Source organism: Varanus komodoensis, unplaced genomic scaffold, assembly GCF_004798865.1.
Source record: "Varanus komodoensis strain SLA01 unplaced genomic scaffold, ASM479886v1 scaffold33, whole genome shotgun sequence".
Taxonomy (NCBI): Eukaryota; Metazoa; Chordata; class Lepidosauria; order Squamata; family Varanidae; genus Varanus; species Varanus komodoensis.
Genome location: NW_025335817.1, coordinates 9,316,475 through 9,383,981, shown reverse-complemented (window position 1 = coordinate 9,383,981; position 67,507 = coordinate 9,316,475). Strand labels below are relative to the sequence as shown.

Below are 67,507 nucleotides of genomic sequence, written 5' to 3'. Positions count from 1 at the left end.
AGCATACTAAAAAGCAGAGACATCACCCTGCCAACAAAAGTGCGTATAGTCAAGGCCATGGTTTTCCCAGTTGCAATGTATGACTGTGAAAGCTGGACCATAAGGAAGACTGAGCGCAAAAGGATTGAGGCCTTGTGGTGCTGGAGGAGACTCCTGTGAGTCCCTTGGACTGCAAGGTGATCAAACCGGTCAGTCCTAGAGGAGATCAACCCTGACTGCTATTTAGAAGGCCAGATCCTGAAGATGAAACTCAAATACTTTGGCTACCTAATGAGAAGGAAGGACTCCCTGGAGAAGAGCCTAATGCTGGGAACAAATGATGGCAAAAGAAGAAGGGGACGGCAGAGGATGAGGTGGCTGGATGGAGTCACTGAGGCAGTGGGTGTGGGCTTGAGTGGACTCCAGGTGATGGTGGAGGACAGGAAGGCCTGGAGGAATGTTGTCCATGGGGTCGCGATGGGTCGGAGACGACTTCGCGTCTAACAACAACATCATTATAGATAGGATTTCCACTGGCTCCCTCAGTTCACATCGCTGTATCTCTGAACCTTGCCAGTTTTTGTCTGTCTGTTTTTAGAAACATCTCCACCTCTACACCTGCCCTAAATCAGCCTCTCCTACCTGGTGCCCTCCAGATGTGTTGGAACTTGTAGTCCAACACATCTGGAAGGCTCCAGGTCAGGAAAGGCTGTGCTAAATGGGCCACCATTTGGAGTCTGGGCTGGCTGGTGAGCAAATTTGCCTGAGGATCCTGCCCCCTCGCCTCTCAATTCTGGTGGCATGAGGTGTAGGCAGAGGGTGGCCAATTATGCATGGGAACATTTGAAACTGCCTCATGCTGAGTCAGGCCCTTGGTGCAACTACCGGCACGGTCAACACTGCCGGGCAGCCATGGCTCTCTCCCCAGGGCTGCAGAGCAGGGGCTCCCTCCCGCTTTACCTGGAGGAGCTGCAGATCAAGCAACGCAGATCTGCTGCCCGCAGAACTATGGTCCTACTGTGGCGCTCCTTCTGACATTAAAAATTGCTTTTCAGGATACAGTGGCTAATGATACTACAATACAATAAAAATTGCTCTGAGAAAAGGTGCAATTCTTTAGGCAGCAAAACGTCCTGCAAGTCCCAGCCCAGTGCACCTCTTTCCAAAAGGGGCAGAGCAGAGGGTGATGCCGCGACACAGCTGGCCAGAGCTGAAGCCGTCAGTGCCACCAAGGCAATCTTCATCCCTCACCTGCCCCATGGCAGCCACTCCTTTCTTTAGGGCAAGGCTCACACAAGCGCTGCTTCCCGAGTGAAAAGCAAATTTCCGCCTCCCTGCTGAACCGCGTCACAGCGTGGCGTGTCCTTGGAGGGACCAATGACGGCAGGCAGGGTGGCAGTGCTTCCCTCCTCCTCTCCCTGGCGGCACAATGAGTATCACATTGCTTCCTCGTTCCCATTCTCTGCACAAAGGGATACACAAAAGCTTCCAGGAGAGAAGGAAACGCAGCAAAGGGGTTCAGAGGAGGAAAACGGGGACAGCCCTCTATCATCAAAGGGCCCTTCCTCTTACCCACCACCAGAATTGCTGTGACATCAGCCTCCTTCCTTCCCCCCTTCTCCAAGTTACTCACTGTTAAGGCGTTTCATTGTCTTCCTCTTCTTCCTGCTGCATTTTGTTATCCTTCCGACAGGGTTTTCCCAGCCCCCGTCCACACCCACCCACCTGGAAACCCTCCAGAGTGCTCCGGGCATCTGCTGCAAGCTTGCCCTGGAACAAGTTTGCTAGCCTTTACAGTGGCACAGGCTCCATGTTGCACTAGCTGAACTGGCAGCCCAAAATTGACTCTGCACCCTGTGCTGGTTTTGGAAATCGAAGGCGTCTGCAGAATGGCTCACTGGTGTTTCTTTTTCAGAATGCTGATCCACACGGGGGGGGGGGGTATGCTTGTCCTTTTAGGAATGTCAGAAGCTGCCTTCTACTGCATAAAACGAGCTAGCCCACTGGCCACCCTTTCTAGGCTAGGTCTCTTCCCAGCCCCACTTGGGGATCCGGGGGACTGAACTGGGAGCTGCTGCATGCAAAAGAGGGGCTTGGCTTCTTCAGTGACAGGCTGGGCCATGCCAGGGATCAGAAGGCTTCCTTCTGCCTAACAGACACAGGACTGCCTCCCCACAGCACCAAGCTTTTGGGCAGTCCAGCCTGAAGAATGGTAAAAGAAGCTGCACATTGCATGTCCTTATACCGGGCATTTAGGTGCCTGCTCCCATGGAATCCAGCTGTAAGTACTCATGTAAGAGGAAAATCCTATGCATGTTTAGGCAGGAAGAAAAGTCCTGTGTCTCCCAGCACAAGTAGGGCATGATGCTGCAAGCTATAGGACCCCTTTTGGTCTAAACATGCATAGAATTACACCCTAAGAGATTGATTTAGGAACAGAGGAAGCTCTCTTAGACAAGGTCAGGCTGTCAGTCCATTCTGATGGGTAGCAACTCTCCAGGGGTCAAGCAGGGTTTTTTTCCATCCATCTGCTGCCCAATCCTTTTAACCAGCGACGTTGCCCAGAACTGAACCTGAGTTTATGCTGTACTGCTGAGTTACAGTTCCTGCCCATGATCTCTGGGCTGGCCTCCACCCCGCAGTGTCCGAAGACTAGAACTGTGGCCTTTACAAGGAGAACTCTGTGCTTTACTGCCATGCAACCCGGCAACTTCTGGAGATCGTGGCTCAACATTGTACTGCGCACGTGTGTACAGTTAACATCCCCCCCCCCCCACCCCCGCCAAGGAATAACCACGATTTACAAAAACAGCCCTCCCTGCAAATAGAAATGTAGCACCGCAGGAAAGGAGCTCGAGGAAGCATCTCTCCCCCTAAATATGCTGTCTTCCTAAATCCAGGAAGATTAAAAGAAAATACTGGGGCGGGCGGGTGCTGAGTGCTCAATCCACGTCCTCCACTGGCAGTTCGAAGTGGTACAGCCATCGCCGGAGTGCGACCAGCCCCTACCGTCGGGCCGCTCACCGGGCGCGGGAAACGGAGCAGCCCGTCGCGGCCGCGGGGGAGAGGCTCACCGTGCGCTTGCAGCTGCGCCAGGCGCCGCCGTCTCTCCGGTAGCTTTGCATGTGCTCAGCAGCCCTGCGGGCGGCCTCCTGGTAATCCATGGCGAGCGAACAGAACACCCGAGCGGGCTGGCGCGGAAGAGAGCGGCCGGCAAGGCCCGCCCAGCAGGGGGCCGAGCCTTCGGTGGGACTCGCCGGCGCGCCCTCTTCTCCTGGAAGCGCGGGCCGGGCCGGGCTCCGGCGTCAGCGGGGAGGGAGCGTCCCGCCCGGGGCCGGGCTGCGCTGCGCTGCGCTGCTCTCGCCCCGCGTGCCTCGCTCCCGGCACGGGCCGCGGGGCCACGCGCCTCGCCCGGCAGCCCCGCGTTATCCTCGCCACCGCCCCGCGAGCCTGGGCAGGCCGAGGGGTAGCCGCGCTGGGGGCGGGGGCTCTTCCGCACGCCACCTGCCGTGCCGAACGAGCACGGAAAGCAAAGGGGTGCCCGCATGCGGCTCGGCTCGCGGGGGCGTTTGCGGGGGCGCAATTTCGACTGCGGCCGGACCTGCTTCGGCCATTGTGCCGAGCGTGTGGTGGCTCCGGTGCGAGGAGGAGACGCCCCTGACGCCTGGCCTCGCAGGCTCCGCAGGAAGGGAGCAGAGGGCAAGGGGGAAACTCGCTCATTTCATGGCACAGCTGGGCTTATCTCTCTCATGCGGTTGCTGAAGACGCAGGAGCCAAGCTCTGCAGACATGTGGCAGCCCTGGGGCAGGGGGTGGGTGACGATTGTCTTTGTGTTCATGGAGAGGGTCTGATGGTAGCACCTTCTCTTCTGTCCCTTTCTGAAAGATGCATCAAAGCTGGTAATTAAAACAGTTTGCACATGTTCAGGAGCTGATTGCACAGGATGAGACTAAAAAGTACCCTCTAAGTGGGTTTCTTTTGGATTGATTTTCACGGACCTTTCTGTATAGCAGGAACTAAGCCTCTTCTTTCAATGAGGTTGACAGGTTAGAATTGAAAAAGCAAGTGGGGAATTTCCCCCAAATTATGGGCATGCTCAGTGTTTTGTGAAAGTGGGTAGAATATGGAGCATGTATCGGACTGGGGATCTGCTGTGCTCAGAATCTCAGATGGGACACCAGCCTTCTCCATGCTGGTGCTTCCAGGTGTGTTGGACCACTCCTCCTAAGGGAGGCATGAACCCAGGATCTGCAGCTGAAGTATGAGAGTACAGATGCAGGGGAGTGTGGGGTGAGGAATATTGCTGCAAATCGGAAGCAATGCAGAGAGAGGTGTGCCCCGTGAACCTTTGTGTCTGTTTATTCACTGGAGTCATCCGGACTGCCAAGTTTCCCCACTGTTGCTGGCAGAAGGGAAACCGTTGGCACACACTGGCCTTTATTAGGTGCTTCGGAGGGAGTCCTCCAAGCTGTTCTGCTATAATGCACTTGCAGGTTGGACTTGATCAGAGTTGAACTTGAAGCTGCCCCTTTTGGTGCGTATGTGTCCACTCTTCAAATTGCTTTGCTGGTTTGTTAGCAATGGGGATTTGGGTTGCACCCACTCTGACTACTTTTATGCCTCGGACTGGATCTTCTTTTCATTTGGGCCCTGTATCATGGTGCAACACACTGTATCATTTGTGCACTGTATCATCATGGTGCAACACACCTCTCTCTTGAACTGCTGAACTTTCTGGCTGTAGAATAGCCTGTCACACCCATGTCACCTGAGATGTCCTCCTCAGGAAGGCCTGGTAGAAGCTGCAGCTCAGTGGTAAAGCGCATCTTTCCATGCCAAAGAGCTTGGCTTTATATGTCTCCAGGAAGAGATGGGAAAGGCTCCCTGGAAAGCTGCTCTCCATCAGTGCAGACATAATCCTGAGCTGGATGGATCAAGAGCCTGACCTGGGATAAGTCACTGCCGGTGTTCTAACATGTTTGTTCACCTGAAAGGTAGCTTTGCCCATCTGTTGACCTCCAGGTATTTTGGACTGCAGCTCCCTTGAGCCCCACCTAGTCTTGTCCATGGGCACGGATGGTGATAGTTATAGTCCAAAACATTTGGAGGTTGGGAGGTTGAGGAAGGCTACTCGCAGAGGTCACCAAAGCCATTGCTGCCGAAAAAGGAGAGAGAGATCCCACTGCAGCTGCCAGGACAGAGAGAATGTTGTGCGGCTGTTGAGTTTTTGCCTCATGCAGGAATTGCAGCGCTGTTTTGTGAACTCTTGTAGGTGTACCATAAAGTGTGAGAAACCAACTACCATGTATATACAGATGATTTCATGTAGGTTCTCTCTTCTTCTTCACAATATGTCTGGTTTTTGTTTTGTTTGGTCTTCTGGTTAGGGAGCATGCAGATCAGATTCAGCGGATACAGTGTGAATTCAGCACCTTAGATCTTCCAAACCTCACCCAAACAATGCATTAAAACCTCCCATCCATTTGCCAGGCCAAAGAGGCCAAAGCATATGGCAAGGATATGTGCTTTCCCTTGTCACGTCCTTCCCAGTAGGGAAGTGGCTTCTCTGTTGCATAAATGCAGTGAACCCAAAGGGGAAGAAAATCCCATGCTGATGCACCAGCCTTCCCCAATCTAGCGCTCTTTGCGTGTGTTGGACGACCACTGCCGTTATCCACAGCCAGGATGGGTCCATGTTCATTCTGAGATGTCTTGGTTTAAGTGATATGGCACGCAGAAGAACCACACTGTCTTTCCTTAAAAGCAGCTCCCCATTGGACTGGGGTGGTAAGAGGGCAAGGAGAACTCACTTTCTCCTATACTGGCCTGCCTGCTCACTAATGCCAGATGCTCTTTTCCTTTGCCATCACCAAGGGCTGACAGGTCAGCAAGTATGCAGGGTGGGGGCTTCTTAGGGATAGCCCCATATTTTCTGGGATCTGCTTCTGTCTGCTTCATCAGGCATCTTCTTTGCTATTCTCAGGAAAGCTCAGAAGATTCACCTGCTTTCTCTGACCTTCCCAAAGTATCTTGGGCTGCTTGTTGTACCAGTAAATGCTGCCTGTGTTTATTTTTTTAATCTATTTTTGTGAATCTTTACTGAATATATATTGACTGATAAAACCACTTTTCTTGGTTTTAGCTAATACGCTGCCTTGGGAAGGTTTCACCTGAAATGATAGAATACTCATGGAAAAGTTTGGGGCGTCACTGAAAACTGGTACTATGAGAAGTGAAGCCAAATAGGTACTGTAATGAGGTTAGGAAGGCAGTTCAGTCTGAAGTAGCTGCTGAACCGTGTGGGAATCACGTTGACTAACAAGATATTAAACGCCAGTAGTGAGCAAAGGGGCCACGGAGGAGTGTGGCACATCCTCCCAGCTGAAAGGCATGCCAGCCACTTCGCTAAGCTGGAAGCAAGTGTTCATGCTAGTACCGATTGAACTCAGTCTGAAGAACTGATCTGGGTCATTTTGTAGGGTCGGTGTAATCCTGTTGGCCTATTTGTGTCATGTGACAATTGCTGGCTAAGAATCCTCCGGCAGCAAAGAGAGGGCTAGCAGCTCATGGTCTGGCAAACCAGGACAGAGATGGGGAGAGGTGATGTTTGCCAGAATCCAGAAGCTTAAAAATGCTAAGATTTTTAAGAAGATGGAATAAATTTCACTTGATATCTCTGTATGCTTTTTTAAAATGCTTTGAAATGCCTGTGTCTAATGTTACAATAGCTATCTATTTATTTATGTATTGAATTTGGAAGCCAGCTGATAGCATCACGCTCTCAGGGCAACCATTACAATAAAAGTCATATATTATTACAATAATATTATTTAGCCAAGGATGGTTGAACAGGGAGAATCCCTCTTAGTAGAGGGAGTGAGTTTATTTTACTTCACTGGGGCAAAGATTGAGAGTGCCGAAACTTCCAGGTGCTGTTGGACCACAACTCCATTTCTGCTCACCAGTGCCTAGGATGATGGGAATTTTCAGCCTCTTGATGTTTTGGCCTATGAAGTGCCCATCCTTGGATTAAACGGTACAGACAATTAAATGATACGGTGCTCAGCTTAGTAATTCTGGAAGGTTGCAGCTTGCCACTCCACTAGACGTTAGAGCATATCAGTTCATTGGCCTCAGTCATGTTTAGGTCAATAGCAGTCTTGGATTTCTTCCTGGTTTGTTTTGCGCCAGGTTTCAGATATTTTTCTTTGCTATGAATGACCTGAATGTACTGATCATTGCCGCTGGTTGGCTGATCGCTGCTAGAGTCAACCGAAATGGAGTCAGATTCAGTTGGGGAAGGTTCGGTCTTGTGTTTGGATTTTGCCTTCACGTGGTGTTCCAGGTAGGGCTGGTCCAGCTCAATGTTCTTCACATGAATCTTCCGGTGGACATGTGGGGGCTTGTCGAATGTGAGCCCGAAACCATCTTCCCAAGATTTGTAGCGCATTTTGGACAAGGCCTTGCTGGTCAGGATTTGGCTGTCGGCACGCTCCCCAATGTAGAAACGAGGGGCTGCCCGGAGATCAGAAAGTGACCGTGGGCGGTGAGATCGACCTGCCATGCTTCTCCTGAACTCCTCCTCTTCCTCCTCTTCACTGAAATGGGGTGAGTACACCCGGTGGGGTGTCCGAACCACGTACCGTCGGAAATTTCTCGGATATAACTCAACTATCTCACCTGAGTCATCCATTCGGAGATTCCTTGGCAATCTGGTGGTTGAACGGAGGATTTTGTTGCGTGGCTCACGTTCGTTGACGATAAAGTACCTGGCTGTGTGGGCCCGGCGGCCCACGAAAGGGGGAACTCCGCTGGTACCGTGAGCCTCTGGATTGATCTGTCGGAGGCTCTTTCTAAACAGAGGGTCTGAATGAACGTCCTCTACGCGCTTCTTGAACTTCGCGGGGGTGTAAGCTTTAGCTTTGCAGAGTTCACTTGCACTCCCATGAGCAGTACTTGGATACCTGAAGAGAGACAGAGAGGCTGGTGGGTTTAGCCTGCTGTAGTTTGTTTCCACTCTGAGATGAATCCAGCCAGCCCATGCCTGCTTTAGAGTCATGGCTGGCCCCCAGACTTTCTGTGTTCCGGGAGGGAGTTCAAGACACGTGTTTTCAGCTTTGCTTTTAAATTTGTTTGCATGGCTTTAAGGTTGTTTTAATGCTTTGTTGTGATCATGGTTGTGCATTTCTGGAAATTTGTGTAAACTGCCTTGGTTGATTTCAGAATGGCAGTGTACAAAGACACTAGATAAATAATAGCGAACAAGCTGTAACAGTAGTCCAGCTTGGCAATTACAAACAGTTATTCCTTGCAACACACAGTCAATATTTGCTGCAAGAGGGATGCACAAACCAGCAAAACCCAGGATTGCTGAAGTGCCCTGATTCTCATCTTGAAGCTCAATCTAAAGCGAGTCTGTGTCAGACTGCAAGCCTTGCTTTTACATTATGGATTTCAGAGTGTCATCTTGTACTTTTGCAAATTTTTGTGCAAAGTTTTGCAAATGCATGCATCAGTTTGGTGCATCTTCACAATGCATGCCTTCTTCTCACATTGATTTAAGTGTATATGTATGTATTTTTCAAAAGTATGCTTTTTACATATATATTTTTCAAATGTATTTGCTTGTATGATCGTTTTGAGATCTTCAAAGCACCCTGCAAGTTCAGAAATTATTATTACATTGCATAACATAGCATTATGTTTATACCCCACCCCTTTTCCTGTTGCAAGGAATGTAAAGGTTGGTAAGAGTCTCTTCCTCTCATCCTATTCTCACAACAGGCAGGCTAGGCTGAGAATCTGTGACTGGTCCAAGGTCACCCTGGTCAGATGGGGAGTAAAGCCCAAATCCCCCAAGTCCCAAGCCAGCACCTCACACCCTGCTGGCTCACGATGAACAAACCTTTACTGAAGAGTCCCTTTGTGGCCTGAGAGGTGCAGACTGGATAAATCCTGATCAAACCCAAATGGAAATGAATTTCTGACAAGGCCCAACAGATCAAGTCTGTGTACTCCACGTCATTTTCTTGCCCTCAAATCTTTGCGGTAGTACAGGAGTTTCAAGCTCCTTACCTTTTCTGATGGCCTCTTTAACAGGCTACAGGTGTGTGTTTGTGTGTTCAGAAGACCAAAATAGAGTGTGTGTGCACTTTGGCTAACAGCGGGCACTATGGATATAACTCCCCTGCATAATCTGAGCACTGCTCTACACTATAGCTTTACTATTTTAAGGTTTGACCTGTTCAATATACCCAGATTTATGATCAGACAACAACTCAAAAAGCACAACATTGTGGGTAAGCTTTCACAAACTCCAAATCTCTTCATTGGGCAAGATGCTACCTGGAACGGGAGGAAGAGCTGCCACAGACACTCATCTGGGGTGGTGCATTCACACATGTTAATGCAGCCTTTGTAAAGCATCAGGAGCTCAAGGGGAAGGTCTTACCTGCTGGCTGGAGGCTCAGTTCTAGGCTTCTGCACAGGGGGAAGAGAAGGTGTTGGGGTGACAGGTATTGGAGCAACGGGTGTTGGAGGCGCTGGGGTAGCGTTCGCTGGGATGGGGCTGACCGCCTTTGCCACTTCGGGCTGTGGTACGGACTGAGAGATTGTCTGTATTCGGCTGCCTTTAGGAGACTCAAAATTCACCACGCTGCCATTTTTCCTTGGCGTTGAGGACCGAACAGAAGACTCCTGGCTGATGATGTCACTTTCCTGCTCTGGCCGCTTGTCATTCCCTACCACAGTTTGGATTCTGGCTGATAAGTCATTACAAAAGAAACAATTACGCTCTCTGTTGCCATTAACTGCAAGAGTAATTTTCAAAGCAATGTCTCAGGATTCCCTGCAGTTCTGTTGGGCCTCACTGAAAAGATCAGTGACAATGGACACATTTCTCCAAATGGCAGCTTGTGTGGCCTCCATGGGATTCCTGCAGCCTGACCCCTGGGAAGCAGCCGGAGCTGCAATTCGGTTGCTGTTTTCTATACCAACCAATAGCCAACGCTCACTGGACAGTTTGCAAGGATCGAAACCCTAAAAACACCTCATATAAAGCCCATGTACCAAAGTATAATGGCTTTAAAACAAAACAGTACAACTCCAGACCTATTAAGAATCTTATTGCCTGCTGTCAAATGCCTGGGAGTAAAGGAACGTCTTACCCTGACACTGAAAAGAAGAGAGTGTTGGTGCAAATGGGCTTCATCAAGCAAATTGTTCCAGACTTGTGGAGCCACCACTAAGAAGCCCCCTCCCCGGTTGCTATCCTTTAAGCCTCCTTGAAGGCTGGGGGGCCTCTGATGATATGCTGCGGGCCCAGTATCCATAGGTTCATACTAGGGGCAGGGGGCTCCATCAGGTATTGCTGGCCTGAGCTATCCTCAGCATGCAGCATACTGAATCAGGCTCAGAAACACGCGGGCAGTGCAAGAAGACCAGAGTGCTTGGTGTGGCGTGTTCAGGTTGTCTTGGTCCCTTGGCCTGGCCACTGCATTTTGTTCAAGCTGTAGCTTCCAAAGGCCGTCCGTTTAAGTACTCCAACTTGGAGGCCACCAGAGCATAGATTATCAAAGCCAGATAAAAGAGCAGTAAGGTCACCAACCAGTGTTAGTAAGAGGCAGCCCGTCCCACTGAGCCTCAACTGACAATGAGTTCCAAGGGGAACTCTCAGCCTAAGATCCTGCTCTTTCAGGTGGAGAGCAGCTCCATGCAGAACAAGCTGGACCTCTTCAACCCAGCCAGAAAAAACACCCACTAACAACAGCACAAGCCGGTCTGGACCGAGCTTCAGTTTATTAACCCTCACCCAGTCCATCGTCAAAGCCAGGGCCTGATTTAGCGCACCCACAGCCTCACCTGATGGAGATGAAAGGGAGAGAGAGAGCTGTGTGTCATCACTAGAGGGATGAGGACACAGGCCAAAACTCTGGATGACCTTGTGCAGCAGCTTTGTGTAGATGACAGAGAGGGCGGAGAAACCACCTCTGCAGCACCCCATGGAAAATTCAGTGGGGAAGCTGGCCATGCCACTCTTTCCACCACACCACACTGCCTCTCAGTGGATGAGCTTGTCCGTGTCTGGGGCATCCCATGGCGGTCACAGAGGCCATGCAATCCTAAGCTGCCTGGACATGGCGCCCTTGGCATGAGCAAGAGCAGCGAGATCCAGCCAAAACACTTCTGTTGCTGTCTTCTGCTGCTATCGGTGGTGGTGGTGGTGGTGGTAGTTACACTATTCAGTGGAACTTATTGCTGAATCTTGCCATTACTGTATAGTATATGTAGCAGGGGCAAGAGCAAACCAAAAAAAAACTAAAGGATTTACAGCTGGATCTTGCAGAGAAGGAGAAAAGTTGGAGCTACTGCAGTTTGTGAAAAAGAAAATCAGTAACCCCAGAGGGCATGCAGTGAAGTAATGGCATGAGCTTTTGCTGGCATTTTGGCTCACCTGCTGCCATTTGGACCACTTTTTTCTTGTCTTCAGTTCTTTCCTAGAACATACATAAATCTAATTAATTAAAACCCTGGCATTATAAAATAGCAACTCTGTGTGTGTGTGTGTGTGTGTGTGTGTGTGTGTGTGAGAGAGAGAGAGAGAGAGAGAGAGAGAGAGAGAGAGAGAGAGAGGGAGAGGGGCGTACTGCATAAAGATGGTAGGCAAGGGACTTGTCTTGTAGGCATCTTTCGCGTCTTCCCCAGCTGCCCTTTCTCTTTATCCTGGATTATGGAGAGCCCATTTTGGAAAGCCACTGAAGGCACAATCTGACGGCTTTGAGTTGCTGTCTGGGCAGCTCCAGGAGAGCTCCGAATGCCAGGCCTGAGCTTGGAAACTTGCTCCAAGGTCAGTGCTGAGGTACCTTTGCTCCCCCCTCGCAGTTGGCATCGGAGGAACCATGCCAACTGTGGCGCAAGGTCATAAGGGTGACCTCAGAGATGGTGATTGTGGATATTCTGGGGGTGGGGAGGGGCGGGGAAAGGTCCTGCCTACATATACAGGATCCTGGCTGTGCCCGAGCCTCCCGCTGTCCGCTCCGAGGCAAAATCTGAGTCTCTGCAGGGAAGGTCACAGAAGAGACCTTCACTTCCATGCTTCTTCCTCCCTCCAAAGGTGCACATCATTCTCAGAGTTTGGAGGGTTCTGGGCAGCTACGGGTTGCACTGTAAGAGGAGGTGCAAGAAGAGCTTTTGCTGCATACTCACATTCTGGATCTGCATCCTCAGTTGGTTGTTAGTGAATTTTAATGACCGTGCAATACTCTGGAGGTAATAAATGAGCATGCTGGAAGAGAGGAGCATAAGGCAACCTCTGAATCACATCACTCTGGGATGCAGGCGCTGGATTATTATTGCTGCAATCATTAATTCCCACAGGAGTAAAGATTTCCAACCCTTATTGTTCATTGCACAGAATCATACAGCAGTAGAGTTGGAGGGGCCAGAGGGCCCTCGGGTCCAACCCCCTTGCCCACTGCAGGACTCCAAGTCAAACCATCCCTCCCCGATGGCTGTCCAGTTGCATCTTGAATGCCTCCGGTGTGGGAGAGCCCACCACCTCCCTAGGCCATTGGTTCCTTTGCCATACTGCTCAAATAGTCAGGAGTTTTTTCCTGATATGCATCTGGAATCTGGCTTCCTGTAACTTAAGCCCATTTGTCCATGTCCTGCACTCTGAGATGACTGAGAAGAGATCCGGTCCTCCCTCTTGGGGACAACCTTTCAGATACTTGTAGAATGTCATTGTATCTCCCCTCAGTCTTCTCTTCTTGAGGCTGGACATGCCTAGTTCTTTCTATCTCTCCTCATAGGGCTGGTTTCTAGTCCCTGGATCATCCTTGCTGCCCTCCTCTGAACCCTTTCCAGCTTGTCTGCACCATCCTTCAACTGTGTTGCCCAGAGCTGGACCCAGGACTCCAGATGAGGCCTAAGACACTGGCTTGGAACACAGTATTTGTTGTTCAAAATAGCAGAAGCCCTTCCCAATTCCCAATTCTCTGTGCATTTCAAAGGGCAAAGAAACAAAGAGTGCGTGGGCACTCTACTCACATATTGCATCTGAGGTCAAAATATTGTAAGGTGCCACTTTCAGTGCTGCTGTCTTGTGCTGCAGAAGCTGCTGTTTCATGAAATGCCACAAAGCTTGGCTCACAATTGATGCAGCACTCTCATTTATTATGGGTGAGCCAAAGATATATTTTTAAAGAAAAGCAATTACTTTTACAGACTTGTAGGTGTTTCTCCACCAGTTAAGGTGCAAAGCCTGCATTCTAGTAGCATTCAATCTGCACTGTAATTGCATGGCACAGCCCTCCTAGGACTATACCACTTCAAGAATGAAGCAGGGTAAGGTGGAAACATTTTATTCATTCATTACATGCCTATACAACTTGATAGCTGAAGCTCTTTTGGCAGTATTGGTTACTCTATGTCAAAAGCCATGTGCATGTGGAAAGGTGATATCATAGGCAAAAGTTCTGGTCTAGTATTTCCCCCATGAAATATTACGTATCCAACTGTGGAGCCTTTTTAAATGGGAGAGCATCCCATCCTGGTCTCCTTCACCCACACCTAAAATGGTGTAGCCCACAGAAGAGTTGCATGGCCTTAACAGAGGGAGGAGAGGGGAGCAGCTGACTGTGGGCAGTGAAATCGACAAGAGATTTATAGACTTACAAGAGAAGCAGTAAAGCAGGGAGAACAACTACAGGACTGCTCACATAAGTCATCACCTTGTTGAACCAGACAGGAAAGTCAGCTTGGATGGTTTCAGACACAATGTCATAGATTTTTTCTTGCCCACTAGGATGGGAAAAAAAAACAACCAATTGTTCTCTCAGAAAATTCAAAGCATCTTAAGCGTTTCAAAATTGTTTTCTGGTTACAATAGACTTAGACAAGAAGCAGAGACTGGATTGGTAGAAAGGGCTGAAGTCAAGTATTCCAAGTTTTTAGAACATACATGAAAACCCTGCCAGCTTTTCCAAGAGTTCTCTGAGATGACACGAAAATCTTGCATTAATTTATTGGCAAGCTGTGGAATGCTTGCTTGTTGTGGTCTTGCATACAGCATGAACTGTATGGTATAGCCCTTTCAGGATTGTTCCTTCGAGAACATGCCCACCCTGTTTTTTAAAGACTCAGAGTCTTGGGATTCCAAAGTTCATGTTCTGCAACTGCAGAATACAGGCAGCTTTGGATAAGAGTGAAGGCATCATTAGTGGCCCACTGAACAATGGGAGCCACAGCATGCTGCGATGAACAGGCTGAGGCGGGAGCCCCTCTGGATTCAGATCCAGCCCTTGCCGCAAAGGGGACGGCCACCATCGCTCTGCCTGGGTCATAACATCACACGCGGTCCTGTTGTAAAGAGAAGCAATCCAATGGACGTGGAGCACTTTTAAAATTCTAAAGCCTCTTTCTGACATTCTGCCCTCGGCATATGATCTGCTACAGGGAATCCTTCCATATTGCTCGGCTAACAGGCAATTTCAGAGGATCCTGCCTGAGCTTAAGAAGCCAAGAAAGAGCAAGCGCTGTGGCTGCACGTGCAGCCCCTTCCCGCAGGCAAGTGATGCAAGAAGCAAGCGATTAAGCAAAGCAACCAGGATGCCTTCCACTGACTGCAGCTTCTCGCTTTGTCCAGACTAGAAATTGTGTTGCACGGCTTTGGAAGAAGGCAAGATACTAAACCATGGATGATACCCTGGCTTGTCCCAAAACAGTTAACCATGGTTTCCTGTTTCTGAAGAAAAGGGGTAGGCAACATAGGACCCTTCCAGCTGACCCCCAGGGACCCCCATGTGCCTGAAAATTTCTAAAACATGTTGCTTAGATAAATTGGTGTTCAGATTACCATTATGAAACCTTTTTTCCCTTTCAGTAGCCATGGCTACAGATACAAGGATACAGAGCATCAAACAGTTGAAAATAGCCTTTCAACAACCTCATTTCCACCCTTTTGCAGCTCCATTGCCACTCCAGATATCCATCGTTTTTGCTGTGGCAGTGGGGAAGAGGTGTAGACTCCTTCCCACATCACTGTTCGTTCTCCCAAAAATAGCTGCAGGAAATGGGTGGAAATCACATGCATGCTGAAACGGCAAACTCCACACCACCTGGAGGTTAGCACGTGCACACAATAAAACTCAGTGGCAGCATCGACTCACCTAAATGGGCCACAGTTTCGAGATGGTTTATAGCGGGCAATAGCGAATATAGTTGGAAGCATGCACAGAAAGAGCATGAAGAGCAGCATTGCCAGGTAGAAGTTATTAGATCTACAAAGGAAGGCAGTGTTATTACACAGTTCTCCTGCATAGTATTGGGATTCTAACACACTGGTAGCATTCTAGCATCTTGACATGCTTCCTGCTAAATAAAATTGGAGATCTAGTGATTTAATTTATTACAAAGGTAGGTAGTGTCAACTTGCAAAGGAGGTCATGTTATTACAGATTTCCTCATCATACCACTGCATTTCTAGTATCTAAATTAATTCACAACACATTTTCCCCAAGTCTTTTGCTACTGGAAGCTCTCCCATAGAATGGTTAATCTTTTTTTCCCCAGGGCTCCATCCTTTAAAGTATCCTATTTCTGGCTCCAAGGCTTTCATAATTCATAGAAGTGATAAATTCCATTGCTGTGTCCTAGAAGTTTCTATTATGACTTGATGGTGGGTCAAGATTGCCAGTGGGTTGCTCACTTGGAGATTTGATTCTATTGGGTGGCATATGTGAATTAGAAGCACTGCAAAACAGCAGGCCTTCTCAAACTCCCTAAACACAACTGGTTATCTCCTCACTCCCAATAAAACCATTTAGAGTGAAAACTGCTTCCTACACAATAATTGTGTGGCTGTTGCCAAAGTCAGCAGCTGCCTAACCGCCTCTTCCTCCCTTTCCCCCACAAGTCATGTTTTGCCCCCACACCTAAGTGGCAATCAATGCAGTGGGATGAGAGGAAGGAAATCGGCAAGGCGGTAACAACATTTCCCAGATCAGGCCTTACTGAAATGTTAACAGGGAGGGAAGAGGAGAAGCCAGGTTGCGGATCAGTGATAGCCACACAGTCGTTGTGGATGTGCAGTTCGGCCATCACTGGCCGCTGCTCTGCCATCGCTGTCCACTGCGAGCTTCGCCCTCTGCTAGGCCTCACTGCTCAGTGATTATGTTTGACTTGCTTCGCTGACCATTTGTTGCCCCTGCCTTCTGCCCAACCACCTTCACTGCTCTGTTGTTACTGTTCCACCTGAACTCACTAGCCAATTATCCCTGCTTTGGTGCCCAGTTATTAGCCCTCTTCAGGAGCTCTTTGTTGCTCTGCCGGCCCTCATCTGGGCAAGAGATACCCAGCATTCTTTAAGCCAATGGCTTTAGTTTTCTTTGTTCCTTTCTGCCTCTTCCCTATCCGATGCCTTGTTCCTGCTTTGCCCCTGAACTAGCATATTGTGGCTCTCTTTGTGCTGCATGTGCTGTGGAAGAAGGTGGCCAGATTGCTCAGCTGGAGTTCTGCAAGCATTTGCGGACTTTCTCTTGGCTTGGCTTTCTTCCCAAGCTAGAGCAATGCATGAGAAAAAATCTAGTGAACAGAAGAAAGCCAGATTCCAGGAGGTCACTGCAGCCCTACACATTACGTTTGATGGCTGGATTTGTGAGACATGTTATCAGCCCATTGAGGATTGCATTTTCAGAATGGTGGCCAGCACTTCCTGCAGCTGTTCATGTCTTAAAGAACCCATCATGAACCTAACCAGTCATGCAAACCATGTTCAACTGTGACAACAGCGTAAGGTTACTTGCAGCCTTTGCGGTAGCAATGCAAGAGCTATTCCCACCCGTGTGGAGCTGGATTGTTCGCTAGTTATCTCATATTTCATAGCACATCACATTGCATTATATATTATTCACTAACCTTGAAGCTCTGAAGACTTGCTGGTGAGGTACATTGCATGTTAACACTGCCCAGCTGCGCAGGTACATAAGCCCTATCAGCTTCAGGACATTGAACGCAGGCAGGCAAGGTGAGAAGAAGGCCCCCATCCTAGCAAAGGACACAACCAGAGTCCCTCAGGCAGCGCTCAGAAGGAGAAAGCGAAGGCGCTGGGCCCTGTGCAGGCCAAGCTTCCCCAAGTGAACTCAGAATAGGCCCAGCTAAATACACGGTTTCTTGGTAAGCATTTCCAAAAGCTTCCCTGGTTCCTTACAGATTCGTCCCCTAGTTTATAAAGTTTTTGCCCATTGGCGGCATGTTCCTTGTCATATTGCATTCTAGGACTGAAGTTCCAATACTAGCCATCATACACAGTTGTTTGGAAATTCAGCCCCACAGAGGCATGAATTCCAACAAGCACAGGGGAACTAAAAACAGGAGAGCTGTTCCACCCCACACAGAATGAATAGCAATGAGAAAATGTGCATCGTAACACTTTTCAACTACCCAAGGGTTAGCACTCAGAAGAGGGTCACGTCCTGTTCATTATCCAAGTCTGTAGGACATGAAATATGTGCTTAAGCTGCAGCTAGGCAGATAGTGGTCGAACACCAGGAAGAACTTTCTGTCAGTCAGAACCAGCTGCCTCAGGAGGTGCTAAGCTCTGCATCAATGGAGAGATTCAAGCAGAGATTGGGAAGTCACCTCTCAGGGAGGCTTTAAAATGGGTTCCTGCATGGAGCACAGGTTGTTATTCTATCCACTGCCATGTATTTGAAGGAATTGTCTCTCTCTCCAGATTATAGATTGCAGCAGCTAAGCCTAAGCTAAGCATGCAAGCCACTGGGCATGGGCTGCAGCATCGGGAGTCACTTCACGCTGGCTCTATTGGTCTGTCTCGCTCCTCTGCCTCAGGCTTCCTCAGGCCAAGAGCCCCGTGCCTGGATGGGCCCAGCCATCAGGGCCGTCCTGGGAAATGCTCCCACTGTCACGGCCCAGGCCAAACGGCATCTGCCGCAGTGAAGTTAAAAAGGACCGACTGACCTATGCAGTACTTACCAAATCATCCCTTGGTTGTAGACCAAATGCAGCACATTTTCTGCTATCTTGAATTCTCCATATTCAGGCTGCAAAGTAAAAGAAAGAAAATGCAAGTCTGGTTGAGCAGCATGCCTGTCTGAAGAGCAACAATTCATTCCCAGTAGTTTTGTGTGCAGGGCTAAGTGCTGCAGTTCTCAGCCTTTTTCTTCTTACTGTTTTGGAAGCCTGCTTGAAAATGGCAGCAAGACTTCAAAGATAAGGACTTCACACCTTTTGGATGTGCTGCAGCCAGTGCCAATTAAAGCAATCCATAACTCACAATAGTTGAGGAAGGCTAGGTTATTCCCATATAAACTGGGCTTTAATTTGCTGGTGCTATTAATTTCTTAAGTAGCATTTTCATTTTTTGTTTCTCTGCTATGTTTTAACAAAGATCTTGTTTTTAATCTGGATATTTTTGTGCACTGCCTCGAGTACCATTTTTATTTGATGAGAGATGGGTAGAAATTCATCCACCCATCACTAACTGTGCTCAAAACACAGCACTCTCGTCCAGTGCTGCAACCCATCTCTCTCCTCCTCACATCGTGTTGTCTTCCTGTTAACCTGTCGAATTGTGCATGTTTCCCATTACTGTGAGCAGGAGTAAAGCAAATGGCAGTGTAACATCACATCACAGCTAAATAAAACTGCCAGAGCGCTCACTGAAAGGACCGACATGGATACAGATTTGCAAGTTGAACTAACAGCTTAAACCTCTGCAACTTGCTGTTCTCAAGACATTTCCAAGGCAAAACAGAGACAAGACAGAAGCTTGACTGAACTCTCAGGCGATCAAATAGCACCATCTATTGGCTGGGGCTGCAGCTGACATGACTTTGTTCTGCTGCTGGTTACACGGGGAGAGGGGAGCTTCTTCCTGTGAATTCCCATTTTTGGTATCTTCTGAAGGGCATTTCATAGCCACTCACACCTGACAGCAGGAAAGGTCCAACCTGGTGAGCTTGACCAGCCAGGGTGGTGTGGTGGTTGAACTGGGGACCAGGAGATCCAGGTTCTAGTCCGCTCTGAGCCATTAGGTTCACTGGGTGACATTGGGCGAGTCACTCCCTCTGAGCAAAATCGACCTCACAGAATTGTTGAGAAGTTCTTGCCTCAGGATCATGGGCAGGAGCGAGTGCTCAACGCTCGCACATCTTCTCAAGGGAAGAATCCGGCAACTGTGTCTACTCTCGGGTAGAGAGCACGTGGCTGAGCCAGTAGCTGTTTAGCACCATGCGCACTCGCTGCAAGGAGGGATCCAGCTGCTCCCTGGCTGGGGAGTGGGTGGGTGAGGCGAGGCGAGGGGGACCCACGTGCTTTGCACATCACTGCAGCACAGTTAGGGACCGTGCAGGGGTGTGTGCAGGCAGCACCGGCGTTTTCCTCGCTGGGAGTAGTGAGGAAGGCCAAGAGCCTGGCTAAATGATGAGTAGGAAGGGTCCAGGGGAGGGCAATCAAAATGATCCAGGGTTTGGAAACACTGCCCTGTGAGGAGAGACTCAGAGAACTGGGCATGTTCAGCCTTGAGAAGAGAAGACTCATGCGGGACATACATTTTTTAATTAATTAATTAATAGGATATTTTTATCCTGTCCTATATGAATAATCTCTGGATGGTTTACAGTGTGATAAATATTCAAGAAATACAACAGCAAGGTAAAATACGACTGAGGATGAATAGAATCTGATTAAAATTTTTTAAACTATAAAATATTGGGTAAATAAAAAGGTTTTAACCAGGCACTGAAAAGCATATAACGTTGGCGCCAGGTGAACCTCTCTGGGGAGCACATTCCACAGACATGATATCCCTCTGTAAGTACCTCAAAGGCTGCCACAAAGAGGAAGGTCAAGATCTCTTCTCACTGATGCCAGAATGAATGACACAGAATAATCCATTCAAGTTGTGATAACCCAGATTCAGGTTGGACATCAGGAAAAGCTTCCTCACTGGCAGACCAATATGACAGTGGAATCAGCTGCCTTAAGAGGTCATTGGCTCTCCTGCACTGGAGACATTCAAAAAGATCCTGGACTGCCATCTGAGTGGGATGGTGTGACTTGGTGTCCTGCAACAGCAGGAGGTTGGACTCAAAGGCCTTCATGGCCCCTTCCAACTCTACTATTCTATGATTCTAGGAAGTGCAGGGGCAAAGGCAATCCTCAGCAGGCTGAGGCATCTTTTCACTGGCTAGCTAGTTTTGGAAGGCCCTATCCTTATGCAGCCTTCTAGTATAGCAAGTCTACCCTCAGGCCCCAACTAGTATGAAGCAGGGAGAGGGTTGGGAGAGCACTCGGAAGGAGAGAGAGCTAAGGATAACATAAAGGACAATAGAATAAACAAAAGGAAGACCCTTGCTAGCAAAGCTTGTAGGCCTCATCATGGGTCCTGCTGAGATGAAGCGAGGCTGGTCTGAGCAGGCTGTGTGGCTCTTTCTCCTAGAGAGGACCTTGCCTGAATTCCAGTGGGATGCGCTAACCCAAAGGTCATTGGATGCCCTCTTGAAGATGCAGGAAAAACAAGATAAAAGAGGCCAGTTTTGTCAGCCATCCCACCTCTGTGTAATATACGACAACTCTGCATCCCCTTTTCCTGAGATGCATATGCCCGCAAGCTTGCTTTCCAGAGGAAACATATTTACTCACAAACTTGCTTTCCAAATCCCAGCACCAACAGTCACTCAAGTATCGGACAAAAAGCCCACGGAAGAAATCGATCAACAGGATGCTTGCCACAGTGAAGAGCATGTCAATGATAGATAGCTTCAACATTTCCTGAAAAAGAGAAAAGATGCAGCAAGAGCCTCAACAGTGAGTGTTGCCCATTCAAACTGACCTCCGCTGTATCTTGCACCCCAGGAGAACCATCTCTACTGCATCGCCACTATTCAATTCGAGCAATATAGCCAAACTGCATTCATAAAGTGACTTAATATTTTTTAAAAATCAAATGTGGCCCATGCATGTCGCATCCCAGGGAATACAGGAAGTTTTGGATCTCCTACTTCAAGGGCCTAAAGAGAAATCCCACTCTGGAAGGGAAATCTGCCCTTCCAATCCCTCTTAGCAGCACTCGAAACCCACATGGAGAAGTCCCTCAATCATCACCAATCGAGTTCTGTGCTCATGAGCATTGGGGATGCTTGAGAAATTTAGTTCAATTCAGTTTTGGTCAGGTCACCCCTTCTAGACTGAACGCCCATTTTGGAGTCCATTTGCAGTCAAAGTCCATACGAAGTTCATACATTTCTGAGCTTTCCATGTGACTGACGGACCCAAAAGAATGCATTGAACAGCATGCAGATGTCTGAAAAATGTGCATGAAAAGATGGCATACTTTTGAAAAAGGAGCATAAATATGCTTTAAACAATGGAAGATGTATACAAGCATGTTAAAGATGTTTATGATGGATGCCTACATATGAAAAAATACAAGAAAATGTGCGTAAATTTTCATGCAAAACAAGGGCAGAGCTCATAATCTGATATGAACTCAGGTAGGATCAAGCTCTGAGATGAAATCTGGAGAACGTTGTTGAGTTTTGCTGATTCGCATGTCTGTCATCTGTGTTCACAGAACCAGATCGAGAACCCAAGGCCATTTTGGTTAATTTTAGCTCAGGATTTACCCAGTTCACATCTTTAGGACCTAACAGGCACCGGGGGCTATCAAACCCCATATATTTCCCAGCCCGCACTGTCATTCATGGGGACCCCAGAATACATTCAGCACTTGGGGCACATTTGAACAATGGAAAGGAAAAATCCACGTTTCTGAAAAATGCACACAAACCAATGGGAAAAGACAGTGTACATTTCAAAGATGTGCACTTTGCTGAAATCCCGCCACCTCCAAGACGATATGGACGTGAGAAAAGTGAGCTTTGAGGAGGGATTTAGAGAACGCCAGCACACTCCAGATTTCCTTCTGCACATATCCCAAATGTACCGTACAGTTGTGCATCCCACTGTGAACGACCCCATGTGGACTTTGTATGGTGCGTGAAATGGCTACTTTTTCTCATTGCAAAGAAGCAGGATGCTCCGTTGGCCCATGTGCAGAGCAGCAAACACCAAGGGCAGGAGAACACAAGGTCAACCCAGCAGCAGGATCATATGCACCAACCTTTCAAATCTACCTGGCTAGATAGAGCCGGGTGAAATATGGAAGATCAACATTCTGCATGCAAAGAATCCAAGACCTACGGCCTGCATAAAGCACAGACGTGGTGCACCCTGGCAGGATTTCCTCTTTGTTTTGTGAAGTCTTTTTATTTGAAGTTTCTTATAATTGTGCATACATTTCATTGCGATCTTGCACATTTTTATGAAGTCATGCAGGTTTGATGCTTGCTCCCAGGTACAGGACTGACCCAAGACATTTTCCTGGCTAAGATGAAGGATAAGTTCCCCCCACTTCGTTCTATGCAATGCAGCCAAGCTGGGGGTCGCATGTTACTTCAACAGTGCTGACAGAACTGTGAGCTCTGTTGCAGGTGAGAATAGCAGAGTAGTTTAGTGGGTGCAGGTAAGGATGTACAGATTTTGTTAAATATGGCCTGGGTATATCGTTTATTAAAACACCAATGCTTCTGGGATTGCTACATACTTAATATTTTTCATCCCACTTTATTGTTATAAACACACTTGCAGGCTTGCAAAGATTAAAATAACATGAGAAATGAAATGAAAAATTATGCTAAAATTCATCATTATTTAAAAATCAATAAAAGCAATGCATTGAAAAGTAGCAGCACATGGAAAGCAGTAAAATCGCACACCCAAAAAGTCAATTGCAACAGAAGGTCTTTAGCAAACATCAGAAAGAGAGGGCTTAGCAGATCTCTGTAATGAGAATATTCTTCAAATGTTTGTGCCATCACTGATTAGGCACTGCCTGCTTTGGTACCACCATATCTCACAGAAGGTTTTGACCTACTTGGCCCACGTAGGTCTCCCAGCATTGATCCTGGTGACTTTCGCCCTCAGATTCAGAAGCTGCTGTCGTGTTGGCCATCACCATGCTGGCAGGCGGGGCAGAGTGCTGCGTGCGATTCTCAGCCAGAGGGAAGGTGTCATTCCTCAGAATGTGCATGTTGGGAATCGTCGTGGAAAAGTTGTCTTCCAGAAAGTTTTTAGTAGCTAAGAAGGCGGACTCATCGACCAGGCTGCTTCCATTTCTGTGAAGTCCAGTTTCCTGAAATGCAAGTGGCTTGAACATTATATTCACAAGGTGGTTTTTAAAACAGCTTGGGTCCAGAGTGTCTGGAGCTTTAAAATGTTTAGGACTGCAAGGAAAGGCCCTCAAATTTTCTTTGATAATTAGGATGGAGCTTTTGGGACTCTGATGATTTTTCTGAGAGGTAGCCAACACACAGCCTCGCTCTTATTCAGACCTGATAGCTTCTGCTTCTCTCTCTCCCTCCCTCCACCATGTTGCCTCTTTAACATTCTACCAAGACTTAATACTTAGTGTTTCTACACTGCTTTTCAGCTGTACAAGGCACTTCACCTACAATTCAGCTTTCCAGAGGTTTTGGACTTCTACACTCATTATAGTCAGGAAAATTGGGTATTGTAGTTGAGATATCTGGTGGCGCCAGGCTAGGGAAGACTGGCATACATTCTCTTGCAACTCTTACATTATTCGATAAAAGGCATGGCTGAGTGCATGCGGGAGGTTCTAAGATCAAGCCCCCCCCATCTCCAAATAATTGAGAAAGAGCTGTTAATTAAGTTGAGAAAGAGCTGTTGCCAGCCACGGCAAGCAGTACTGGGATAGATGGCCCAGTGGTCAGACTAGCCCACTCCCTATGCCCCTGTAATTTACTGTTATTGCAGAATCAGAGAAGGGGGATGAGATGGTGGGAATATGCGAGAATTTTGCTTGCAAGGCAGTTGAACAAGCCCCATTTGCAGCTGAAAAGAGGACCTTGCACAGAGAACGTGTTCTCCAGAATTGTTCACACATGTTTGACTATGTCCTTGCATTTGAAAATGGAGCAAATTTCTGAGAAAAAACAGTTCAAAATTTTAAAAGTGCATAATTTCGCATTTCAGTTTTATGGGGGAAAGTTGCCAAATTTGAAAAACACTCGGAGGTTTGTGCAATTTCCCAAACTGATCAAGTTCCCTTTGCATACATTTCCCATCTGTGCAAACTGAATAACACTCACAAGTGCTTGTGGAAATTGAAGGAGAGACGAGCATTCGGTTGATGTGCAGAGAATGCGCAGAGCAAAGAAGCAGTAGATACTGCTCATCCCTGTGAGGTAATGTGTCAGGGGGGCAGGTTTGCCAAGGCCACCATGTGAGTGAAGGGAGAGAGTGGTGTGTGCGAGAGGGAGGGAGAGAGAGAGTCTGGTGGCTTCCAGATTATTAGTTCACCTGCTGTGGTACAGAAATCGACACATTTTCCATCCATTTCAGAGAACAATGATGAAACAAGAAGCTGCACACTTTTTTCCCCTACAATGGCCGAGACCCACAACTTACGGTGATGCTCATGCTGTCCACTTTATCCAAAAGGGCTATAATTAAACTGTAGAGATTTCCCAGATATAAGACGAGAACTCTGTCAAAAGCAGCAAGTGAAAGAAGTGAAAGAAAAGTCAGGTAATACCATTTCAGGGTTCCCTTCCCACCTGCACGCTGCTTGGTTTCATGCCATCCCAAGTGGCCAGGGTTCTCTTTAACAGGGGACAGTCCTTCCTCTGCAAGGCCATTGTCCTCTGTTTTGAAGGTGTCCTCTGTGGAAGGGATGTGAGATCCCCCACCACAACAAAGACCTCCCAGAAAGAAGAGCAAGAGCCCGGGGATTCTCCATCAGCAGCTCCCGGACAGCAGACTGATGAAGGCACTCAGTCTTGGCCTTCTGCACTACAACGAGATGCATTGTTTTGCTACTTGCATCGCAATGATAACGTCTAAACGTGCACTGATACGTGTACCTTGGCACATGCACATTTCATGCATACTGATGTCCTTTCCCCCACCCCTCCTTTTTGGTCATGCATGTCTACTTTCCTTTTGGCAATTCAGAAGCAGCCTGCCTAGCAATTGGTTCACCTTTTTTCCCGTGTGACTTGAAAGGGCTGGTTTTCCATACCTGGCCAGCTGAAAGCGCAGCGTGGTTCGAGGATGGTACATTTCCAAGGCTGCCACCAGTTCAAAGGCAGATGGGGCAAGCATTGTGATGAGGGAGACGACAACACTCACCTGCAAAGAAGATGTCAGGGTGATTTGCAAGCGATATCAGAAAGCCGAGACGATGAAATGTTGCAAGCCATCCTGAGACGTTGTCCTAAAGGACGGCATACAGATGTTTTAAATAAATAATAAATAAATTAACAACCAAAGCAAGCAATGGAAAAATCAAGAGGCATCAAAAACGTAACAGTTGCAAGTACAATGCAGTGCATGTACAGAGATGGAAAGGTCTTAAAATCCATTGCCTGCTCCGTCAGCACACACGGCTATTGTTTAGGGACAAACTGGGGTCTGTCTTCTGCAGTGTGTGCAGGTTGGATATTAAAGACTGGACAACCACATGTTGAGGGTTGTATGAGTGGAGCTGGGGGTCAGAGGCCCCTTCTGACTTGCTGTGTCTCTGTGTTTCTGTGTTTCTATATCCCCCATCACTGTGGTCCTCCAAGGAATTAACCAAAAAGCCCACAACAAAGGCCAAGCCACACAGTCCTGTAACGCTGCAACTGGCAATCATGTCTCTTCTCCCTTACTCAAGAGGAAGGGCAGAAGATCACTGTCTAACCATCTAATTTTCAGACACTTTCCCTGCCTGATCTGGAACAGAATCACGGGAGGGAAGGTTAAAGTTCCTCTGCCTACCTGCCCAACCCCAGTAGGGGCCTCATCCGGACTGGGGACCCCTGCACTTACTGCAGAGTAAAAGGGAAAGAGATGTGGCAGTGAGTTCCTTCTTGGTGTGTGGATGGGACTAATCCAGGAAGGAGTCATGGCACAGTTCAAGCAATACACTCCATCTTCACGGATGTTCTTTCAGAGGCAGAACAGGCAGCCCAGTAAATTGGCCAGGGACCAGGGCTGGCCCTGCTCTTTGGGGAAGTGAGGCAAACCCCTCAGCTGGCAGGTGCTGGGATGCAGCAGGAAGGTGTTGGGGGAGAAGCTGCGTTCCATGCAGCCCCCCAGGTGCAGGGGGCACCCGGGCCCACTGTCAGTACTGCGGAAAGTATCAGCTGCTATTCCGTTTGGCTCTTGTATATGGAATGGGACAGGAGGAGCCATCTGGTTTTTTGCCTCAGGCTGACCCTGTCAATGAGTATCAGTATTTTCCCCATATTGAAATGTAGAAGCAGAATGAGTCAGAAGGGGTCTCCTGGGCCATCTAGTCTGACCCTTGGCTCCAGCCGGCTCCGCTTACAACATGCCCACCATGTGCACGTCCAGCCTATCCTTGAACACCCGCACCGGTGGGGCCTCAACCACCTCCCGTGGAAGCCCGTTCCACACCTCGGAGGTCCTAACTGTGAGGAAGTCCTTCCTGGCATCCAAATGGAACCTTGGAATGGAGGCCAACGCCAGTGACGGTGCTCTCACCTCATTCTTTTCCCAGAGGGTCAGCTGCTTTTTCATCTGCTCCAACTTCTGGGACCGATCCACCACAAAGTAAATGATGTAAATGCTTCCAGCCAAGGAGAGGAGCACAAGGATGTTGGCAATGATCCGTAAGCTTATTGTCACGCCACTGAGTACACAAGGAACAGGATGGGATGCACAAGTGTTTCATTTCTTTCTTAGGATATTTACCCCCTGCCTTTCCCCTTTTGCAAGGAGCCCATGATAGTCCACATGGCCTCCCTCCTCTCCTTTGTATCCTCACAACAACCCTGTGAAGGAGGCTAGTCTGAGAGTCAAGGAATGGCCCAAGTCGCCCAGTGAGCTTCATGGCTGAGGGGGACCTGAACCCAGACCTCCCCAGTCTCAGCCCAGCTCCCCAAACACTGTACCATGCTGGCTCCCTTTTGTAGATGTTTTAGGGGAAATCATTTGAGATAATCACTGCTATTATTGCATGTTATGGTAACAGTGCAGCACAGGTATGATGTGCTAAACCTGGACCACAAAGGCATGGCATACAGGTAAGAATTCTATGCATACATACAGATTTGTGCTTTTCTTCTTTTCCTGTTCTTCTAGAATGGCTTCCTTGAAAGAAACACAGAAATAATCAGATGTGATGCCAAATCCTAAGCATGGCCACTCAGAGGAAATTTTCATTGAGTTTGATAGAATGGTCACTCAGGTAGGTATTGGTTGGAGAGCAGGGTGGCCACCTGTCTGCACTCCCGTATCTGGATTAGTCCCAATGAAACTACTGGAGCTTTTTTAAAAGGAACATTAACAAGATTCTGTTGCTTAGTTCTTCCTCTGTAACAGGGGTGTGGAACCTTTTTCGCTTCACAGGCCAGGCAGCTCCCAGGGCTGCCTCCTCCTACTTTCCAGTGGTAGATGAGGCCACAAGCCAAAAATGCACAAATATTGTAGCTTAAAGTTCTTACTGCTGGTAACAAATGTCCTAGCAGAAACATTTCAGCCTTTTAGAAGTGGGAACGAACCTTACAAAAGCCAGGAGAACACCAATGTCCAGTGGTTGGGGGAAGGGGTTCGGGTGTTTTGGGGGGCCTCAGGAAGGCTGGACTGGGGCCACAGAGGAAGTAGATCTAGCCCTCAAGCCTGAAGTTCTTTGACTCAGTCTCTTTTTCTGTCCCTTGGGTGTTAAGGTACTTCCATTACACAGAAAGCTGAGATTGAGTAGAAATATGGCCCAATACACTTTGTTTACTAATCAAGACTGGGAGCAAGGCATTAATATTTCTGTTATGCAACTGTTGGAATGTTGGATTGAGAGAGAGACCAATCTGCCTCAAATTGAGGAAGGGGCTTACAGTGGTAGCAGACTGGAGTCGAATTGCATGCACCTTGCAGCAGTTGGATAATTAATCTGGGTTATCTGACAGCATCTGTCAAATGGAAGGAAGGGAATTTCCATTGGCAGCCAGAACATAGCTATGCTTTTAGGATGTAGGCTGAATTTATTAATGCTAATTAAATGTGAATCATTGCAGTTTAAAACTAAGGCATAGTTCTCCCATGTACATGGCTGCATAATGCCTAACGAAATCGCACGCCACATAATATGCACTCCAGCGGTGGATAGTTTGCTCAGGAGGAGGAGGAGGTGTTAAATAAACAGTGGGAGGCATTCCAAATGCCCACCAATACAAATACAGCTATTGCCCTCAAACACAATCTTATAGGTGACAGGTGCCAAATCTCTTCATCGCAGGAGCTGAATTCAGTTTTGGAGAAGCTCTCATTGATCACACTCCAGTGATGGGAGGAGCCGCAGGACAAAAGGATGGGGCCAGACATACCAGCATATTGGCTGAAAGCTCTTACTGCTGGTCACTGTCTCAGCCTTTTAGAATGGGGGCAAAGGATGCACCAAGGCTAGGAAACTGAAGGGTCAGTTGTTTGGGGAAAGGGCTGTGGCTCCAGCTGGCGTGATGGAGATTCTAGGTGGGCTGGATTTGGTTCAATGACACCCAGGGGATGTTACATAGAAACATAGAAACAGAGTTAGTCAGAGTGGGGATCCTGGGCCATCTAGTCTGACCCCTGGCTCCAGCCAGCTCTGCTCATGTCATGCATACCATGTGCATGTCCAGCCTATCCTTGAACACCCTCACTGATGGGGCCTCAACCACCTCCCATGGAAGCCCATTCCATACCCTCAGGGTCCTAACCATCAGGAAGTACTTCCTGGCATTGACCCTGAATCTTGGTTCCCTGAATTTCGCTCCATGGGAACGCGTCCTGCGCTCCACTGCAGGGGAAAAATGAATCCGAGGTCAGTGGGGCTGTCCATCCATTGCAGCTTTCTTTTGAGCGTTATAGGAGCTACCCGTGGGGCTCCACGGAATGAACCTATTTTGTGGGTGGAGCTCAGCATGCTGGATCACTGCTACAAGGCTGACAAAGAGCCCCTCTGACCAGGGAGGCACCAGCCCCCCTCCCCCCGCCAGCGTCCTGCTTGGACATTTCTTTGGGCTCAAGCCATGGGTTGCTTACCCTGATGCTGTTAACTATGGCAGCTGATTTGCTCTCTGCAGCCTCAGGATTTCCAATGAGATAATCCCAGGCACAGAACACTCGCCAACAAAATGTGTAATTTTCATCGGAGGCACTAGCTAAACTCATTCTTGAATTTTTGGCCATCCTAGAATAGAACAAGGAAGATTAAAAGGAGTGAGCCATTAAAAGGAGTGAGCTGGCCCACAGATACACACAATGGCTCTTCACTGGATTTGGTCCTTTGACCTTGGTTTGCTTGGATGGATGGGAGAACTGGCTCCAGTGAAGAACGCTGTGTTTAAACTGACAGTTTGATAACCACTGGGAGAGCTCTACCTATTGGGCAGGATAGGGATGAAATGCATACATGTATGCATGATGGGGGTGCATAAGAAATCCAGTGCAGGTCATTTTTGACCAGAGTTCATCTGGTGTTTTAGCTCCTGGACCCAAATGTGAACCTGTGCATTTCTAGGTGTGTGTACTCAGGTCCACTGAATTCAGGGGGCTTACTCCCGGCAGGTAAGTGCATTTGTAGGATTTCAACTTAAATGACTACTACTATTCCTGATAAATCTTTATATCTAGCTGGAATCCCGCCTTGTTAAGGACCCTGTTTCTAAACATGTTTTTAGCATCATTAATTGCATATGTGCTGTTCTATTAAACACCCCCGCACACACACCGAAATTACTATACTTCCCTTTATGTTCAGTGTTATTCCTAGCCAGCTTACTGGAAATTTAACTGGGGAAGGACCCACCCCATTCAATTTTGGATGTTCATAGGCACAAAAGCTGCTTTACTTCTTTAAAAGGATGATGAAACTGTATGCAAAGACCGCCATTCCAACAAGGAAGTATGCCAGGGGCAGTCGATACCCAGCCTTCCCAATCTTTCTATCCTGTCCATAGTAGCCGTAGAATAACACGGAGTACTGGAGGTAGCCCTAGAGAAACAACAAGAGAAGCAGTCAGGAGAAGGGATCTGGAGCACGGCTGTTCTGCCAGCTTTGCTGCAACAGCAGCTCCTCTTATTTTGGCACAGTTTACAGCTGGCCATGATAGATGCTATGACTGAGGTTTGCACTTATTCCTCTTCCCTCCACATCTCCTTCCTTTTGTGTCATGTCATTACAGATGATAAGCCTGATGGAAGGGATTGTCTCTACAAAAGCAGCCTGGAAGCCCTTGGGGTTGAAGAGCTGGGTGAAAGTGTTTAGTCAAAACAACCCATAAATCATTAAGTAAACAAAGAAACATAAAAGAAGTACTTCTGGAACTGTATGTTCTGGAAGATCTGCTCTGGATCATCCATGCTTTTAGTCTGTGAGCTGACCCAGTCAGACCACACATTTCTATAAGGAATATAATAAAGATTTGTCGCCTTGCCCCCAAAGACCAGATCGTATCCAAGTCCTGTGCAGAGTCTAGCTGCTTGGGTGGGATGCGCTTACTGGGGGTACTTCCAAAGGGCTTGCCAGCCAGGATCTGCAACAAAGCAGAGGAAAAAGATGCAGAAATATTCTTTCTGTCTGCTAGGGCATTCCTAAGAGAGAGCGGCCACCCTTTCAACATTACAGCAGCCACCCCCAACTTGGCTCCTTCCAGAAGTTTTGGACTTCAGTTCCCATCTGTCCAGCCATCGTGGTTCATGATGAGGACTCCCGAGAGTTGTGTTTGCAGCCATTGTGCCAGTGTGGCATAGTGGCTCGGGTATTGGACAGGGACTTGTAGGATCTAGGTTGTGGTCCACCTTTGCCCCCGAAGTTCACTGAGTTCAGATTGGTTCATCTGAGGCTCCATCTCATCTCACCTGTAAACCTGACGGTTTGTAAACCTAAAGGTGCCACTTCAAGGATGGATGTCTCCCATTCTGACTGCTACAGGTAGGACCCCTTGACACTTTCCCTTCACAAATCATAGTTCAGTAAGCATGGCCCAGATGTACCATAACTTGTGTCTTGACCTGACATTTCTACCCTTTATGCACACAATGGGCAGGATACAACTGTAGTAAACGAATAAGACTTAATGTGGCACTTGATGCACAGATCTGGATCCAAGGTTGCCTCCATCTGTCTGTCTGTCTGTCTCTTTCCCTCCCCTGGTAGAATTTAGGCAGCCATACACCAAGAATACCATTACGGCCTAAAGTGGTTTTTTAAATTATTTCCAGAAGTGCCATTGATCACATTCTTCTCCACAACATTGCTTACCTCTGGTAAAACAACAAATGCCCCCGTCATGATGGTGAGGACAATGTTGATTCCAAATAGCCATCTCAAAAAAATAAAGTAAGAGGCAACTCCGGAACCAAAGTGACCTTAAACCGCAAAAGAAAAAGAAAAAAAAAAGTCCCATTGATGGGTTGTTTCATGGGATCTAAAACATCTAAACATGGGATCTAAACCCATATAGATGGGTTGTTTCATGTGGATATAAACATTGGTAGAGTTTAACCTTTAAGTGATGTTAAGCTGCAATCCTATATGTGCTGCTACATTGTAAACCTCACTGAGCCCAGTGGGACAGACACCTGAGCAGGTGGGTGCAGCCAGCTATTTCGTTGGCTGAGGCCGGTTTTGATTTGTGCTGTGCAAATAACTGACAGATGTGGTTAACTATTGTTGTTTTGGGGTTTTGTGCGCTCCTGCATGAGATAGTGGGAAATCTAGGCCAGTTAACTGATTGAGGGCACGATCTTTTAAGGTGATTGCATTTTAGACCAACACACACACGTACACACTCCCCACCCTCGCAACATAGTACTCCCAGCCTGCACAGTGGGAGATTCAGCACAGATAAAAGGGAAGGACTGTTTTGCACAGCAGAGCCAAGCTATAGAATCCATCGCAGCAAGATGCCATGAAGGCCATCAAGGGGCTTCTCTCCATGAGGCATCAGTTGTGTGCTTGCAATCCTTGACTAGTGGAAATTTGCAGAGACTTTTCAGGAGGGATCCTCCAGGGCCTCCACTGCATTTTCCAATCATTCCTACAGGATTTCTAAAGTAAGGAAGTTCTGTTATCACATTTCCAACAGGGGCAGGGTGGGGGGAGTCTTGTGAGAAGTCTCGCTGCTGCTTCAGTGCAGCTATTCCGCAGGGCCTAGTTGTGGCTGCTTAATACAGTACATAGAAAAGCAGAGGAATGCGAGCCCTGGGGAGGGGAGGGAAGGGGAGGGGGAATTGCAAAGGATGCAAAAGTAAAGCAGTGGGTAAACCCCCTCATGCTGAGAGGCCCCAGGTTGGAACAGTTTGGAAAGGACTGGATGCATTCGAGGAGGAGATGGGTTTAAGTGCCTACAAGTCTTCATGGTGATATGCTAATAGAATTTACATTGTATGAAGCATGCTGGACTACAGCCCAGAGGGAGGGCTTGCTCCCCCCCCCCCTAAATTCAGGCATGGGATACAACCAAAGCTGTACTTTCAAAAATCATGTTAGTCTAAAGACATTCCTTGTTCTCAGCCCCCTGCTCTTGGAAGGCACATTTTAGTTCTTACTTACTTTCTATTTTTTTAATTCTCATTTCCCAAGGAATAAAGATGACCATAAAGTTATATGCAAGCCGGACAAATTTTCGCCAGAGCTAGAAAAAACCAAATGCATAAACTCATTTGTTGTTTCAAGTTCTACATGAAATTAAGAGACAAGACCATTTTCAGCTCTTCTCTGTCACGCTTTTGCTGGAAGGCTGAATTACATCCCCGAGAACCTGTTTTCCTCCTCTCATTCAGTTTTCCACCAATAAGCCTATTCTCGAATAAATATCATGCCATTTTTGCATGTGAAGGTTTTGTTTGATATTCTCCAGGCATGATGTATTATAGATGCTAATAAAGCTTTAACATATGTGCATATAGCTCAAGACACAACTGTTCAGCTGGAAGACACAAACAGGCAGTTGTACCTAAAAGCAATACGCCATGGAGGTAATTCAGTGTGTAGATGATTGCAGGGCTGGGACTCATTCTGCCAAGTGCCACACAGTTAAATGGGATTCAACTGGCTACCATATTGCTCTGAACTGCAAGCTGGGCACATTGGAAAAGTGGTGGTATTGAAATCTGTATATGAAATAAACTTCTGCAGCTTATCCCCAAAAACAGGGCCACGGAGTTCTTTGGATTCCTGGATCTGAGATTGGAAACACACTTTCAGCCCTGGAAGAAGGAATTTCCCCTCAGAGGTTTCTTCCATTCTTACAGCTAGAATGGAATGAGCAGCACTGGCTGTTCCTCCAAGACAGTACCTTGGAGAAGGGACCAAGGGTGGTGAGAGGAGATACATCCTGACAGCTTTGCCATTTCTGTTCTTCACTATCTCAAGCAAAAATTGGCCATCTAACTGACTTGCAGAGTGGCTATTTTCTTGTTCAGCAGGCAAGGGGAACCACTGGCCCCTGGGCCACTTCTTGCTCTCCTTGCAAGGCACTGCTGGCCCCCTGACCACTAACCATCTGGTGGTGCCCCAGCTTTGGAGCAGTATTGTCCCCATTTGAAACAGTTGAGATGCCTCTCCTAAGGCTTAGTTACTGGCAGTAAGAGCATTAAGCTGACACATGCTGGTATTTTGCATATTTGGGCCCTCCCCTTTCCTTTGCCTCACCCATCCCTAAAGTGCAGCCCCCAAGAGTTTTTCTTGAACTGAGTTTGGCCCTTGGGCTGAAAGGCTGACACCAACATTGGATGAATGGACTTCTGTTTGATCAACATATTTTCTGTAAATTGCGTAGAGTTATTTTTTTAAATATGGCAGCTGATATATCCATGAAATAAAAGAATAAAATCAATGGGACATCTCTTCTCATCCTTACCCATGCAGTTCTCTACACAAATCTCCCCCGCCCCACTTGGGGAGGTCCAGAGGGTGCCCTGCCCACCCAAGGCAGAGATTGGAGGCCACGAGGACAGAGAGAATGAGGGTGGCTGATGGATGCTGTTCTGCCAACCGACAATCTCCTGCAGCGCCAGCCGCCCCCACAGTCCCTCTCTTTCAAGCCAGGTTGCTAGAACGTGGAATGAATAAATCCGGTGGTCAACGCTAATTAATTTAATGGTTCTTATGAGGCTATAAACTGCAAAGTATTGTAATTAAAGAGGGAACAGATGGTACATTCTTGCAACTCTGGGGCTGCAAAAGGCTTGCAATAGTAGAGGGTGTGAAGTTACACGTGAGTATCAAACTTAAGCCCCTGCTGTGGCAAAGTCAAATAAACAGAGACAGACAAGTTGCAGAGTTAGAATGCTCCTAACAAGCTAAATCAAATGAATAGCAATTATAGTCCCAGCCTCTGAAATTCAATATTTTAATATTATATTATGCTTTAATTTTATGTAAATATGTTATCCTCTTATTGTCTGTTAGTATCCTTTGTTAAGTGTGTGTTCGGTTATGGTCTGATGACTAAAAACAATCTGAACTGACTGAATATAATATAATATAATATAATATAATATAATATAATATAATGCATGGCTGGGGAGATCTCTTGCAGCTGGCCTTGCTTGACAACCTCTTGGTTGCTATCTGTTTTACTGAGACAACCCTGATTTACCAAAAATATTTCCCTCTGCAAATGGAAATTCTTGGAATGTTTCCATGGAAAGGGAGCTCTGGAGCTTTGGATGAAAAGCAGACCAACCTCTGTGCCAGCTGCCTGGTAGCCCCTGGTCCGCGTCAGACGCCCTTCGTACTTCAGCACAATCTCTTTTGCTTGTCTGCCAGGGAAAAGGAGAGCCTAGTCTCAGGAGGGGCAGATCTAACCACTGCTCCCTCCACGCTTTCATAAATGACATCCAGCAAACACGCAAGTCCCGTGGCGTGCATCCCTGCGCTTGCCTCTCCCTTAGTTACTGAAAACAAGTTGGCGCTCTGCCTCTGTTCAAAATCCCCTCCGTGTTTCCCCTTAGAGAAATGGTTGAGTGTGCACAGAGTAAAAGGTGGCTGCTGAAGGAGGGCACAATTCCCTCTTTGTGGTTTTTGGGGTGAAGCTGCCATTTGGGGGGCCCTGAACAGGGCTGGCCCTGCTATTAGAAAAAAGCGAGGTGGGGTCCTTTGGCGGCAAATGCGGGGGCAGCAGTGAGGTGTTGAGACACAGGGCTGAGCCAGGCTGCTGCCCTCGGGAGGATGCTGTGCCGTGGCCCAGGCCAAAATGGGATCCAGCTTCCTGGGTGATCAGCTTCTGCGTGTGGAATGGGCTGCACACCATCTCTGTCCTTGGGCTCAGGTAGCCAGTGCCTCGAGCCAGCCTTGCACCTGCAGAGGTGAGCACCTGCTTTACAGGCCAGCGGCCCCAGGTTCAATCCCTGGCATCTCCAGGCAGGGTTGGCTGAAGGCCTGGACCTGTCTTCCTCAACGTGGCTTTTGTATGCCACCTCTCAGCTTTCCTGACATTGGCCATGCTAGCAGAGACTGCTGGGAGCCGGATTCCAAAGCATCAAGGGGACACTGGGCTGGGGAAGGCAGGTGCAGATAATACTGGGTGAGATGCACCGATTCTGAGTTGGCGTAAGGCCGTTCCTCAGCCAGGTGCCCTCCAGATGTTTTGGACTGCAACTCCATCAGGCCCAGCCATCATGGCCAATTGGTAGGCATTGTGGGAATGGGAATTAAAAGCAGCTGGAGGGGAAGGCTAGTCTAAAGATGGAATCCCATTTAAATTTAGACAGAAAAAATGACCTACAGTTCTCAGCATGCCCCAGACAGCTAAGCCTAAACTTGCATGGCCTTGCTCCCTCACTGGGTTTCTGCTCCTTGCAACGACAAGAAGGAAACTGGAGTACAACTTCCAGAGGGCCACTCCAGCCTCCCCACAGCGATCTAAGGCGTTTGGGGTACATACAAGGCTGTCCTGTATGCAGGTAGCTTACTGGTCCCTCTAGCTCAACATTATCTTCTACAACTGGCAGCAGCTCCCCCTTAACTCAAATGGGAGTCTTTTCAAAATGTACTCAGCATGGTTTCCCACTCCTAAACAGACTTTTTTCTTGGTAAGTATGAAAAAATCCAAGTCATACTTTTAGAAACTCATGAGCACACCCTTGAGAAAGCATGGATCGTACTGCTGGATGTTCATTACCTGAGTGCCCTGAGTTTCTGCCTCATGGACCACGGCCTGCAGCGGATGTTGGCCATGATCTCCTTCTGGAACTGGATGTTCTGGAAGATCTGTTCTGGGTCATTGCTGTCCACCTTGTCTTCCCCATTATCTTCATCAGAGTTGCTAGATGCATCGCCCAGCATCCCGTGGAGAACACAGGTAAGGTGAGTGATCGTTGCAGATTCTTTCAGCCAAAGCAAACGTTGCAACTGTGCCGATAAATACTGAAACACCCTCACATAAACAAGTCCTGTTTGGGTCATCTACATCACATCGGTTTTGTTATCATCTTCTCTGACTGCTCCTGTTCCTGTGCTTTTTGGGCAGACTGGCACATGCTGCTCTAGGAGTAAATTGCATTGAGCTTAATTAAACAGATGACCCCCCCCCCAAAAAAAAAGAAGAAGAAGAAGAAGAAGAGAAATGCCTTCTTACAGCACAAATCTCTGCATTTCCCCATGGAAATAAGTTCCACTAAGCATGTATAGGGTTGCGTTGTAAATAGACATTCCGTTTCAGGGTGGGGGTGGGGGTGGGGGTAGGGAACTGACATGTTTCATTGTCCTCTCTCAGTCTGCTTTTGAAAAGCGCAAAGTAGCAAGAACACCATAAAAAGACTGTGACCCGACCAGTCTGGTTTCTCAGCATCTAGTTTGAGAACAGAGAAAATAAATCTTCTTGGCAACACTGTGGTATAGATAGCAACGTGTAGATCCAAACCATCTATGCAAGCAAAGTAGCTCCCAGAAAGGTTTTATTTATTTATAAAATGCATATCCCATTTTTCTTTATAAAGGTAAACTCCTAGGAGCAAAGTGTATTGTTTATTCTTTAAATCTCTATATTTCACTTATACTTCAGGGAGGTATTCAAGCAACAAAATGTGGTAACCACTGGCTTTACTCCTAGGTACATATGCTTAGGATTGCAGCCTTAGTTTTAAAACAGTGGTGTTATGAGTCTTTGGCATGGCGAGAAATATGTTTCTATGTAAGCACCTGAAATGTTTAATGAAGACTCATAACGTTATTTTCAAATGAAGAACAATAGAATTAGGTTTATATTCATCTTTGCAATGGCGATTTTGAGTGAATGTGTGTAAAATCCAGCAGATCATATTTTCTTACATTAATAAAACGAGGCACCAAATCTCTCTCTCTACCTCTCTCTCGGAATTGCTTACCATTCTGGCAGGAATGGAATAAAACTGGGATCTTTCAGAAATAGCAATCCATTGCATTGGATTTGAACTCAAGCACCGAGAGTCTGGAGAAAAATCACTGAAAAGATTGCATCCAAAGAAATCCTCTGTAATATACAGATTCTTGTTCACAATGTCAATGTGTAATGAAAAAGCAGGCACTTGATTCAAGCATTTTATAAGGATTCTCTCTCTCTAGCCTTCATCATTCTGATATTTTTCTCTCCCCTTATTTTTGTAAATAAGGCTCTTAACTCTCAAGTGCCTGAGTGATAGAAAGATCGGATACAAATGTTTGACATTAAACATACTTTCTTAAAAAGCGTTGCGGTATCTGTTTGCCAGGGAGAGAAAATGAAAGAGATGAGAAACAGAGGGGAAGAGAATAAGAGGAAGGCAAAGGAAGTTCAGCCTTGAGAAATAATATACAAACAAGGATCCTGTACCTGGAGAATTGCATAAAGTGGGATTTTGGCAGATGTGGGTTAACACAGAAGGATGAGGGGAGAAGCAGCTGGGCAGAAGTCCCCCTTTTGCAACTCTTGCTGATGCCCTGCAGCCCTGCTTTGCACCTGGCTCCCTCTAAGCATTTTCGTCCGACCCGTAGGACAGAACCAACAGAAGGACCATCTCTCACCTGTGGGGGGGCTCCGGGTAGGTGCAGATGCTGGTGTGGCGCTTCACAGTTTTAGCCCTCTTGCATGTCCTTGCAGTTTTCATGGCAGACGATCCCCCTGCAGATGACACCTTGGGAGCTTCTGAGGTTTCAAAATGGAAAGATTTTGTTTTGTCCGGTTCTTTTTTTTCAAAAGGCAGTTACAGTCAGGTTCCAGGAAGAAACTTTTAGTTCCCAGATAACTCAGAGATAGAGCCAGAAGCTCAGAGATGTGGGATTGGACTCTCGAACTTCTCTCCTTGCCTGCACCTGGCACTTCTAGCTCTGGGAAGGACCAGAAAGCTGGCAACACATACATAGTCTTAAAGGCACAGTACACGGGTTGCTGCATGTGCCCAGCATGAAAAAGAGGAATCAGTTACAGGAGAGATCCTACAGAAATCTCTGCACAAATCTACAGAAGAAAATCACAGCAATCCTCTCAGTACCATAAAGACACAGGCATCTATCAAGGCATCTGTTCTTCTGCAGAAGGAAAATCAGCTTCCTCGGATGCATTAAAAATAACTGCCTAGATAAACAAACTTGAGTGAAAAACTATTGCAACGGATGCTATAAAAATGTAAAAATCTACCACCACATCTTCTTATGCTCATGAATGTGTTTTTGCAGATGTTTTATTTGTGATTTCTTTGTTACATTTCACTCCTTGAAGGAGCCCAAGGATAGCAAGCAGCATGCATGGGCTTCCATCAACATGTAAATAGCAAGAGGAAGGGGAGACAGGCAGTGGGACCGCTTAATGAGGAGGAAGGGGATTCGGTGACTGATGTGAGGGAACAGGCACAGATGCTAAATGATGGTTTTGCCTCTGTGTTTTCCCCAAAGCAGGACAAGGGAGATCTACATGGGGGACTGGATGAGGCCAGGGATTTAGGGGCACAGATTAAATTCACCCCCCTAGAAGTCGAGGAGCTTCTCAGGGCACTGAATGTTACAAAGGCGCTGGGCCCTGACGGGTTACACCGGTACTTTGGGAGGGTACTTTGGGAGTTGGAGGGGATACTTTCACGCCCGCTGGCCGCTGTTTTTGAGGCCTTGTTGAGAATAGGTGAGGTTCCAGTGGACTGGAGGGTGGCGTCAGTGGTCCTGATTTTCAGAAGGGCCGTAGAGGGGACATGTGGAATTACTGACCAGTTAGCCTTACAACCATTCTAGGAAAGACAGTGGGAAGGCTCATAATAGTGAGAAATCTAGTAATCCTAGATAGGGAAGGGATGCTGGTGGCCTTGTTAACCCCTAAAGATCTTTAGCTATTGGGCAGTATAGAAATGTCATGAAAGAAATGAGTATTGGAAGTAGGATCCAGGGACCTTTTTCAGGGTTGGTCCTACATCTCTGGAATCAAATTCAATCAGAGAAACAACTCACCATTCCTTTGCAGGTTTTCAACAAATCTCTAAAGACATAACCTGGTTTCCCTGGCCTTTTCTTTAGTAGGGACCATTCATTTTGATTGGTAAACTTGGTTTTTAAAATTGGTTTTTACTGACTGAAATTGGAAGTCTGTGCATACATATTTTCATGGATTGTTGTTATAGTATCTACTTTGTGTGTTTCTAATCTTGTACACTGCCATGGGAGGGTCCCACTCTTAAAGGCAGCCTAAAAATAAGGGGTTTTTTGTTTTTGTTTTGTTTATTTATATATTCGATTTCTATACCACCTCTTAGCTGGAACAGCTTTCTGGGAGGGTTAGATTAGACTGTATGTCTCACAAAGACTGCTCAGTTGCCATCTAGACATTAGCTGTTAAAGGACAACTTCAAGGTCCCGCTCCCCATTTTAAGGACCTCCCCTTTACACTGGTCTCGCTAGTTAAGATAGAGGCTACCCAGCACTGATTTAACACGCATTCCAGAGTTTGCTAGTTTCCAGAACAAGAACGTCTCCTCCACCATCACTCTGTGCATTACTGGGCATGAGGCCCTGGCCGCATAAATCAAGCTTCCCATTCTTTCTTGGCATTTTATTCACCTCTTCTGGCAAGATGGAACATTAAATTCTCTTCACTAGATTTGTTGCTGAGTGCAGCTTGCTTTTGTTCTCGCTCCCAGCTAATCTACTGTGTCATTGTTAGCTGAGAAACGTCCCCTTCAAATGGCCACAGTTAATCCTACATGCATTTAGGCGAGCCTAAGGCAGACACTTTAAGGGTTTCGTGGCTTAACTGCCATCCAGGTACAATTCCGCCTGCGCTTTCATTCTTGGATAACCAACTGCCACCTTTGAAATAACACTTTTTCATGAAGGAGAAGAATCAGGTGCTTGCAAAGGTGCTTACATGCATATTAATGTGCTGCATGTCTCAACTTACAGCCCCAGATGACCACCCATCACTCCCACCCTCCCCAGCGCCCGTACCCTACGGCAATGAAGGCTGAGTAAGGGTCCCTCCAAAAGCCACTCATTCCTTTTCCTTATCAGTGCTTCCCCTCCCCTTCATCCGTTCCCTCCTGTGCCAGGCCCAGGGATGGTGGCTGACTCAGGCAGGGGTGCTGGAGTCATGTGCTGACCCCCTGGAAGGAGAGAGTTCCGTGACCTTCTGCCAAGACCCGAGGCAGCCTCAGGGCTCCCTCAAGGGCCAGCAGAGCAGCCCTGGTGGTTGCAGGATTCTGTCCTCAGCCCACTGCAGCTGCCGGGGCTCTCATGAGTTCCACCTGGGGAGCCCTGGGGAAGAGCTATGTAAGAAGCAGCTCTTCCTCCCAGAAGCTCTCTCTGCAATGGAGGTCTCCTGATGTTGATGAAGCCCTTCCTGGTCTGTTAGGCCTGGAACTCTGCTCCAGTGTGCTGCCTGTGTCCAGCGTGCTTTCCTGCCTGCCTGCGTGCTGCCTGCCTGCCTGCCTGCCTGCCTGCCTGTGCTGCCTGCACCTCTTTCTCCCTGACTGGTCTGCCTTTCTTGGTTCTCCAATCCTTGGCTGGCTTTGGACTATACTACCCATCTCTATGGACTTGCCTAGTATATCGATCTCTGGCTTGACCTTGGACTGTGTACTGGACTTGCTCTTGCCGTGCCCCATCTGCCTGGGTCCCGGTGCCTCCACCCTGGACGCTGACACCTTCCCTGTGCCCCTGACGCTAACCTGCAGCCCTCAGATGCTGTGGCAAGCGCTATCCCATCTCCTCCCATGTCAGGCCATGGGTCCTGGCTATACTCAGTGACATGGCTTTGTCTTCAGGGTTCAGGTATAGGTCAGTCGGGTTCAGGCTAGCAAAGGTTCCTCAGGTGAGAGACTAGCACTATGAAAGGCTCTAGGTGTTGCTGGGGCTTGAAGCTGGGCAAGGTCGCCTGCACGTGGCTCTCACGAGAAGCAGACCAAGACCTAAGTAGGGAGTTGCTGGATTAGTCTGGCTGGCTCTCACTCCATGCTGACCAAGGATTTATCCTTCAAAGGGAAGTGGCCTATTTTAGCAATTTTAAGCTGCAACAAAATGGCAATATCTGCCACATTAGTGTCTTGCAACTTCAGAACCATAATACTGGAAGCTTCTAGGATATACTTCTATAATAAACTTCTATACTATTTCGAGTACTGGAAGCTGGGACTTCATGAGGGCCAACTTTGGTCAATTGAAGGCCAGACTGGGGAAGGTCTCCTGGGAGAGGGGACTGGAAGGCAAGGGAGTTGAGGAGGGGTGGATGGCACTCAGCAGAGGAGGCACAAGCCTTGACAATACTGCTAGTTAGCAAGGTGGGGAGGCAAAGGTTAGCACTGCTGTGGATGCAAAGAGGTGGGAAGAAGAATTAGGCATAAAAGGAACCTCCGTAGGAAACGGGCATTGGGGCAAGTAGACAAAGGGTATACCTGGAGGAGAAGGCTTGTTGCAGAAGAATTCTTTACAAGGCTAAGGCTGATTATAAGATAAGACTTGCAAAGAATATCAGGAGTAACAAAGAGGGCTTCTATCGACATGTCAATAGCAAGAGGAAGGGGAGACAGGTGGTAGGACTGCTTATTAAGGAGAAAGGGGATGAAAAGGCTCATAATAGCTAGAGATCCAGTAACCCTAGATAAGGAAGGAAGGTTAGTGGCCATGCAACCCAGCTTCCACAAAAACAGGTCCTGCCAGACAAACCTTGTGGAATTCTATGGCAAGGTTTCGAAGTAGGTAGACAGAAGGGAAGTAGTGGATGTGGTTAACCTGGATTTCATCAAGTCCTTTGACAAAGTGCTACATGATATCCCGGTTGAGAAATTGAGGAGTTTCGGGATAGACCAATGCATTGTCCAATGGATTAGGGCATGGTTGACAGACTGAAAGCAGAGGGTAACTATTAGTGGGGAATCATCAAGATGGGAGCCAGTGACAAATGGGGTCCCCCAGGGCTCTGTCATGGGACCAATCCTGTTCAATCTTTTATCAATGACCTGGAAGAGGGGGTGACCCAGTCTATATCAATGGCCTGGAATGACCAGCCTGCTGATCAGATTCACGGATGTTACTAAAATGGGGGCAGTGGCCACAACTGAGGAGCAGGTACTCCAGATCCAGAAGGATCTGGACCGACTATGGAAGTGGGCAGGAGACAACAGGATGGCGTTCAATGTGGTAAGTGCAAGGTCTTGCACTTGGGGCAAAGGAATGGTTGTCATAAGTACAGGTTAGGGGACAAGTGGCTGGAGAGCAGCACTTGTGAAAGGGACCTCGGGGTACTGGTTGACTGCAGGCTAAACATGAGTCAGCAGTGTGATGCGATGGTCAAGAGGGCGAACGCCACCCTTGGTTGCATAGCCAGAAGTGTGGCTTCTAGATCAAGAGAGGTATTACTACCACTCTATATGACTCTGGTGCACCCGCAACTGGAGTATTGTGCTCAGTTCTGGGCTCCACATTACAGGAAGGATATAGCCTGGTTGGAATTGGTGCAGCATAGGGCCACAAGAATGGTGGCCAGATTGCAGGGAAAGCCGTATGAGGCGAGCCTGAGGGAACTGGGTCTTTTCAGCCAGGAGAAGAGGAGACTCTGAGGGGATCTGTTGGCGACATACAGGTACATGAGTGCATGCCATACGGAGGTGGGTAGAGACTTGTTTTCCCCTGCGGAGGAGGGCAGGACACATTCCAATGGAGCCAAGCTCTGGGAACCAAGGTTCAATTTGGATGTCAGTTAGGACCCCAAGGGTATGGAATGGTCTTCTGTGGGAGGTGGTTGAGGCCCCATCAGTTAAGGTTTTCAAGGATAGGCTGGACATGCACATGGTAGGCATGTCATGAGAGGAGCCAGCTGGAGCCAGGGGTCAGACTAGATGGTCTGGGAGGCCCCTTCTGACTCTCTGTTTCTGTAATGTTACCTGTACTAGATGCAGGGACCATCCCCTAGGCTTCCAGCAGAAAACTGGATCCTCGTGAGATGAAAAACCCATAATGTCATTCCATAGTTGAATCTTCTATGAGCTCTGAAATCTGCTCTAGGAAGATGGTTCGGGGCACGGGTGCTTGACACATTCTCAATTTCTTGCCAGGTCAAAGTGGGCCCTGTGACTGCAGTTCTCCACCCTGCTTTGGAGCTCAACTACTCCAAAGGGAGTGTAGGGAAAAAAAATTTCAGGCTCTGAGCCTGTACTGAAGCTGCTGCTGGAAGCAGGCTGAGGACTTCTGTGGAGCCGACTTCTAAAGGATTGCTGAGTTGTGTGGCTGCAGCAGTGCTTTGCTCCTGCCACAATCAGACTGTGGTTGCGGGACCTGGGGTAGCTCCAAGCAGACAACGTGTGTTGACAACGTGCGGCACTCGGCTAAGGCCTTTCACCCCTCTCTGCCCCTCTCCCTTCCTGGAAAGAAGCACACAGAGGACCATCCAGCAGTTCACAGTCAGCAGAAGGCACAGGGGTTGCTTGGGGCAGCAGGCTCCTCGGAGTCAGACTGCGCCAGCGCCTGCTAAGCCTCAGTGCCGAGCTGGGTCTGGGTGCAGCCGGTTCCTCCCACTTTGTTGCAGAGAGCTGTGTCCCTTGTTCAGGGACAGGCATGGTGATGATCTGGATAAAACAGAGAGGAGTCGGGGTGGGACGCAATTCCTCCCTCTTTAAGTCCTTCCCTTCAACCTGCTCTATAAATCAAGCACTGGCAGAAGAAATCCCAGGAGATGCTCAGTGGTCCAGTCAGAGGCCATACCTCGCTTTCTGGTCTCATTGACTTTTTTTAGACTTTTAATAGAAAATACAAGATTCAATTAGGAGAATGTGAATTAGCTGCGCACATTCCAAGGCAATCTAAATTACAAGAATTTGTCTGAGAATTATCCTCCCATGACACAATTCAGTATAAGCAAGGCCATTTGCTTTTTCACCCCCAGCCCCCTGGCCCAGGTCACAGCTCGGTAAAATCCCCCGGCTGTCTGTCGTAGCTGACAATCAGGATACACATGAAGCTCAAACAAAGCAGGCAAGCAAATGAATGCCATCAATATATCAGCCCTGAAACATTCCCTCCATCACAAAGCTTATCTCTAGTTCCCAGATGGAATGAACTAAGAAACTGTTTGGACAGAAGCCCATGAAACTCATTTTTGGTCATAAACTGGAAGCAAACTGCCCAGTTGCTGCTTTTTATGGTGGTTCTTGATAAACTATCCATCTGATGATTCAATGACCATAAAATGTAGATCCCTCGTCAACAATTAGATTGGCCAGTGGACTGTTTGAATTTCAAGTTCCAGGTATATGATTTGGCAGTGAAGCAAATAGCTCTGCTTTCAGTCCAAGTCAGGGTTATTTTTCTCTATCATTTCATTTTGTTCCTTTTCCACATTAATCTGTGAATTTTAAAAATCCTTACAAAACATTATATAAGCACATCTTAGTATGTGTGTGTATTTGTTCATGCAAACTTCTTTGCAAAATGCATAGTCAAATATGTATTTTGATATTCTTAAACTGCAGCACATCAAGGCTTTGGAAGGAGTGAGAAATCCAAAGTGAAATCCATTCAAATCAGTATATTTGTCTGAGTGGTGCAGAAGAATTTCCCACTGGAATTCATCAAGATTCAATTCCTTAAAGCCAGCCTTGTGAATAATGTTTATGAGGGATGGAGATCTCTGTCCCTCTGGTAGGAACCTGCTACCTTTCCAAGCTGGACATGGAAGATGGGATTTCCTTCCTTTTGCAGCTCATGAGGATGCTCTGCTGGCACAGAGAAGGGATGTGGAATTCCATCAGACTGAGATGTCAGAGTGGCCAGTGCTGATCTGCACATTAATTCGGAGACAGTGGGGTTGGATTCTGCACCTCTGCACCATTGCCTTTCAACAGAGTGTGCTGCACTTTACAATCCCATCTTGCAGAAAAAGTTTCTATACAGAGATAAACATATTCCACTGATTCTCCCCATTCCAACAGGTTTCTCTTATGTCCATGTTCTTGACATGCTCAAAAAGCATTATGCATGTGTCTTGGTTTCGAAACTTCTTCCACCAGCATATGAACACCCAGACATTGCCAAATAGTTTTAGCATGATACTATTCCCTTATAGCCCTTTCACCCTGATTTATTTTTCATGAAAGTGACTCAAAAGTGCACGTATAAGATGGAGAAAACTGGACAATGTAATAGGGCTTTTAGGGCTGCACATGCTGAATATGCGCCTGTTGTGTTATGTGGCTGCAAAACAAACAAGGCAATTAAATTTTTAGGTTTCAGCAATAGAAGTATAATTCTGAAATCTCTGGAAGTAATAGTTCTACTCTATTCTGTGCTAGCCAGAGGTCCCCTTGAAAACTGGGTCCAGTTATGGATTCTTTAAGAAGGATTCAGATGAAATGAGATGAGTTCAGAGAAGGCACTTGGGAGAGAAGGCAAAGAAAGCTGGAGAGGTTCAGGCCGTGCTGGTTGCTCCTCATTTCATGTGCTCTCTGATCTTGGAAAAGCAGCCAGTGCAGTTTTCTCTGAGTTGATCAATATTTGACTCCTTGTTTCGAGGCTGGACCTCTGCATCCAAATTTGGAGGTGAAACCCAAGCCATCCTGGGTCCATTGTTATTTTAATTCAGCTCACAGGATTGCTAAAATGAAAATATTCTAGAAATAAGTAGGGGACCAAAAGTGATGGCGTATATCCATGATAACAGTGAGGTAGTGGCTGGAGTGTTGGACTGGGGCTGTGGAGAGCTGAGATTTCATGCCCATGTGGTCAAAAAGCTCACTGGGTGATGTGGGGCAGTCTCTGACTCTCAGCTTAACTTACCTTGCAGGGCAGTTTTGAGGATACAGTGGAAAAGAGGAAGATGGTTTGATCAGACTTTGGTTCTTTCCAAAGAGGAAAAAAACAGCAGGATAGAATTGTAACAATGAATTAATGGACAAATACACACAAATATATTAAAATACATATTATAAACAAGCAAGCAAGCAAACAGAATGGCTTGCTAGAGTTCATCTAATTTCACATTGAAGGATCTGTTATGCACAAAACCTTCAGACTGCATCACCGTAAGATTGTCTTCCATGTGTGCCTCCAGTCAGGCTGCCTTCTTCAGGTCCCCTCTATGCAGAGTGGAGGCCACAAATATATTCATTCCACCAGGGAGTTTCCTGAAAGCTTCTTAACTTGATTATTTTGTCACCGACCTGCCCTGCCGCATGCCAGGCACAGGATGCAGCTGAAATGCAGAAGGTACATATTCCGAGGCTTTGTAATATAATTGGCAGCAACACAGGAAACTGGGCAGTCTGCAAAAGCAGTCAGCAAGGTTGCCCCCGGTCCTATTGTGATGGAGACTGTGCTTTGGCACGGGGTGCATGAGAAGATGCGATGCGTGCTCTATTATTCGCTGTCATGAAAAGGCTCTGGGTGCAACCTTCTGCATGTTGGTGTTATGCGTCGCCATGTCTCCAGTTAATGATGGCCCTATAAATGAGTGCCCCCCCCCCTGCCAAAATGTCTTTTCCTGCTTGGAGACAATACAGCTCAAACTGCATGTATGGGCAGAAAAAAGTCCCACAGTTCCCAGTGTTCCCCAGATTACCCTGTGATACAACTGAACATACAGTATAACGGCTTAAAACCACCGTTTGAAATATATATAGCAAGTAGACCTTGGGTGTGAAAGAACATGGGTCTTCTTTTGTCCCTCCCTGACGGCGCCCTCCACCCGCCTGCTGGCCCAGCCAGTCATGCAGAGCTGCGTGTGATTCGGTTTGGACTGGGTGCCTTCCTAGCAACCTGGCCCTATACTCTCACTGAGCTGGGTGCCGCTGCATCACAGCTTTTGCAGGAAGCGCTGAGATGATGGCTAATGGGAGATGCCACCGGCTATGACCATAGGAGGCAGGGCTGCCCTTCGCATGGGGCAGTGGCCTCGGGTGGCTGGGCCTAGGAGGTGGCAGCCAGGGACTGGAGGTCATGTTGTCCCTAAGTTAGTCTGCTGTCTTCATGAGTGGTAGAGAGCTGTGTGACTAATGGGGCCGGTTAAAAATCTAATAAATAAATCAAAGAACACTGTCCCATTAGCAGGGTTGAAGGAGGATTCGATTTCTAGTGTGCGGAGTGGGTGCCATGTTGCCCTGTGCATCCGACGGCAACGTTTCTTGAGCCTGGCCCTCCTGGGAAGCTGCTCTCACTGGGTGAGACAGTACAGACAGCTCAGTAGGTTTCTTCTTTATCCCAACATCATACTTGTAAATTCATCTAAATCTACCCAGCAGCTGTGGTGAAATATTCCCACTCCCATGGCTTGAGCACAGTGAGACGCTTGGGCTGAAATCCAGGCAACATCAGTCCAGGCACAAGGACCCAATGCAACACAACCGAGGGGGCGACTTGCAGCAGGAACTCTGCTAGGCTGATGAGCAATGCTGGTGACCACGTGTCGTTCTATGGAGGATATTATCTTTGCTCTGCAATGAAGTTGCATATTTGGCAAGGATTTTGGGTGGCCATGTTCCATTTGAGCAAGTTCTTTTCTTAGTGGCCACCTACCTGCCTTCCTTTGCCAGGGGCTCTCTCAGAAGAACCGCTGAAGACAAACTTACAGTCTGGGCAGGCAACAAAGACAATGGTAGCGGAAGATGGGTATTGTAGGCCAAAGCACCCAGAAGGCCACAGGACTCTTTTACAGCTACAGAGTCTGGGAGTTCCTGCAACGCAAGTGGTGCAGTTTGCTGCCTCCACCGTGCCTCCCAAAGCCATTTCTGCCCATGCAGTAGTGATGCTGGTGCACTGGTGTCCTATGCACTGATATTGAGCAACCTGGTGATTAATTCCCCAGTAATAAAGATGTCAAAATGGACAATTTATCCATTCTGCTTCTAAGATGAGACCTGAGATACATGAGCAGGGTGACAGGCAATCAGTAGCATTTTCTAAAGCAGTGAAATATTAATATCTACAAGAAATAAAACTGTTGAATGACTCGGGCAGTTTTCATGCTGGGTGACCTTGACGTTTCCTGAGTCGTGACTGATTTCTGCATTCAGCTTCTAATACCCACCTTAAATCTTGCCCACTGTCATGCTCTCTACGCTTGTGTGCGCTTCGCATTTCCTTGCTCTGGAACGTTGTTTCACATGAATTATACAGGAAATGGGGCAGAGATGCAATTGCAGAGCCTAGCATGCCATCAAACAAAACTCTGGCAAAGCCGGCGCTTGAGTTCTCATCAGTGTCACTCTGCTTGACACAGTGGCTACAGATGTCAAAACCTGCGTGGCTACTTTGAGGCTGTCCTAAATGAGAGCTCAGGAATAGAGCAGGGATGGCCATTTCCAATCCCCAGCGGAGGCAGAATCCCGAAAGGAAATTTTGGATGTGTGCTGCCACTGCCTTATTTTTATTTTCTTAATGAATTAGAACATTTCCATAACACATCAAATAAATTTTATTTGGCCTACATTTCCCTGTGATCATGACAAGGGTGCAAAGAATGCTGCAACACTAGTAAAATCCATGGATTATTTAATCCTCTTCACAAGAGCTGGAATTTCACACATCTAGTAGAAAAGAAAAGAAAGAAACCCTTTAGGCTGACATTAAGGTTCAATCCACCTGCTTTAAGTGCTGGCTCCAGTTTTGACGGGGCCCTGAAGCAGCATGCATTTGGTGCCCCTTATTTCCCTTGGTATCACAGGCTGTTCGTTTATCTTCTGCCTTTTGGCCCCATTTACATCACTGGCCAGAAGAAGATGGAAAAGCTAATTCAAGGCCCTCCTCCTTGTGGCAGCCGCCATTCATAGACTCCAAGAGGGATGGAGAACAGGCAGCGACAGCGAGGAAGAGGATGCGGGGTCAGGAGCGGGTCCCGGACGGGATGAGCCGCTGCATGTGCCCGACCCGTGTGCGAAGCCTTGCGCTCGGCCAGTGGAACCCGTGGTAGCTTGGCTTGCGCAGAAGAGAGCCAGCGTGGCATGGAGGGACTGGGGCGCAGGAGGTCCGGCTTCTCGCTCCTGCAGCCATGAAGCTCAGGGGGGGACGTCGGGCTAGTCTCCGACTCTCGGCCCGACCTGCCTCGCAAAATTGCTGTGGTGAGGATAAGTTTGAGAGCAGGAGGAGAATTATGACAGCCACCTTGCGTTTCTTGAAAAAGGAAGAAAGCTGCGATATAAATATAATATATAAATAAGAGGAATGGGTGGTCCTCCAGGTGTTCTTATTGCCCTTTACCATCACTTTCTCTCTCTCTCTTCCTGCCTCCACCCCCCCATAATGAAACACCTGATATACTTCACTGCAGAACTGGGACTGTGCTTGGTAGGAAAGTCATTCATACATGTGGAGCAACTTTATAACTGCAGAAATGTTGCATTGAAGTTCAACTTGGCATATTGAACAGGCGGATAAGAGGAGAAAACAGTTCTGCGTCAGCAGAACTAGGCTGCCCATAAAGTAAATCAATAACTTGTTTCTCCTACTCTAAATTGTGACCTGCTCAGCTCCTCCACCCATTTTAGATGGAGAAAATGTAGCACCATATGTAGCAGAAAAACTACAATGCTATATTCTTGTCTTCTCCAGTTTGCCAACTTCCAGATAATTTGGGCTACAACTTCCACAGTTCTTGAGCATTAACCATGCTGGCTTTGTTTGATGGGAGCTTATCCAAAATAGTTTGAGGGCACCAGGCTGGGGAAAAACTGCTATATAGCATATTGAAATAAATGAGGACAGGATGTACAATATAAGCTCCTAGAAGAGGTATGTTGTATGAAGGCTTCCGAGTTCTCAGCATGCATGTCTTCTGTAGATACCCACTTAAAGGGAACTATGCCATACACTCCAAATAAATTTGTGAGGCAAAATTCCTGTTAGCTGCTTGCAACCTCTATTTTTACCATTTGGGAACCAATAGTAGAGCTGGAGGTTTGGAAGGGACCTCAGAGATCATTGGGTCTGTTACAGGATCTATGTCACGGTCCAGGGCATGGGCAGGATGCTGGGCAGGCAGCACAGGCAAAGGCAAAGCGCTCGTCCAATGCAGTCCAAGTCACGATCCCAAGCAGGCCGGGGTCAAAGCAGAGGTGGGCTGTGGAGCAAGGGTAGTCTGATAGACAAGAACGTGGCCAGAGCAGGCCAGAGGTCAGGAGCTGGGAAGGCAACAACAGGGAACTGGTGCTTCAGAGCAGGGATAACAAGGAGGGGTCCGGAAACAGCAAGACACCAGGAATCAGCTGAGAAGCAGCACCGCGAAGGCAGCTCCTGGAGGCCAGAGCCTGCTCTTATGCACTGCTTCCCCAGGGATCCCAGGTGGTGTGCTCATCAGGGCCCTGGCAGCTCCAGCCGAGCCTGGGACCGATCCTGCAACTGCTAGGGTCCTGATTCTCGTGCCAGACCAGCAGACGGAGCCCTGGAGCTGCCCAGATCCTGATAATCTAGAGCGCTGGATGCAGTCCCAGCATCCCAAACAGGACCGTACCCTCTGCTTTGATTGCTCCGGTGGAGGAGAGCTCGCCGTCACCACAGGATCAGTCCATCCTGCTGGCGAACAGCTCGCATTCTTGTGGTCATCTGGAACCATCTGCACCCAGCTTTTGCGGCTTTGCCCTGCAGAACAGCAAGGACAGCGCCACCATTTTGGCCTGTTCAAGTGCTGGTCGTTTGACCTGCAAGGATGATGGTGCTTCAGTGCTCAGCTTACAACAGATGGATGGAAAGATCCTTCAACAATGTTTAGCCGTAAAATAAATGATCCTTGACATGAGAATAGGGTCAAGCGTGTCCCTGTCTTCCTCTGCGAAATGGCAGAGGGTATCGCTATGGTACTCAGGAGTGATTATGCACAGGTGAAGGATCCGCTGAGAGGCTCAGGAGCATCGTATTCAACTGCTGTGAGCAAAATTAAGCCCTTGCTTCTGTCAGGTGAGAGCTGCCTGCAGGTGACTAGCAGCACAAGCCTATCCGCGTGTACTCAGAGGTGAGCCCCACTGCTTGAACAGGGATGATTTGAGGTCATTGTGCATCAGGTCAGGAAATTTCACTCACTTTCCTGAATCCTGCAATGCAGGTCTCTGATTAAAAAGGGAGGAGGATACTAAACTATATACACAATAGAAAGCTTCACACAGAAAGGAATTAGAATTCTGGAATACACAACTTAAAAATAATAGCTAGCTTATGCTAAATATCATATCCAGTATATACAATAATGAACGGGGTTGCACTCCCTCTAAAGGACAGGGTCCGCAGTTTGGGAGTGCTCCTCGACCCAGAGCTTTCTTTGGAGGCTCAGGTGACCGCTGTGGTGAGGAGCGCTTTCCTTCAGCTTCGGCTAATCCATCAGTTGCGTCCCTACCTGGAGGACAACTGCCTAGCGACAGTGACACATGCATTGGTTACTTCCCGATTGGATTACTGTAACACGCTGTACTTGGGGCTGCCCTTGAAGACAGTCCGGATACTTCAGATGGTGCAAAACAGAGCAGCCAGGTTACTGGTGGGGACTGGGCATTACTCTCACATAACCCCAGTCCTCTACCAGCTTCACTGGCTCCCCATTGAAGTCTGGGCTCAATTCAAGGTGCTGGTTATCACCTACAAAGCTCTTAACGGCTTGGGACCTGGATACTTGAAGGAACGCCTGCTTCCATATTTACCCTCCCACCCCTTGAGATCAGCAGCAGAGGCCCTCCTCTGGGAGCCTTCCGGGAGAGACATCAGGAAGCAAAGTACCCGGAGGAGGGCTTTCTCTGTGGTGGCGCCCTGCCTATGGAATGCGCTCCCCAGAGAGGTCCGCCTGGCGCCGTCGTTATTTGTTTTTCAGCGCCAGGCTAAGACCTTTTTATTCAAACAATATTTTAACAACGTATAATATTTATAGGTTTTAATTGTGCAGCCAGGGTGTTTCCAGGTTTTATCTGTATTTGTATTATATTTATTTATTTGTGTGAGCTGTTGTGAGGCTATATAGCAAGGGGATGGTGTACAAAAACTTCAAATAAATAAATAAACAAACAAATAAATAACAAGACCCTATTACCATGATTACCAATGAGAGATGCTTCCAAATCCTGGGCATTCGTCATCTCCGATAAATGTTCCCTACAGACTGATTCTTCATTTTATATGGGCAAATGATGCATTTTTGATATTGTTTATTTCAGGTGCATAACATGATTTTAAAATGAGCCCTTTATGTTCTTTTTTTTAAACATTCATTCAGAGCATTATGTACGCCCTGTGGTGGGATATCAAACTCATACTAGCAATGTCCACATCTCTCTGGTTCTTTAGCAGAAGAGAAGTTTTAGAAAGCAACCACAATGAGAATGCTAATCTAATCAGATCTGAAACCTGCCCTGTAACACAATCTCATGCAAAACAACTGTATCAGTAAGATTAACAGCATTCGGCTCCCAGGAAAGGCAACCAACCCAGCGAGCCGCACATCGTGTAAACATCACAGATGGAGCCACAATGGTCGCTTTCCCAAAGGGAAATGAAATTGACATGATTTTATAATAGAAGTATAGATTTATCACCTGTCCTATCTGCGCTGCCCTGGGGAGCCACACTGAGGGCATGGAAAGAAGCCACATTTAGTTTTCCTCCTGTGTCTCCCACTATTCAAAGCATTGCTATTGTGGTGTGAGTATTCTGGGGAAGAAATTCCTATTGGCAGCCATGGAATTGAATCTGGACCCAAACATAATTTGCAATCAGAAATTTATATATTATGTATCAATCTATTGTTTGACAGATTTTACCAAATCATCCAAATGTTTTCAAAAATAGAATGGAAAAACTGGTTTTATGTTAATTTTGTGGGTGAGAAAGTGAAACTGACAGATTGTCTAACTTTAGTGCAAAGGCCTTAACTGAGACCTTGGTAAATAACTGCTTCAGTTCTGTTCCGTACCCTGAGATATGGGAAATAACATTTAGATTATTGTTTAAAAAAATGCGAACAAACTAGAATTGCCAAGCATGTTAATGTTGGTTGACAAGGTCTGCTCACAAGATGGCAGCAGAGACTACAAGATAGCAAAATGGGTCAAGCAATTAACTCTAGTGACATGCCATAACTGTCTACATTTTGTTCAGGTTATTTTTAAAAGCCTCATTTATAGATGGGTTTCCCCCATGGGCCATTCCCTAGAACAGCGGTACTTCTTCACATGCACAGCTTGTGACTGCTCACATCTGGATCTTCCTCAACACTGTTTTGCTGAGTGATTAAGCCAAACAACATACTATCTAGGAGCTCCCAGATTGGATTCCCCAAGATTTTTATTTAGCCTTTGCACAGAGTGATCCTACGGTCCCTATGGCAGGGGCCAGAGGACCATGGACCCAGGTGAATTCCCAGCTCCAAGGTTGGAAAATCAGCCCCACATCAGAAAAGAGGCTCTCGACTTGGATCTCCTGCCCAGACCTGGTATGGAAAGAACCACACCTGTGGCTTCCCTGCAGTCATAAAAGTGACGTAAAATGAAGACATCCAGTCCAGGTGTTCCGTGGCCATTCCTGGGAGCAGGGAGTGGAGAGGGCCAGTGACAGTGACATCAAACTATGATACATCCTGGATGTGCCTCAGACTTCTTCCCCTGGTCATCCAAAATGCAGCAGTTAAACAACCAGAATTAATTTGCAGGGCTGGAGGAATGCAGAGGTGCACAGGATGTCTGTAATCCAGCCAAGTTCAGCGGACTATGGTAGCCTCATTGGATTGCATCATTTTTGTGAACTAATTTACTTCTATCCACAAATGCACACACAGAGACACAAGGATATTCTCCTTGAAGAAAGGGAAGATACAGGAATCTTTCCTCAATAGTGATTGGGGGGGGGGGGGGGGGGGGGAATTCAGATCAGGAAAGTGGTGCATGGAGGAGCAATTGAAAGCTGCAACTACTTCTCTTCCAATCCATTTCAGGGTTCACTCCCACCCATATAGCTGCTTTAAAGAAAAAATAAAAGATTGTGAAATCCAGTTAGAGCTCTTCTGAATGACAGGCAGTTGACGTAAATCCTTCTCTCCAGGTAAATAAAAGTATAAAGTAGACTCACCGTGTGAACAGGAATAGGCTTGTGGCAAGTTAACATGCCGTAATATCATGTCACACTAAGGCCCTCTGTGTGCGCCTGTGTATACCATGCAGAACACTGGAAGCCCCGAAATTCAGAATCATCTCGCATTTTCGACTGAAATGACTGTGCTTACTGCTGTTTCCTTTCATGTCTGTGTTTCTTGCTCTGCTCGGTGGCCAGGTGCAGCCTATGTTTGAAGGGCTCTGAGAGAGCAGTCCTCTGTTTGGATGGGTTACCCAGCAAGCCCATTTTAAAGACAAATATGTCTGCTTTTCTTGCTCTGCTCGGTAGCCAGGTGCAGCCTGTTTGTAGGGCTCTGAGAGAGCAGTCCTCTGTTTGGATGGGTTGCCCAGCAAGCCCATTTTAAAGATGAATAATCCTCAGAAGGGAGGGTATCAGAGACCTCAGAGCTCATGGCCACCCATTTTCAGCACTTGGAGAGCTGGACAGCAGACTGAGAAGAATGCAGATGATCCAGCCACCATCTTTTTCCACCGAGGAAAAAGAAACCAAATGCATCAATAAAAGATGGGGAGTACGTGAATTAACAGAACTGAAAAAGAAAAAGACCCTGGAGTTATTGTGGACCACAGGCTAAATATGAGCCAACAATGCAATGCAGCCATAGACGGGGCAACTGCTGTTTTGGGATGCATTAGCAGAAGTTTTCCTTCCAGATCATGAGAAGTAGTAGTTCCCCTATACTCCTCACTAGTCACACCTCATCTGGAATACTGTGTCCAGTTCTGGGCACCAAGACTGAAGAAAGATGCAGAAAGATTAGATCCAGAGGAGGCAACCAAAATAATCCAATGTTTGGAAATAATGCCCTATGAGGAGAGACTGAGAGACCTGGGCATGTTCAGCCTTGAGAAGAGAAGACTGAGTGGGAACATGATATCCCTCTATCCCTCTTTGTACCTCAAAGGCTGTCGCAGAAAGAAAGGTCAAGCTCTCCTCTTGCTGATGCCAAAGTGTAGGACATGGAATAATTAAGTCAAGTTGTGATAATCCAGGTGTGGACTAGATATGAGGAAAGCTTCCTCACTCTCAGAGCAGTACGACAGTGGAACCAGCTGCCTAGAGAGGAGGTGGGCTCTCCCACACTGGAGACATTCAAGGAGAAACTGGACTGCCATCTGAGTGGGATGAAGTAAATCGGTGTCCTGCCACAGCAGGGGGTTGGACTCGATGGCCTTCATGGCCCCTTCAAGCTCCTCTATTCAAAGATTCTATGATCTTCACCACTATGATAAGAAGGATTGCATCTCTCTTGAAGGATAGCAATTATTCCTATAAAGCAAGAAGGACAGGAAGTGTCATGCCATCACTCTTGTGTCATCTTTTCTGGAGAATCCATGTTCTGGTGTGCTGCAGAGACAACCACTCCATGTTGCATGTTTGCATTCTAATGATTCTGTTGCCTGCTGCTTTGCAGCCATCTACCAACAGTCAGATTACAAACAAGCAGAGGAATGCACACATCAACAAGCAGAAGAGATCAATATGCAATTCATGGAGGCTCGGTGTCAGAGGTGTTATGCCTAGGTACAACAATTGCTGGTTGGCCACCGTGTGAACAGAGGGCCAGGTGAGGTGGACCTTTGTTCTGACCCAGAAGGGCTCCTCTGTCTTAATAATGAGGAAACAATATTAATACTGGTATTACTAACAATATGGGATGCTTCTGTCACCATACTTTAAAGCTAAACCTAGACTGTTCTGTGTTTGTAAACCCCAAACTAGGCACTGACATATTCTGTGCTTGTTTTGCAAACTGAGACTGAGTCCTTTCATCCCTCTTGCTTATATATGCACATCTTCCTTTGAATCTCCCTGCAAGAGTCCTCACTGGTTGTGCACAGACTCACTTTCTTGGCAGGAGAGGGCCCTTTTGCAACTTGGCCGATCCTCACCAGCATCTGAGTTCTGCTCAAGGCATGCCGCTCATCTCTGTGGCATTCATTTACTGAGCACATGACACTAATGAATGGCTCAGGTTCTTTGGAGGCGTCAAAAGCTCTCCTTACGCTTACAGGCGTATTCATCAAGAGTAAGGCCACTGATTTGGAAAACTGCCCTTTACAAACAGGCTGGCTACCAAAGGTGCTCTCGGCTGCACTGCTTCAGCTCAGATTCATTCCTCATGGAGGAGGCCAGCACTGAGGGCTTCTGTTCCATCGCCTGGGCACCTACCAAAGGAATGAAGCTAATTTTCTCTGAGTCCATAAGTGTTCATAAAGAAGGTGATGATGCAATCCTGTGCATGTTTATATAGAAAAAAGGCCTACTGCTCACACTCCACCCCTTACAGTTGGGGTGGCTGGAGAATTCTTGGTTTCTGTCCTCACACGTGTAGGATTGCTTCCTAAGGGTGCAGTCCTATGGCCGCTAGAGGCTGCCCAGGCAGCCATAGGATAAATCAGAGGCTCAAGGTTGGAGCTGGGATTCAAACCATGGCATGTCCATCCTGCACCCTCCCAGGTGGAACGGTTTGTTCAGCACTGGCTGTTGCTCTGAAGTCACAGGTGCCACTTTGGGGTCGACGTGGGGGATGTTCAGGGGGTGGGGAGGCTCTGCCAGCATACAGCACATCCCTGCAGTGCCTCAGCCCTTCCTCCTCACAAGCCGGAGCAAACAGCATAGGGGACTACAGTCATGAAGGCAATCCTTGACTCAGGTCTGGGGAGTTATGAGCAAGCCACACCGGATGGCTCCTAAGTCACTGAGAAGACTGACTGGTCTGGCATTTGCACGTGTGGAGCCTTCACACATGCCAGCATCTCAAGCATGCCCAAGAATGGACAATGAGCCCTGCCAGTTCACACCCAAGTTCTGTCTCATCTGGCCCTCTGTTTCTACCAGCAGAGAACAAAATTTATTCTTTATTTCACAGGCTTATATCCTGCCTATTTCCCTAAAAGAGAACTTGGGGCAGCAATATATTTGCAATAAATATATTGCAAGATCTGCAATATAGTTTAAGTAATCTAAAAACTCTAAAAAAAGAACACCAACAAGAATCAAGTTGTAAAGTCACTTGTTCATCCTGACCTTTTCGAATATCTAGAAAGGGAATACATTGCACCAAAAGCTGGGAAACAGAGAAATGATTGGTTGTTCAGGAAAAAGGGGTGGGGAAATGAGACACACCCATCTGGGGAATCCCAGGAGGCTGGATTTGGCCTGCAGACTTGAGATTCTGCACCCTTGTAGTAAAGTGTTAGGTTCTGATGAATCTCTGCTGGTTTAACTTTCCATGAAGAGAGTACCACTACTCAGGAGACTCTGACTTTGGGCAACTTCAGTTGTTCTGGGTCCGGGCATGTGCACCATGGCCTTGCTGACTGGGGTGGATGAGAGCAAACTTCCAAAACACCTGGAGTGTGTCTGGAGGTGGACGGGGTGTTCTTAGGCCACCGAGGATGTTCAGGGCACCTTGGGAATATCCTTGGATGCCCAGGATTCAAAACCTCCTTGGTTTCCCATCAAAGGAAACAAAAATGACGCTAGCCTTGGCTGGGCTGGGCATGTTTGAATCACTTCCTTCCCAAAGGGGACAAACGTTGACACCATTTTACAGAAAACCTGGAAATGCTACTTTCCATGTATAAATACAAAATCTGAAATTATTATTCCAATTTAACGTCTCACAATTCTGAGGAAGACTGTGGCCAGGTGACATTGTGGACACCTCCAAATAGAGGACTGACCTCTTTCTAAAGAGGGCACGTGGCCACTCTATGCTAGCACAGCGATTTCCCCTTTCTTTGGGGCCAATGGATTTTTGAATTCTTTTTGGGCGGGGGCGGTTGATTGATTGATTTTGCATTTTACTTTCAATCAGATTGAGATGGGGTGACACACCCTCCACTGTGGCCTGTGTGAGGCAGCGCATGCCTTCTGTGGGACCATGCTGTGCATCACGCACCCAAAACTGAGAGTGTGAGCAGCCTTGCATCTCAACACGAGAGCTGCGGTTCCGCGTGGGCAGTGGTGACCCTGAAAATTTGGATCTTGGGCAGGGCGGCCTTTGTGCACATGTGTATCCTGAAAACGGGAGCTCGTGCTCTGAGGCCCCGTGGAGTCCAAGCTGAAAGCAAAGGAGCGCTTCAGCACGTTGCTCCCCGGAGCCCGGGGCACAGATGGGCCCAAAGGACAAAGGAAGCTGTGTGGGCCCTGCGGGCGGCATTTCTTGTTCAGCTGCCCAGTAGGGGAGAGGGTGGGAATTGGCACCAGGCCTGGGCAAGTTACTGCAGGGGGTGCCAAGGGTGGCCTGGAAGGAGCCTGCAGCTGACTGGGTTCATTCCAGGATATGGATGCCCAGCCTGCCCATCTGGGAGGGGCTGGATCTGCCGAGAAGCTTTTTATTTAGTGCATGAGCAAATTTGGGTACAGTTGTGGGAACAGCCTGTAAAAGTGAACAACAATTCCTCTTTGGAGGGCTGGTTGATTCATTTCAATGCTACTTTCTTACTCCTCTGCTACATATTCTGGGTTGTCGCCTTTGCAACAGTTTGACTACTGTCCTGCTGGATTGAATTCCGTTCAAAGCATATCACCATTTATCACTGTGGAATTCACTGCACAGGCTGGGATAAGAACAGCAACTGCATTATGCTGTAGTTTCCTACATTTAAATGTCTATATTATTTTTCTCACGTTGTATTTTATGGCTTCGGTTGCTGTAAGCTAAACAGAGAGCTTGGCTATTGGGTGGTGGAGTAGCAGTAGTGATGATGATGATGATGATGATGATGATGATGATGATAGAGGAGCCCTGCTGAGTCAGACCAAAAGTATATTTTGTCCATCATTCAGTGGCCAACCTGTGTGAAGCCCAAAAGTAGGACATGGGTCACAAAGAGCACTCTTCTACTCATGTTCCCCAGCAACTGGCATACATAGGCATACTCCTTCCAGTACTGGAGAAAATATATGATGTTGCTGAATTTTGGCATTAGCTCATTTGATGAAACTTGTCCATTGCATAATATTCACCTTTATAGCAAGCCTCAATTGATGCATTATGAATTTGCCAAGTTGGGAATCGATTGTGAGCTTCAGAGCATGTGCAGTCTGCATCTGAAGAACCAACAGTGTTGGCCTAAATGCTCCACTGCTGCTTCCCTCCTCCTCCTCCTCCTCCTCCTCCGGTCACTTGTGTTTGGATTCATCCATAAGTTGTCCCCATTTCTAGGATCCCCTTCTCGCCACACTCCATCATACCTCCCTCTTTGCCATTCAGTGCAAAGGCTGAGATCGCAGAGAAGCATGGGGCCACTCGGTTCATGGCATTGGGAACAGGAGGGAAGTGCTCTTCCTGGAAGGAGGCTCCCTCTGCTTCCCAGAGAAAGCAAATGCTGAGCAAGACGGAGAACATTCTCCTTGAAGTCCTGCTCTGGCTCTCAAAGAATGCCATTTACTCAGCAAGCATAAAACAAATGATTGACTTTGGAGAACTCCCTAATGGGTTTCAGTGACAAGCATTCCATCACCCAAACGATGCAGATGATTCCATCGATCGGGCGAGCAAATATGGCACCTAAGCAGAGGCAAGGGCTGCTGCTTACAGACTTGAGCATCTCCCTCTTCTGGATGAATGTCCTTCTCAGGTAGGAGGACACCCAAAGCATAACACCAGCCCCTAAACTTAGAAGGGGAAGATGGATTTTTTAAAAGTCCAATGATGATGGTGATGAAACTAGACAAATCCAAATGGGATGGTGTAACTTAGTGTCCTTCTGGCCCCTTCCAACTCTAACATGCTATTTTTTCAGTTCAACACCAGTGTCTAACAATGGGCAGTTTTTATTTGTTTGTTTGTTAAATTCTAATGAATGGTGCTCATAGTGACGACTACCCAACTTTGGATAGCCTCAACAGACAAATACCTGGAGGATGAGGCTATCAATGACAACCAGTCACAGTGGCCCCATATTGCTGTCAGTACCAGAGGCAATTTGCTTCTGATGAGTGGGAGAGCGATATTGCCATTGTGTCCTACTTGAGCTTCGCAGAGACACCTGGCTTGTCACAATGGGAAAATATTGCTGTATCTTAGTTGTCTCCAATCTGCTGCCTACAGCTATTTTGGACTCCCACGGTTCCACCAGACTCTTTGTGAAGTCCTCAGCACCTTCCAAGCTTGACAGCAGCAGAGCTGAGCTGGCTCTTAAGAAACAGAGGCTGCTCCTCAGAGTGGGTAGCATTAACAGCAGATCCACATCCAGCTTATGGAAAGACTCAGAAGGTCTCTGCATATTGTTCAGATAACAGCTCTCCTTGGGTGAGTGCCAGTAATCTGTCTAGGGTCCTGATAGACCTGGCCTGTTCTTGGACTGTCTAACGAGACCTTTCTTCAATGGGTGAATGGTATTCATGGTAAAATAAAATTAAAACTTAATAAACATGACAGAAATAATTTAAGTAATCCACCCTTCTAGCAAAACCCTTTAGTTTGGGGATGTAGGATATAAGACTATCTTTTAATAAACATTTGTTTTAAATTCACTCTGCATTTTCTCTTGATGAAACTCTTTCCTCGCACAAAGCAGGTTGTGACAATTTGATTGCATTATCGGACATCTTCTCACTACAGTTGGTGAGATACAGTTGGTATTTAAACCCCTATTTCACTGCCCGCCCACTGAAGAAATTTCTCAGGCCAGCTTGCAGCAAAAGGGGTTTGGGATGTGTTCCATGCCCGGTGTAAAAATGCTCATGGCAGTGGGTGCATTTCTTTGCCGAGTTAAAGCTTCGTTGGCATGTAAAGAGGTGCCACAGGCAGCCTGTCTTCGCTCAATCCAGTCTCTCACTTGTTGCACAGAAATGCAGCCTGGAGCGCTTCATTTCCTCACAAAGAATGTTGGTTCACTTCAGGCGCCTTCCTCCTCCTCAGCTGGTCACCACAGAAGGCCTCTGTCTCTTCTTGGGTCTCCAAGTGCAGCCTTTGACTAACCATCACCAGCCCATTTTGCAACGCAGTCCCACACCTCACGATGGCAGCAGCTGGCCGCCTGTGGCCGGCACGGCACGGCACGGTACAAGCCCTCTGGGCTGAGACACAGCGAGAGACTTGCTTGCGTGCCAGGCCCTGAAACTTCCATGTGGGGGACCTGAGCAGGGGGTGGGGATTTCAGTCTAGCTCAGCAGAATTCATCAAGTTCTCCATGATCGGGATGAAAGAACCTGAGATATTTTTAAGAAATCAAAGCAGAAGACATTAAACCTGACAGGCTCATTCATCTAGGCCCAGGATATCGAGTGCTTCAGAAAGGAACTGGACAGACATCTGAACGGGATGGTGTAAATTGGAGTTCGGCAGCAGCAGCAGGTTGGACCCAATGGCCTTCATGGCCCCTTCCAACTCACCTGCTCCATGATTCTATGTTTCTTATATGTCTAGGTTTGGATCCCAATAAATTCAACCTTGTTAGCACAGCTGACTTAGGATGGTCACCTCTTTTCTGACAGGTTCTTCATCTTTAACAACTGTAGCCACAGTCCACTTCATGCTGGGAAGAGCTGTTCCTCTTAAATTCAGCTAGTGTAGGTGAATGAGGATTGCCTTTCAGTTCATTGGCATAGGAATTTTCCAAAATCTGCAAACAACATCCCATCTGGGAAGAGACACACTTGAGATTTAAAAAATGTGAATGTGGGAGAAAGGGAAACTGGCAGATTCACCAGGGTCTGCACACAATCTCTCTCTTTATCTTCCTTTCTCTGTCTTGGAGAGCTGAGGAGTTTCAGGGGCTCCACACTTATGCAGGCCTGTGGTGTTTCTTTCCTGAAAGATTTTTTCCCCACTGAACTCAAGATGAGGGCCCACCATATTCTCAGCCCAACAGAGCTCTGCCTCCCCATCAGCTGCCGAAGAGTTGATGGGGAACTCTTTTCCCACGAAGAGTTTTTGGTCTTCTATTCTCTTTCCTGCTTGACCTCCACTACACTTCAGACCTAGTAACACAAAAGTGAGCAATTTGAGTAGAACAGAGGAGGGTGGTGAGAAAGCAGAATCCAGAATCACTTTGTGATGGGAAGCGCTGACTAAGTTCACATGGCACAGAAAGCAACCCATGATAAAAAACCCAATCATGGCGATTGACCACTGTGACTTATTGTGGGTATAAGTCCAGTGCCTGCCAGGTCACCTGAACTGAGACCACACCAACCCATCACGGTAGACGGCCCAGAGCAAGAGAGCTGCTTAGTGCTGGTGGCAGTTGTTGCTCTTGCTGAGGGGTAGCCAGTGGGAAGGGTCTACTGTGGGGGAATCCTTGGGACACGAGGCATACCCTTATTTGGCACTCTGTAGGGCACTGGGTCAGGTGTTGAGCCACGTCTGCAAGCTAATTTCCAGAAAACTTTTAAAGTGCAACCCTGTTATTAATTATTTATTTCTATTGAATTAAGTGCTAGTTCATTCATATTCATTAGTATAGTAGTATCCAGGAGTTCCTCGGGATTTTGCTTCAAGCACCCAGTGCCTTGCATCATGTCCTATACCGTTTCTTCTCCCTGTGTTCTGTGTTCTGCAAGGTGAGGATACGTGTTGTGCTAACCTAGTCATTTGTTCGCTGCTGCACAGGCAGAGCGGGCAATGCATTTCTATCAATGCTAAATGATTGGATGGCTCCTACAATTCTCAGGGTGGTTCACATACTCGTGGATTTAAATCTAGTTGTGCTGCATCATCATTTTATGTAACATTTAAAGGGTGCTGGTTTCCATTCTTTTGCTGCAGCAGGAATATGCATGTTGATCAGGAGGATGGTATGATGGAGCCAGAGCTCCCAGGATCCAGCACCAGGACTTCTCTGCTAGCATCCCTCTAAGCACAGCGGCAGTTCTGCTAGGAGCTGGAGAAAGGCAACACGTTTGAGGGCAGATGGAGCACTTGGTCCTGAGAGGCACAGATTCCTGTTTGGCTTTACAAAAGACTAGTCCCGGGTGGAGATGAAAACTGATAGAACTGCTTTGCCGATACAGATCTCTGACTTTTTGGATTCAGCTTGGACATGTGGCTTTTGGGAATGCCTTAAGGTTGCAAAGAGGTAGGGATGCATTGATCTGTTGGTTTCACTTTCTCCATATCTGACATTAAAATCAAGCTCTTTCCATCCCACTTTATGGCAAAGTTATAGGTATCGAAGGCCTGCTTAGGTTTTGGAGAATTCCAGCCTCATGTGTCTTCAAAACATGCCCTGGACAAAAGCCCTTTTTTCCAAAGAAGCTTTTCACCAAGCAAGTACAAAACGAAAGCCCCTGCCTCGCTCTTTTGCTGGCTGTAAACCTAATACCAAACTGTTGCTCTTCAGACCCTCTCCAAGCATGTGGCGTGTCCAGGCCCCAGACTCCCTACTTTTCAATGAACCTCCCTCGGCTCTTAGAGCCTGGCCACCTGAGCCCCCGCCCTTTGGCTGCACCATCAACCAGTCGCTACAGAGCTCACACTGCCACAGAGGCCTCCCAGCAAACCTCTGGCTTTAAGGCACTCTGCAGCAGGCATAATTCTGCATGCACCCCATTTCGGTGCAAAGAAAGTCAAGCAGGAAAGGGAAAGGAAGTGATCATTTAAATCCAAGAGCCCTCCCTATGAAGCCCAAGTGCTTTGCCAGCCATAACAAGCCAGTGGGCTCCACCCCAAGAACAGCACTTGGGAAAAATACATATGTAAGGTGTGTGTCGTGCCAATTAAATATCCCTGGCAGGTTTGATTAACTTCCTTAAAATAACCCCCATTAATTCAGCTGGAGAGATTATCTTGTTAAAATGTGCTAAAACCTTGTTTTAACACATTTGCACCTGTGAGGTTGAAAAAAAAAAAAAAAGGAGTAAAGTTGCCAAGAGAAACCAAGGACACTTTCATGTGTCACATAGAAAACATTCTGTGACTGATTTCATGGCAAATAATGCCAATACATCATAATTATTTCCATTAATCAAAACACCCCATGTTCGCCCTCAGTGTCCAAATGTGGATCAGTCTCCCACACCAGGGAGGTTGCTTCTTTGCTACTTTAATTTTTGGCAAAGTGCCATTGCTAGCAGTTGAGACAACCTCCGTACACACCAGGTCTGGCCCTACCAAAGGCAGAATGAGACAAGGCGCTCTGGGCATCAGATGCTCGGGGCAAGAGGTGGTGGCGCTTGCGGTACCTTAAAGGCTAACATTGATTGTACTTCAAGGTTTAGTGAACTCACACCCAGTCATGAGGAAGGCAAAGTCCTACTCATTGCTTTGCTTGTTTGGTTATTATAGTGCATTAGACACTCCCCCGCACCCCCACTTCCATTTCCACATGCAACACAAACAGTAAGCCAGTTGTCTCTGCCCCCATTTCCCCTCCTTCAGGTTTCCCCCTCCCTTTTTATACCACCCTGCATTTAAAAATTAAAGGGTTTAAGCATTTAAAGTAAAAGTGCATATAAACCAATTCTCTGAGCAAAAATGGGGTGACTAGTTGTACAGAAAATAAAAATACAGCAAGCATAGACAGTAAAATAAAAGGGTTGGGTCATGTCACCTCTTTTCCAGGCCTGTCCTAGTTTTGCAATGGATCATATTACTCTGAATCTAATATAATGTAAGAAGATTTGCCCATATTAACTGGAATGCACTGGACTGGGACTTGGAGATCCTCGTTTTAGTACCTGCTTGGCTATGAAGCTCACTGGGTCACTTTGGGCCAGTCTCTGACTCTCAGCCTATCTGACCTCACAGGGTTGCTCTGAGAATAAATGGAGAGGTGGAGAATATATAAGCCATTCCAGGTTCCTTGGAGGACTGGAGGGAAAGAAATATAATACCTAAATCCACTTGTGGCTCAGGTCAATAAATCTTTGACCTAACTGTGCATATTTGGGGTTCTATTTGTTTTCCAGTGTGTTGAATAATATGCTTGGCTGTCTCATCATTTCATTGAGTGTTGTTGTCTGTAGCAGTCAGACATGCTGGCCCTTCCGGAATTTTAATACAGGTAGGTAGCTTTTTTGCACTGTGTTAAAAATGGACAACACCAACAACAGGGAAAGGCTATACTACCATCTGCAGTCTAATGCACATAGAAAAAATGGTGTTTCCAAGGTCCAGGGGACCCTGGACAAGATGCTTTCAGTGGGCTACCTCCCTGAGGGGACCCACCTCCTGCTCCAGCTGCTTGCCCTACCTGGAGGTGCAGTGCTGCCGAGACAGAGACCCAAGAGGGGCTGCGGCAGCCACTGCTTCTCCCCGACAGTTCTTGTGCTTGCTGGCTAGAAAGGGGCAGATAAGCAGGTAGCAACTTTGGAGGAGAGCTGCTGGGATTTTCTGACACTGGCACCAAGAGAAAGCAAAAAGCAAGGAGCTCGGCTGCAGGGGACAGTTGTGTCTGTGATGCACCTCACTTCATGGCAACACACAGGAGTGGTTTTATTGGTTTTAACCCCCTCCTTTACTCTGACCCTCCTTCCCGGTTCCTCAGAGGAAGGTCAGCAGGTGCCCGGCACTCTCCCTGCTCTTAGGAGCTTCAAGCTGTGTGGCTGTTTCCCCTGCCGCCGCCGCCTTTCTCCACTGAGGCACCTCCTGAAGAAGTCCGTGCCCAGGGAGGCTGGTGACTCCGATTTCAGAGGGGATCCTTGGCCATTGCAGCTTTCCTTTTAAGCTTGGTAGGAGCCACCCACAGTGCTCCATGGTGGTGAGCCTATTTCAGGGCTGGGGTTCAGCACCCTGGATAGCTCCCACCAAGCTGAAAATTGCGAGACACAGCCTCTCCCGCGTGCACCCTTCCCGTAGTCACCCACCTTCGCACCGAACACGTTCAAGAGCTCATTCAGGCGCTTGCTTGTTGAACAAGGGCAGCTCTCATAGTACAATAGGCCAAGGTCACTTTTCTATGCAGTGTTCCCTGCAGCGTTCTACCAAGTCCGATTTTGTCACCAGATGGTTTCCTTTCTCATCCTCAAACCAGGAAAAATGTTAAGCTGAAGTCAGTTCATCACCTCCCCAAATGCACGATTTTATCAGGAAGTGCAGTAGATTCAGTATGAATCAAATAGCATTTTTCACAGCAGGCAGAATTTGCATTAGCTTGCTTGAGAGAGGCGTATTGGGAGAACAGTGAATGTCTCAGGAAGATCTTAACACATCAGCTCAGGAAACAAAAGCATCAAAGCATTATCAAAGTGTTAGTTGGTGATTGTTGTAAGATGCTTACTTATCCTGAAGATATCCATTTTCAGTTTTTAACATTTTATTTGCATTGTTTAGCAGAGGTGGTGAAATATCAGAGAATATGGAGGTTTTCCCCTCTCAGGTTAATGTCTAGGTAGGAAAGCATGTTGGGTTTGAAGATTGAAGAAATTATGAAACCAATAACTAATATGAATGTGGGGAAATCTCTGGAAGGATTTTCAACTGAGTACTATAAAACTTTTTCCAGTTTTCAGGTTCCCGAGTTTTTCCTGTTTGTATAACTATTTTTTAATTGACTTCTCTTTTGTGAATATTCAGTGATGCCCGTGTGACAGTAATTCCTGATCTGGATGGAGACAATACCATCAGTTTGCTAATTATTACCCTATTTCACAGATCAATGTTAACATCAAAATATTAACTGCAATGTTGACTGATATACTACAGCTAGTTATTATGTTGTGCTATTGGATGCATTAATTGGGGCAGAATTGTTACATTGGCTTACAATTCATGTATATAAATATCAATTATTGGTGAATATATATTATACCTAGAGTCTTAAATGAGAATGGAATAATGAATTGGAACAGCTCATTTGCCCAGTCAATGGAATGCATAGTTGCATTTTGGAAGGGGTAGCAGATCTTTGGTTATGTTTAAGTCAGCCATTGATATTTATAGAATCACAGAATCATAGAATAGAAGATTTGGAAGGGGCCAAGGAGGCCACTGGGGCCATCCCCCTGCTGTTGCAGGACCCCAAGTTACACCATCCCACT

At 47.3% G+C, this 67,507-nt stretch overlaps 2 protein-coding genes across 2 annotated transcripts in view; both read right to left on the bottom strand.

The window, feature by feature from the left end:
* The window catches only part of STARD5 (StAR related lipid transfer domain containing 5), a 10,545-nt gene extending 7,399 nt beyond the window's left edge, over positions 1-3,146 (bottom strand). The window contains exon 1 of the mRNA XM_044438935.1: positions 3,054-3,146. Within this exon, the coding sequence (XP_044294870.1) occupies positions 3,054-3,143 (90 nt within the window). The 5' untranslated portion in view covers positions 3,144-3,146. The remainder of the gene's footprint in view (positions 1-3,053) is intronic.
* Positions 3,147-7,081: 3,935 nt separating this feature from the next.
* On the bottom strand, positions 7,082-41,112 carry TMC3 (transmembrane channel like 3). Its single transcript, XM_044438548.1, has 23 exons — positions 41,031-41,112; positions 38,054-38,213; positions 36,195-36,338; positions 34,758-34,833; positions 32,621-32,702; positions 31,328-31,434; positions 30,501-30,599; positions 29,916-30,058; positions 29,107-29,254; positions 27,137-27,180; positions 26,572-26,719; positions 25,103-25,212; positions 24,490-24,568; positions 22,934-23,191; positions 20,641-20,769; positions 17,971-18,038; positions 16,894-17,022; positions 15,147-15,257; positions 13,654-13,779; positions 12,184-12,262; positions 11,416-11,474; positions 9,431-9,775; positions 7,082-7,943 (listed from the first exon to the last, which is right to left on the bottom strand). The coding sequence occupies exons 1-23, from the start codon at positions 41,110-41,112 to the stop codon at positions 7,082-7,084; spliced, it is 3,588 nt and encodes a 1,195-aa protein (XP_044294483.1).
* Between the last annotated feature and the right edge of the window lie 26,395 nt (positions 41,113-67,507).

Coding starts and splice junctions, on each gene's coding strand:
- TMC3 (XM_044438548.1), bottom strand. CDS start 41,112: ATGGGGCACGGCAAGAGCAAGTCCAGTACACAGTCCAAGGTCAAGCCA. Junction 34,834..36,194: donor CAGAAACTCAGGGCACTCAG/GTAATGAACATC, acceptor TTTCCCTGGCAG/ACAAGCAAAAGAGATTGTGC. Junction 13,780..15,146: donor CGAAACTGTGGCCCATTTAG/GTGAGTCGATGC, acceptor TTCCCATCCTAG/TGGGCAAGAAAAAATCTATG.